At 38.4% G+C, this 72,089-nt stretch overlaps 4 protein-coding genes across 4 annotated transcripts; 3 read left to right on the top strand and 1 right to left on the bottom strand.

Annotated features, from left to right (window-relative positions):
- Positions 1–14,648: 14,648 nt before the first annotated feature.
- On the bottom strand, positions 14,649–15,265 carry LOC128867402 (diptericin-D-like). Its single transcript, XM_054108579.1, has 2 exons — positions 15,123–15,265; positions 14,649–15,036 (listed from the first exon to the last, which is right to left on the bottom strand). The coding sequence occupies exons 1-2, from the start codon at positions 15,225–15,227 to the stop codon at positions 14,782–14,784; spliced, it is 360 nt and encodes a 119-aa protein (XP_053964554.1). The 5' UTR covers positions 15,228–15,265; the 3' UTR covers positions 14,649–14,781.
- An 8,689-nt stretch (positions 15,266–23,954) lies between these two features.
- LOC128867541 (diptericin A-like) lies at positions 23,955–24,544 on the top strand. The gene is made up of 2 exons (XM_054108853.1): positions 23,955–24,100; positions 24,158–24,544. The coding sequence occupies exons 1-2, from the start codon at positions 23,993–23,995 to the stop codon at positions 24,410–24,412; spliced, it is 363 nt and encodes a 120-aa protein (XP_053964828.1). The 5' UTR covers positions 23,955–23,992; the 3' UTR covers positions 24,413–24,544.
- A 4,758-nt stretch (positions 24,545–29,302) lies between these two features.
- LOC128867984 (uncharacterized) lies at positions 29,303–30,033 on the top strand. Its single transcript, XM_054109651.1, has 2 exons — positions 29,303–29,591; positions 29,734–30,033. Exons 1-2 carry the CDS (start codon positions 29,463–29,465, stop codon positions 29,899–29,901), a joined length of 297 nt encoding a protein of 98 aa, XP_053965626.1. The 5' UTR covers positions 29,303–29,462; the 3' UTR covers positions 29,902–30,033.
- Positions 30,034–66,375: 36,342 nt separating this feature from the next.
- On the top strand, positions 66,376–68,252 carry LOC128865781 (juvenile hormone epoxide hydrolase 1). The gene is made up of 4 exons (XM_054106126.1): positions 66,376–66,746; positions 66,822–67,021; positions 67,100–67,304; positions 67,382–68,252. Exons 1-4 carry the CDS (start codon positions 66,558–66,560, stop codon positions 68,177–68,179), a joined length of 1,392 nt encoding a protein of 463 aa, XP_053962101.1. The 5' UTR covers positions 66,376–66,557; the 3' UTR covers positions 68,180–68,252.
- Positions 68,253–72,089: the final 3,837 nt, after the last annotated feature.

A 72,089-nucleotide genomic window follows, 5' to 3' on the forward strand; every position in this document is an offset into this window, starting at 1 on the left:
ATACATACACATATTCACTGCGTAATATTGCTCATGAACTTACAGAGCCCTCCCTCGCCCCTTCGTCATCCTCAATAGATCGTGCATTGGCTAAGCAAAGCAACAAAATTGAAAGCAAAAGCCCAATTTGTATTATTTGTTTAATAAATTTGTACATTTTCATTAAAACAAATTCTAATAAAATATTGAAAGCAGCTGATGTGACCCTATTTGCTCCACTATTGATGTAAAACTGGCTTCCTATTGAGACGATCTCACAAATGTTGCGAATTCCCCTTATGAAAGAGCGCCGTGGGAGTTCCGCGAATTCTGTTATGAGTCACACAGTTGTTTTTGCTGCATACCACGAGATTAAATCATGTGTACCATATGTATGTGTGTATGTACGAGTAGCAGATTTTACTTATCAGTTGAATGACGGGTGACGAGTGCTGAATGTGGCTTATCGCTAGTGCACGTGCTCATGGCTCCTGATGTTAAATGTTACATAGGCAATTCCATTTGCTTCATTCGGTCATATGAAATATGCGAGTACAGGCGTACTAAATATTTACAATATTTGGGATGATCTGTCATTAAGCTGATGACATTTGATTTTGATTTTCTTATGTTGTTAACCCTTTTCCGCTTATGCGCCCATATATGGTTTTGCAGTTTTTATTCAGATTTATTTCAAGTGGATTAAAAAGCAAAGTTGAAGTGCGAGTGATTCATTTTCAAAGAACGATAACAGAGTAAAACGGAAGTACTTTTTGACAAAAACAAAATATATTTTCATGGAGTCGATATAGACACATATCGATGTTCCCACTACCAACAACACTCACTTCCTTACTCATTCTCTCCTTAACACTCCTGCTTATATTCATCTCTCTTCTGCACGCTTCCTAATTTGCTCCCTTACTAATTGATCTTTCATTTAATGACGTTATCTTAACCAAAATATGTCTCTTTGTTACATGCCAACAACAACAATTTTTTTACAACTAAGTTAACAATGGTGAGCTTAAAAACTAATTGTGAGAGACATTTTGACTCTCACAGACATTTTTACTTCGTTTCCCATCAAATCTAAAGCACTCCAACAGGGTATGCTCAGGCGTCTCATGTTTTTCTTGGCAGTATAGGCAAAATGGGGAGTCTGTGTGATTGTATTTGTACAAATACTGCCTGAAACAACCATGCCCAGTTAAAAACTGTGTCAGCATGAAGGTAACGTTTCCATATGTTCTCCTGATCCATTTCTGTATGTCGGGGATCATAGTGAAAGTGGTTATTCCCTTCCCACTGTCATTCCATTTGGTCTGCCAGTTTAGCAGAGCGGTATCATCGATCCTCTGTAGGGCGTCGTTCAGTGATGCTTTGTCACCAGATACCCACCCGTTTTTTGCATGCTGGTATTTTTGTTTCATGCATTTTACCTATGTATATATCGAGGGGAATTCTGCCTGCTATTACCCCTGCTGCTTCGTCAGATATGGTCCTGCAGCCTCTAATGATTCTAACATTGCATAATCTGTGCACCCGTTTAACCTGTCTCAAATAGCTGGAATATTTCACTACGTCGCCCCACACTTCCACGGCGTAAAACAGGATCGAGTTGCAGACGCTTGCTAGCAATGCTCTCATTTGTTGTCTTGGTCCACCCACATTGGGCATCAGTCGCGATAAAGCCGCGCAGGAGTTTGCAGCTTTGGAACTTGCGTATTCCAGATGCTTTTTAAAATTGAGTATTCTGTCAGTCATTACCCCTTAGTATTTTATGGTATCTGTTGATTTTATATTGTGATAACCAACCTTTATTCGAATTTTTTCAACTTTGCGCCTAGAACTTATTAGAACCAGTTCGGTCGTATGGTCTGCTAGTCTTAGCCCAGACGATTGTAATCATTGCTTAATTTTATTGATGGTGTCCTCTACCCTTCCTGAGACCTCGTTTAGCGTTTTCCCTGCAACTACCACTGTTCAACGCGTAGCACTCCATCATACATGATATTCCACAGTGCCTGGCCTAGTGCAGAGCCTTGAGGAACTCCTCCAGTTACCTTATAGCTTTTGGGGCCTACGTCTGTATCATACCATAGGGTTCTCTTATCAAAGTATGATAATGAGTCTGCAGTTTTTTGTTTTTGTACATTTTGTCTATTTGTATTCTCTGAAAATGTTGTGAATTTATTGAGATATTTATTCTTTCTCTCTCTCTCTCTCTCTCATTATCTCTCGGATCTACCTCTTTCTTTGCCTGCCTTGAAAGTTTCACTTCTGTTATGTGTACTACGCTACACGCACTTTTTTTCGCTCAGAGCCGAATAACGGTCTGTTAAAGAGCACACCTCCAAAAATCTGTTCACCATGCCTAAATACGTTAGACGCCTTCTATACAATGAAATCCTTAATATTTTATATTCATTCACTTATGAAAAAGATGAATTTTAGGATTGCATGCGAACTTAACTGAAGTAAAATTTTTTTTTTTTTTTATATTTCTAGCAATCGATTGCTGTTCAAAATTGGACAAACCCAGCAATCTGGTAGGAAGCAAATGCAGCAACAGCGTAAAAATATTTGCGACAAATAAAATAAATAGGAAAAATATCAGAAGGTCACCCATTGAAAATAATTTGGCTTGGGGAAAATCAAAGTGATCGAAAAATCCGCAACATAAATTGCACATACAATTTTTTCAAATGGGTTAAAGTGCTTGTAAGTTAGTGTGTGATTAAGAATTACTTACAATACCGCAAAAAAAGAGCAAAAGCTGTGCATTTCATAGTGACTTTTGCCACGCTGAGTTGACTGGTGCTGATGGTTTTGTTGGTAGCGAAAAAAGCAACAATAACTACAACCACAAACCTTTCCGCCTAAGAGGGACCAGTTGGCAATGTGGAGTTGTACGAGTACCAGCCCAAACATATTTACGATACGACATCATTGACTACTGCTACTTTTCCGCAGAAACTGTAACTGCCGCGCGCCAGTACAACAAATCGTCAACAGAACACTGTCGCACAATTGGTGGCAGCAGAGGTGGTGGCAATGGCAATACTGCAGTGGCTCAACTACGTCCACATGCCGATGGTGGTCTAATCTGTCGCGCACTGGGAAGCACTCTGGTCCAAATTGTAAATAAATTGCAAGATAAATTGTTTGTGTGTGTCAATATTTTTCTATGTAAATTGGCAAATTTGAAGCAAGACAGCAAGAAACGGCACAAAGCGGCACCCGCAATCAAGGCACCCCCAATCCTCTCCTACAACGAGTCGAAGCTGAGCCAAGCAAGCAAGCAACAGCCAAGCCAACGCTTAGTTAAGCGCTTGTAAGTCGGCTTAAACGGCAGTCAATTCGTTGTTGCTCGATATCATATCAATGTGTAAAAAAATGGGCAACAACTGCAATCGCATTGTACTCTCAGCTGAGGGGTAATGGGAGAGTAACAAAAGAGTGTAGTGAAAAAGAACAAATACAAAACGTTGTAGGAGGTCAAGTGATTTGTACTTGATTTATTGCATGGTGAGGAGAAATTTTTCCGCCAAGTAAGCGAGTTTTTCACTCGAAGGCTACGACAAATACTCGTACACCTACATACACATACACATGCAATTCGTATGCTTTAAAGGGCACACAAGTATTATTGCTTAAATATTTATATCAGCTTCGTAGGAATGTCCGTGAACTCAACCATGTATGTACGTATGTACAAACATACCCTGCAGGAAAAAGTCTTAACTGTGGACCAGAATACTACCAGTTCACTTAACAGCTCAAGGAGGAGCTGGTGAAAGGGGGCTGCAGGGTGGTGGTTTACGCGGATGACATCGCATTAATCGTTAGAGGAAAATTTGTGGATACTTTGAACAACTTGATGCAGGGATATCTGAACGTAGTTGTTAGATGGACAACGGACTGCGGCCTGTCGGTGAATCTTCCTAAGACGGAGCTCGTCCTATTTACGAGGAAACATAAAATACCCAGAGCTCAACTTCCCTCATTTGGGGGCGCTGATGCTTTCTGACAAGGTGAAGTACCTAGGTATTATTCTTGACAGCAAGCTTACATGGAAGCCCAATATTGAGGTAAGAGTTAGGAAGGCAACAATCGCCGTGTATGGGTGCAAGGGCGCAATTGGCAAAAGATGTGGCCTTTCGCCTGGAGTTATTTTCTGGCTATATACTACTATTGTAAAGCCTATCTTGTTATATGGAGTCATAGTCTGGTGGAACTCACTAGAGAAGACGACATTGGTGAAGAAGCTGGAGAGAGTTCAGAGGTCGGCACTCATTGGAATCAGTGGAGGGCTTCAAACGACTCCTACTCTGGCGCTCAACGCAATGTTAAATGTGGTACCCGTAGACATCGCTGGCAGAATTGCCGCTACACGTACTGCAATCAGTCTGAGGGGCTGGAACTATAAGCTCAACCTCACTTATGGGCACTCAAGCATCCTTAGAAACTTCGAGTTCATCCCTCTGTCAACGGATCAGTGTATACCCTAGTTTAGTCCAACCGGAATCTTCTCCACTTATATTCCGTCAAGGGAAGAGTGGACGGAGGGCTACACTTGGAGGCAAGGCCTGGTGAATTTGTTCATGGATGTATCGAAGTTGGAAGGAAAGGTTGGCCGAGGATGCTTTTGCGAGGAGCTCCCAATCAGGCTCAAATTCAGGTTAACGAACCACTGCAGTGTATTCCAGGCAGAGGTTGCCGCAATCAAGGAGGCCGCTGATTGGCTGCTCACATGCGTACTAACAGTCAAAAAAGAAAATATTTACTCCGACAGCCAAGCGGCAATAAGGGCCCTCGGGTCTATGACGGTGCATGCGGAATTGGGCAAGGACTGCTTGACCTCGCTTTCGACTGCGTCCGAATTCTTTGACAACAGCCTCATCAGGGCCACAGCGACAGTGCGGGAAACCGTGAGGCGGATGAGGCGGCCAGACAAGGGGCATGTGAGGTGATTTCCCCGCGAAGGGAGAGAATTGGGATCCCCCTGACTACCGGCGATCTGCTCCTGGAAAGGTGGGCATTGCACCAACTCAGCGAGCACTAGGCAAGTACACAAACGTGTAAGGTCGCGAAATCCTTCTGGCCACGTGTGGAGAGGAGGTGCTCGGGCGAGCTTCTGAGGCTGACAAAATATCAGCTCTCTAATCTCGTGGGTTCTCTCACAGGACACAATGCGCGAGGAATGCATGCTGTGAGACTTGGAATCACCTCGAGTCCTTTTTGCGCTGGATGTATGGAGGATGAGGTGGAATCATCTCAGCACCTTCTCCTTAGTTGCCCTGCTCTGGCGGGACTAAGATCCAGGCATCTTGGCTCTTACTTCTTTGTCACGCATGCTGATTTAGCTGACGCTGACATTCAAATCTGAAGAATTTCATCAGCAGCATAAAGCGGTTGACGCAAACATAGTCATGGTTCGTAATCCGCACGCTCCCAACTATCCCAGCACCACCTCTCCCCGCCCTCTCCCTGTATCCCATCGGTCTTTCTCTCTCACCTTGCCCCCTTCATAATGGTATCACAAACGACGTCCTTTCTTCGTCCAAGTGTGCCCATTCCCTGGGCCACCATACCAACCTAACCTAGCCTACAGCTCAACCAGTTCTTGTTCTATCATTTTAAAATATCAGCAAGTGGTAGTCACGCATTAGCAAAATACTAGGTAAAATAGGTTCATACTAGTCAAACAAATTCTAGTCTAATATGCTTTCAAAAGAACTAGTTTTAGACCAGTTAGAATTGAAAAAAAAAACTCCAATCCATTCCAGTTTTAGACCAGTTAAATATTAATAATTAAAAATTTGTAATAAAAAATAATAATAATTAATAGAGAGCAAACCTTGTAACGGCCGTCCAGAGTATGCTGATACTTCCAAAATAACTGATGGAGGAGTCGCTTCTCAAGACTACTAAATGGTGATGATGTGTACACCCCACCAATGGTGATGTTGATCCTAGTTGTGCAGTTGCTGCTGACAGCGACGACGTTGCCCCGGCCGACTATGACGAGATTTGAGAGCTATTGCCCGGCTTAAGAACACCAAAGCGGATTGCCTGCCCGCAGATCTCTTCAAGACCGGAGGTGTTGAGCTAACGAAAAGCGTGCAAATACTCATAGGCAAAATGTGGTCACATGAAGGTATGCCCAGCGACTGGCTACTCAGAGTGCTTTGTTCAATCCCTAAGAAAGGTCACTCCGCGTACTGCGCCAACTACAGTAGGATAAGCCTTCTCAATATCGCATACAAGGTCCCATCAAGCGTACTTTGTGAAAGGCTGGAACCCCTTGCCAACAAATTGATTAGGCCGTATCAGTGTGGTTTCAGGCCTGGAATATCTACCTTCGACCAGATATTCACATTTTCGGGACGAACGTAGACATTTTTGACGCCAGATAAAAAGGATCTTCACGTTTCAAACGAATGTCAATTATTGCGATCGAGACCTCACAGATACACCTTCAAATTACCTGTATATTACTAGAGCGAACACAAAAATAGTGTCAGCAGCGACACCTCTTTTACGAGGGCGGAAACTTATTCTCCTACCCAATATTTTATTTACTAAAGCAGTTATTCAAACACGCAATTTCTTCATTTTATGCCGCCTTGAAGTTACATTTTTCTCTGCAGGGTATAAACCTACACTGTGATGAGGGCCGTTTGTGTGATTACATTTGCAAATCGTAATTCACAGCTGATGCTGGACAATTTAAGGCATCGCCTTGCCCTAATAAAAAAATCTTTAGTGCTATACAAAATGAAGTAGAGCCAAAAATTATTTAATGAAAAATGCAACAACAAAAGTAAGTAGTATACACCCACAACTCTCTCCCGCAAAATAAGCAGACACTCTGCAAAAAAGTATAAGTACAAAAAAAATCTTTTCCCTATATTTTCGCACACCCATTAGCATTTAAATATGTTTGTCAGTTCAATTAATTTGCTGGGAAAATCAATCGCAATACAATACCCAAACCTTTAGCTAAGCATAGGAAAATTAATGAGAAGGCGAACGTGGCATGTAACTCCATTTCTGCCAAGCAATCACAATCGCAAAGCAATCATCAATGGAAAGCAACTCTTCAAATGGCTGCATTCATACTCAGTCGTACCTGCACTTGCACTGCTTGACTGCTCCTTTTCTGTGCTGTGAATTCGACATTTCGCAATCGCCGTGAAAATCACAGAAAATCTCATCCTCATCACTTTGTGTTCGTTGAGTTCCCACGCACTGCCAAATACATTGGGAAGAGGGATCGTCTGCAATTTTGCTTGTTCATCTCGCATGTGGCGTAAATGAATGAGAATGCAACTGGCGGGGGCGAGTATGTCTTCAAGCGGCTCTATACTCGTATTCAAAACGCAATATTTTTTCTTTTTTTTTCTATTTTCTCTTCTCTTACAATTGCAGCTCCAACTTTCTAGGCGCCCATGGTTGCATTCGATAAATGCGCTATTTAATTTAGTTTAAGTGTTTGGCTGTTTATCTGTTTTCGCTGTCAAATATTTGCGATCGTCATTCGACATTTCAACTGATGGGCATCTAAAGTGATGTTCGCGGGATGTTGCTGTTGACGATGCGCTGAAATTAAGGGAATTCGCAGTGCATAATTTCTATGTGGATATTCATACAAACATATGGGGAAAAAGCGATGAATATTCGACTGCAATTGAATAGCATAGATAGCCCACTTACTTAGATTATAAGTTTTGAACGAATCTAAATCTCGGTTCGTTACTTGCTGGGCCAATTGGTGACACCGAGTGCTACCAGATTACGCTTCGCTTGGACTCCCCAACGTAGATTAAGTCTTCTTCTTTCTCGTCGTCCACCAGTGGGTTTGCCTCTCGAAGGACTGCCGTGCCGCAGCATTTTCGTTCATCTTCTAGACATGACCAAGCCGGCGCAGCCGCTGTACCTTAATACGCTATGTCCACATCTCGGTATAGCTCATACAGCTCGCTGTACCATCGTTTACGGTACACAGTCTCGCCTACGCGAAAAGCACCAAAGAGTTTTCCGCTCGAACGTTCCCAGTGACCTCTAATCTGCCAAGCTTCTGAGCCATATACAGGGACGGGTATGATTGGGCTTTCGTACAGCGAGGTTTTGCTTTTTTGGGAGAGAGCTCTACTTCTCAATTACCTACTGAGCCCCAAAGTAACGCCTGTTGGCAAGAGTTATCCTTCGTTTTATCTCTAGACTGGCATAGTTTTGGCTGTTTATATTGGTTCCTATATAAACGAAGTTCTTCACCATTTCAAAATCGCGGTTGCCAACAGTGACGTGTTGTCCAAGACGCGAGGACTTTTTGTATGTTGACAGCAGATACTTTGTTTGACTCTCGTTCACCGCAAGACTCACTTTTTCTGCTTGCTTCTCCAGACTGGAGTACGCTGAACATAAGGCGCGGTTGTTCAGCATACGCCAATAGCATGACACTTTTGTAGGAAATAGTGCCAAAGCGGTTCAACTCTGATCGAGACTAAAGAAATAACACGAAAAGAAATCGCCTTTTCTGAAACCTCGCTTGATGTCGAACGGCTCGCAGAGGCCTTTCCGATCCTGACGGAGCTTACCATAGCGCTGAACGTCATTTTACACAGCCGTATAAGTTTTGAGGGGATACCAAACTCAGACGTACCGGCGTAGAGGAAGTTCCTGTTTGTGCCATCGAGAGCAGCTGAAATCGACGAAAAGGTGGTCTATCGATTTGTCGTTAGTGCGTTTTCTCCAGTATTTGGCGTATCGTGAAGATCTGGTCAATAGTAGACTTAGCAGATCTGAAGTCAAACTGATAAGGTCCAATCAGTTATTTGGCCATGGGCTCATGTCTCTCACGAAATACGTTCTATAAAACCTTGTTCGCGTCGCTAATAAGATTAATCTTTGCGTAATTTGTGACAATTTGAGTAGTTTGCATGAAGATTGAGCAGAGCACGCTTAGGCTCTAGTCGTTCGGCATGCTTTCAGCCGACCATATTGTGCAGACGAGCTTGCGGTGCATGCGGTGCTAGATCTTCCTCTCCAGATTTGTATAGATCGTCCGGTAGTCTGTCGACTCCCGTTACGACTATTCCATCGTCCACGGCTGAGATCAACCATCGTCGTCCACATCGCTACTGCCACCGTTTAGCAGTTGCAAGAAATGATTCTTCCATCCAACCCAAGCATGCACTAAATATCTATCATCAGGTTGCCGTTTTCACCTCTGCCGGAACCTTAAATTTTATAAAAATGTTCGGGTAATGTTCCTGTCACCCAACATCTCCAGCTCGTCGCTCTCACGCTTTTCCATTTCCCGTTTCTTGCGCCGGAAAAGACGCCTCCCTTCCCTCCTCGCTTCGTGGTATTGTTATGTTGTAGTGCGCGTTACAGCCGATCGTAGTGTAGCCCGGTATTTTGAGTCTTTTGCCACTGTGGCGGCACGGCACTCGTCGTCGTACCAATTGTTGCGCCGTTGGCGATGGAAGCCAACTATCGTCTCAGCAGCGGTGCGCATGCAGCGGGAGATGACAGAGAAGAATAACCCAAATTCCTACAAAAATAGTAGATTTGTAAAAATTAGAAATTTCATGAAATTGCGATATTTTCGATCCTCATAATCATCCGACAGAGTCCAGAATAAAAAAGATAATAAAAAAATCTTAGACGACAAGACTCAAAAACACCATGCATGTTCTCTCCGGCCACGGCTATTGGGTGAGAGGAGAATGGCGACCGAACGATGGCTAATTACAATTGCATTAACCGCGCGCAAGCTTTTAAAGATATACATCAAAAGTGCGAGCTAAGATTTTGGAATCTGAGCCCGGTTAAAGTAGAACAGCTGAGGGGAAGGTACTGAGACGACTCCACCTCATCCTCCAGACGATTCCTGTTATTGAAGCAATAGAAAGTCTCATCGCATGGAAACCTGAAGAATTATGTTCAGTAATGCCCACAAATTCGAATGCTGCACCTTTGTTAGCCTTCGATTTGCACGTGGCCAGAAGGATATTGCAATATCTTCTTCTCATTTCGCGGGAAAATCGCTCGAGAGTATCCTGTCAAGCCACTCTAGCGGGTTTCCCGCTATGCCACTGTGACTAGGAACCTAAGTGAGCCTAATAAGAAAGTTCTCATTTGCAGTCGAGAAACTTCTGCTTTTGGAGTTTTCCCTCAACCCCGGGACCGCTTTCGCATCGCTCCGAGGTAGAGGTCCAAGACGGCAGCATAAGCTTAATGCTCTTCAGCATAAGTCCATTTCACACCTTTTTTTCGGATAATATCCACGATTTGTGACGGCATTTCATTTGGAAGAATCGCATATCATCATTTCTTCGTTTATTTCTTCAGGTGTAAATACACCAATTGCTCGTTGCAGATCTGTTCTCTCTGTGTTCCACCTTTTGCATATGAAGAAGTTGTGCTCCGCATCATCGTATTCAGTATCTCCATAAATGCAATTTGGTGGGTTCATGTCCATGTCCGGGCACAAAATGAGTGAGGTAACAGGTAACTTCAACGTGCTTTTTTTCTAACCAATTCTTTAGATCCGGTATTAGTCTCGCTGTCCATCTACCATACCGTTCAGAGTTCCATTTTGTTTGCCAAAGTGTGAGCGTTTGAATTCTAATGTCGGAGAAGCAATTTTTTTTTCCTGCCATCTACGTTAGCGCTCTTGTGGTACAAGATCTATAGGGATGGTTCCGCTGACAACTAAAACCACTGCTTTAGATATTGTTTTATACGAAAAAGACAATCAAGAAGCACAGGGGTGTTGCACATATTGTAAAGTTTTTCGCCGGCATTGCACCCTTAGCGAATCTTTCCCATATTTCGTATACGTATAGAAGAATCGAGTTCTTCGTGTCCATTAAAAGTGTTAACTTGCTCTGAATTGGACCGCCAAGGCTTGCCATGAGCTTACTTAAGGGGGTGGTAGGGTTTAGCGCTAAAAAAAAAACACTTTTTTTTTTAATTTTTTACAGAAATATGGCTTAAGATACTTTAATAAAATCAGTTTCATGTTATTGTACATCTTTTCAATAAGTTTTTAAAAAATATTAATAATAAAATATTGACAAATAAGCCCATGACAGAGTTTTTTTGGAGATATGTTTTTCGAGAGGTGCTCTGCGGTGCCAATCGGCATTCGTCGTAGAATCATCTGAAACTAAAAAAGTCGAAGTTTTCAGTTAAAGTATGACGTAAAGCCGAAGCCCTACCCCAAACACCTTACTGGCCATTCTGATTAACACCAGCGCTGTTGATCGGCGACGCCTCACATCAGAATACTAAGCCTCACATGGCCAAACAATATTTTCGTCCTTCTTAATAAAATTTTTGAAGAGTTTACCATCTTGCCAATACATTTTAATTAAAAATAAAAAAATAAGAGGAAGCACCTAAAAATTCTACCAATCAGCAGAATTGTTTGGTCATCAACTCTAACAGACAGCCAACAACTTCATCATCGCTACTCATCACTCAACTGTGCAACGTTTTGACACTTTGAACAACGTACAACAACAACGCGTATGCGTCATCATAAAAACGGATGTTCAAATGAGCTATTCACGTTTACACCCAACTTTTGTTTAACTGCAAAATGTTTAGAAGCTTCAAGAGAAGTTTTATTAAAATTAATTCTCTGGCGGCATTTCAAATTCGTCTCCATAACAAACAAAGACGCCAAAATGGAATGGAATGGAAGAAAAAAGTTATTTACCAAACATTTGCTGCAAACGTCGCAGTAACTGCCGCCACCTCACCCCTTCAACGCCGCATTCAAATCATTTGGTAGTTAGTTTAAAGCGCGAATGAGGTTCTTGACTGCTTCTCCAAAGGTTAATTGTCAATGATTCGCTTCACGAAACGTCTTGATAAAAAATTAAATGCATAATCCATGCACAGTGGGGCCGCTACAAGCACACGCACACACACATACACACGTGTGTCAGCATTTATTTACATGAGCGTCTGTTAATTGTATTTAATGCAGAAAATTTTACCCTAATCATTGTTTTTGGTGGGTTTTTTTAGCATGAAAAAAATCGTATGTCCTTCTTTCGTATTTGACTAACAGTTGATTGTTGTAAATATTTTTGGGGTTTGATGTTTTTATTAATTTGATGGAACTGCATGTCATCGAAGTAGTTTCCGTTAGCCTCGTCAATTAGGATAAACGGTATTTGTTTAATGTATTTACAATAAAAGTTAATTCATCTTCTTTTGACGTTTGCTGGCCTTCCGGGGTAAACATTTATTACTTTTTTTTAATTAATTTTCTTAATTGCGGTACTAAGTTAGTATAGATGGTAGTAATTATTTATATGAATTTATTTTTTACACTACTTATCATGTCAAGTAATCCAAGTATTTTGGACATTGTCGAAGATTATTCTGGCTCGTCGTCGCCTTGGAATTTCTGAAGCAGGGATGGGCTTTAGCTGAAGCCCTTCCCAGGCATTGCTAACTGTAGCAAGGCTCCTCCGAGAACTGATTGGCACATTTTATTACCCGATAACCCCGACAGATTTCGCCTGAGTCGAAGACAGGTGCTGGTCCTTTATTGTCAATGAGGTGTCTGATGACCATACTAAATAGCTGTCCCTCAGTAGCATCTCAAAGGGGCAGCACCACGATTCCACTATTGGTGTTTGCGTCCACGAGGGCAACTTGGAGATGATCCCTGGCCAGCTCACTGTAAGCCGCCCTCGTGACCGCGACTACCCCACTCATTGAAGAGCCCTCAACTCACTGGGCTGAGCAGTATTTGCTCTTCTTGGCTTCGCGTCCACACACCTGTGAACGGTTGCGCTTAGTCGAGCTCCGTGTCGATTTAGCCCGTTGATGTGGTTGTTGTTGTGGCTGGTTAAGCTTAGCTGCGGTCGCGATCTCGTACTCTTTGATAGCGGCCTCGCACTTAGCACGATCCTCGATGTCCCGCTCGTGCCCTTAGGTAACGCACCTTGAGCAGGGCAACGGATGATTTTTTGTTTTTCTTTTTGGTGACCTTCGCAGTGGTCACCAGGGCATCATTGGCAGGAGTCGCCTTGGCAGCCTTACCAGAGGCGCCTATGGAAACCTATCCAGAGGCCGCCTTGACTACCATACCAGAGGCCGTCTTGGAGGCAGACTGAAGTCTGCTTGGCCTGAGAAGAGGGGTGCTGTGTCATGCACCGCTCGTCGTACTTGGCTCGACGATCGTGTCGTGGCTGGAAGCCAGGAGATCATCCTCAGAGAGCGTGCCCATCACACTCTCGATTTTTTCTTTTACTCCTTCTTCTTTATATTTCCTCGTTTTAAATTTCATTCACTTTTCTGGTCCCAAGAGTAGGCACGGAAGGTGTGGTCCGCCACGGCAGAGCCGGCTTCCCGTGGTAAGGCACTTAATGCAACCGACCTTGCCTAAGCATCGGAGGGGACCGTTAAAGACTGGTTATTTAGGCACTACCAGCCATGTGCTCTCGGCACGGGCATCTCAATACCTTAGCTTAAAGTGCTGACAAGGTTATACCGCCTTGTCATCGGTCAACAGAGCCTCGTTTGCGAAAACAGGGAGTACCAAGGCCAGGGCATCGAGTCTTGAACAGTGGGTAGGGATTGCCCTTGGAGAGGAGTAGCTATATTGTGATGCGTCCTATTTAATTAGATTGAGAGAAAAAGCACTCAATAGTATGTTTCTCTGAAAGGTCACCACAGCTGCTGCAATAGGAGTTAAATGGTAAACCTAGCTTTTCCGCGTGTGTGCCGATCGTCCAATGACAGCTACGAGTTTGGAAATTTAATGACGGGGGGTCCAACAAATTTTCTGAAAAAGTCTGCATGAAAAAATGCAGCTAAGTCTTTTCTGCGCTTTCCTGAGAAATAAGGTGTGTAATTCCTCTTTAACAAAAGTCAAAGCGAGACCGATGAACGGGTATGAGGTTTCTGAGACCCCTTCCTGGCAAGCTCATCAGCATCATGGAACCTGGATCAGAGAAATGTTACCTGCACAGATTTTATCTTCCCCTTATATGAGTTGACCAGTTTGGATCTGCACCATGGCGTCTTCAGAGCCAATCCTAAATTGCGGATTGACTATCGAAAAAAAATATTAATATCGTCTTCGCTCCCATGTTTCCTAAGCATTTTGCATGCCTGCAGTATCGCAAAGACTTCTGCGAACCCATCACTAAGGATCGGTATCGACTTCAATTGATGCGATTGAGCCGAGCACTGCGCGAGAAGCGGGCCCAATACGCGGAGAGGCATGAAAAAGTCATTCTACAGCATGACAACGATAGGCCTCACGGTGCCAACCTACCTGCCGTTTAAACCTACCTGGAAACACTGAAATGGGAAATCCTACCCCACCCGCCATATTCTCCAGATATTGCGCCGTCCAATTATCACCTGTTCCGATCATGGTAGATGGTCTAGCTGACCAGCAGTTCCATTCATATGAAGACATCAAAAAATGGCTTGATCCGTGGATAGCCTCAAAAGGTGAACAGTTTTACCGTGACGGTATACGAAATCTATCAGAAAGATGGGAAAAAGTAGTAGCCAGCGGTGGGCTATACTTTCAATGATTCACTTGTAACCATTTTGCAGAATAAAGTTGTATTTTCATAAAAAAAACAGCGAGAACTTAGTTGCGCATATAAATTTTTTAGAATAAAGTTTTCTTAGAATAAAGGGTGCGTATACAAATTTCTTTCCATATACTTTAATAATAGTTTTTACTATTTTAGCAAACTAAACAAAAGTAACTACACATTTATATATAAAATTGTATGTGAAAGTTTAAAACCTAAAAGTGTACATGCCACCCGCTCCCCAATTCGGGCGACTATTTCCATAGGGTCCACCCAAATGCTGGGAATATTGGCCGGTCGCATCGAACGAGTGTCGCCCATTGTGGCTCTGCCATACAGGAATGCGCGTGTCGATGCTCAAATCAATGCCTTTGCCAGGACTACCGCCGCCCTGAACATTCAGTTGGCGAGCAAAGCGCTGCGACTCAAACTGCTCCGACGGTTCAGACAAAGCCAGCGCGTCCTGTTAAATATCATTTTTATAACCAATAATAATTAGTGGCTTAGGAATAATATTAAGACATTTCTCATTGATTTCAGTTCACTTACATCTTGCCATATGCCCAGCTGTGCTTCCTGCTGCTCTCCGCCATAGGGATACGCCAGAGCAACGCTTAAAATGCACATTGAAAGTAAGAATTTTGCAAACATCATTCGAATTGTTCTCCTCGCAACTTAGACCTGGAATACATGAAAGTTGATTTTCGCTGAGATATTTTATAGGTGAAGCTATGACTATTTTCAACATACTTTTTTATTTTATTATGTATGCTTTGGCATCTCGCAAAACCCCCGACTGAAAATCCCCTTGTGATTTATGTGGTGCCTTTACCGCGCACTCGCCCAAGTCTTATCAGTAAATTCAATGTGGTACTTAATAATTAAATTCTTGAGTTTTAAATAAATTGCCAATAAACAGTTATTCCCCTCAAGATGAGTTTGAAAAAAAGACAAGTAGGCTGGTGTTCTGCTGCAACTGAACTTTTTATACCCGGCGCATTGGTTCTAGTCATATGCAGATATAGGAACTTCTAAAAATAGAATTCGATAAAGTAGTTGAGTTGAGAGATGTACAAAATTAAGTCGAATTGGGTAATGTGGGTTCTGCCACATCCATTTCCCTAATTTTAGTCTCCGTAAGATCAACTCATTTCGCAAATTTTGGCGAATTCTTTGCGCGAGCTACTGAAATGTCAAACCCTTCGCATTATTTGAATTGCCTTTTTTTAATATGCATACCAAGTATCAGTGTCATATGTACAATGTGGAGCAAAATTAATCACCCTATCGGAAGATTTATAATTTTGCCAATGCCAATCTTGGAATAGCTGCCAAACTCACAAGGCTCGTTAGCGCAACGCTCACAAATACACAAGCAAAAGTGATCATTCAAGGGAAGCTCACAGAGTCGTTCCCTATTGAAACAGGTGCAAAACAAAGTGATGCCTTATCAACTTACTTACTTACTTAGGTGGCCATAAAAACCCGTTACCGAGTTACGGCCGACCTCACTAGCTCACTCCAGGCGCCTCTGCTCCGCGCGCGCCTTCTCCAATTCTGTACACCAAGCGAGCATAGGGTTTCCTCCACCTGGTCTTTCCACCCGAGCAATGGTCTTCCTCTGCGTCGGCTCCCTTGGACTTCACCCTCGAACATCTTCTTTACTGGAGCTTCTTCATCCATACGCACGACATGCCCTAGCCAACGCAGGCGTTGTTTGGCGATGCGGTGACTACGTCAATGTCGGCGTAGAGCTCATACAGCTCGTGGTTCATTTTTGAACGGTAGTCTTCGCCAATGCGCACAGGACCGAAGATCTTACGAAGAACTTTTCTCTCGAACACCCCAAGAGCCGCTGCATCGCTTTGAGACACTACCCATTCCTCTGCGCCATAAAGTAACACGGGTATGATGAGCGTCTTGTAAAGTGTCAGTTTGGTCATGCGAGAGAGGGCTCGACTACTCAATTGCTTACTTAGCCCATAGTAACACCTATTAGCAAGAGTGTTTCTCCGTTTGATCTCCAGGCTGATATCGTTGTTGCGGTTAACGGTGGTGACAAGATAAATAAATTCTGGCACAACTTCGAAAGTATAGTTGTCCGCAATGACGTGCGTTCCTACACGCCATGTGTTCCGCGTTGTAGACAGCATATACTTCGTTTTACCCTCGTTCACCGCCAGACCCACTCGTGATGATTCCTTCTCGATAGCAGAAAACGCAGTCGTGACATCTCGCTTATCGGCGTACGCAAGGAACTGGATACATTTGTAGAAAATAGTGCCATTACGATGCACACCTGCTTTTCGGAGCACCTCTTCCATCACGAAGTTGAAGAGGTTGCATGACAGTGGATCGCCTTGTCTGAAACCTCGAACGGTACTGAACGGCTCGGAGAGGTTATTTCCTACCTTGACGGAGCTGGTTGTGTTGCTCAACGTCATTCTGCAAAGCCGTATAAGCTTGGCTGGTATACCGAACTCAGACATGGTGGTGTACAGGCAATCCCATAGCGGGCAATCGAACGCAGCTTTATAGTCGACAAAGAGATGATGGGTGTCGACTTGCTTTTCATGGGTCTTCTCCAGGATTTGGCGTAATGTGAAAATTCATATTCATATTCAATTTGATGCTGCACTTTGTCGCAATGGAAGTCAACAAAGGTGGTACCTTGATAACTAGAACAACCCAAATATGTGCTTATGCAGATGACATCACTATTCTCTCAAGAATTAGGAATGACTTAAAAGAAATTCGAGGCGCCCAGCACAGATGCCAAATTTCCATGTGGGAGTCTATACTTTTGAAGCAGTGCAGCATTTTAAGTACCTAGGAGTTATGTTTGCATGTAGCGGTGATTCAAGTTCCGGCGTAAGGGATCGCATCAACGCCGCCAACAAAGCGTATTACGCCCACCTTAACTTGCTCAAGTCCCCACTTTTGTCTAAAGCTACAAAGTTCACTATGTACAAGACCCTTATTCAACCAATCCTAACATATGGTTGGGAGGTATGGACTCTTAAGATTGATGATTGTGCTCAGATTGCTCTCATGGAAAGAAAAATTTTAAGAAAGATCTTTGGCCCAATAAGAATGGATGATGGCACCTATAGAATCAGATTGAACTCGGAACTGAACGATCTAACTCAGAACGAGACAGCTGTGCGTTTTGTTAAAGCGCAGCGTACAGGTGGGCATAGGCTAGGTCATGTGATCCATGTGCCTATTGACTGTACCGTGAAGAAAGCCTTGACAGGAAAGCTAATGGGCGTGAAGGCCAAAGGCAGACCGACGAACCGTTGGATAGACGCAGTGGAACACGATCTTAAGAAGCTGGGAATACGTAACTACGAAGCAACAGCTCAAGATAGCCCGCTTTGGAGGAGCATTTTGAAGGAGGCTTTGACGCACCCCGCGTTGTAACGCTATGAAAGAATCATATTTGGCAGCTGTATATAGAAATCACCTCGGAACTAAACCTAACTGCGACTTCGACAACAGATCATTCAGCAATATCATTTTAATGTATGAAACTACTCTTGAGTTCCAAGTATGTTTCTCAAAATTATACAATAAAAACACAGACTGGGACTTTTTCCGACAAACTACACGGTGCAACACTGAAAATACACCTGACAAATTACACACTGTAGGTTGTTTATATGGTCGAATAATTCATAAAAATATTTTTGTTATTTTTGTTGTACCCTCCAATTTTTTTTTATTTATAAAAAACCGTTTTTTCAGACTTTGCGCGGTAATCTACGGATATCTCAGTCATTTTTTCACCGATTTTCAATATTTTATATGTTTTGAAAAGGATATTGTAAGACCTTTCAAATGATGTACAACAAGTAATTATTCAAACTAGTTAGTTGTGATTTTTATTTGATTAAATCTGGAGAAAGTGTTTTTTTTATTATTTTTTTAACTTTAACAATTTTGTATTGCATAATTTTACTACAAAATTAAAGATGTTTGTTAATATTCTTTGAGTGCATTTATTAACGAAGAAATTAATGTATTACTTTCAATAATCGGACAAAAATTGCGTAAACTACGCTAGTTTTCCGTAAATAGAAAAAAATGTCTTGAATATCTATCCATTTGTGGAACCATAGTTTTTGTCTTTAATGATTATTTACTTGGAAAAATCACTGCATTCTTTATGTATTGACAATAAATGTTTGACAATGACAATTTATCATAAATTACAAATGAAAGGTTTACGTGTTTCTCCATAATTTTCGCGCGATTTCTGAGGCGCAGAGACCCTCCTCCTCCCACGCAATAATTTTACCTCTCTCTAATTCGGTAAGTTTTGAACCTGTTATTTTTGTGAATGGGATAGTCGTGCAAGCAATCACTATGATCGAAAAGAGTGGCCATTGCGAAAGTTTTTCAAAATCGGAAAAAACAATGTTGTTAACATTCAATTAGTAAAAGCTGATAAAATCATATTACCGCCATTGCACTTGAAACTCGGCTACATGAAGCAGTTTGTGAAACGTCTAGATAAAGACAGTGAAGCTTTTTCACACTTAAAAACGACTTTCCCTAAGCTGAGTGATGCCAAAATTAAAGAAGGTATTACATTTCAAATAAAATGAAAGTAGCAAGTAATCGTCTGAAATAAAAACAATTGTTTAATTATTAGAAAATTGATGTGCATATTCCATGGAAATATAACCTATTGTATTATTGTATAAAAAATTTTCCGTTATTGTGCAGGGATATTCATTGGACCGCAAATTCGCAAAATCATAAAGGATGGAAATTTCACTGAGAAACTGAATCCGGTGGAAAGAAGAGCATGGATGAGTTTCATTTCTCTTTGTGAAAACTTTTTGGGAAAAACAGAAGTGACAACTAATATACGTTGCCGTCGTGGATGAATTTTTACGGGCCTACGGAGACATGGGATGCAGAATGTCCATCAAAATTCACTTTTTGGAAAAATTCAGCGATGAACAAAGGGAAAGGTTTCATCAAGAAATTGCGTCAATTGAAAAACGTTTCCTCGGAAAAAGCAAAATACATATGTTGGCGGATTACTGTTGGTCGCTCAAACGCGAGACGAGCGATTCTTCTTTAAAACGACGAAGGTCTGGTAAACATTTTTAGAAAAAATTATGTATGTAAAATCAACAAAAAAATTTATATAAAAAACAGTATGATTGTTCTTTTTACTCCAATACATTGGATAGATATTCAAGACATTTTTTTCTATTTACGGAAAACTAGCGTAGTTTACGCAATTTTTGTCCGATTATTGAAAGTAATACATTAATTTCTTCGTTAATAAATGCACTCAAAGAATATTAACAAACATCTTTAATTTTGTAGTAAAATTATGCAATAAAAAATTGTTAAAGTTAAAAAAATTATAAAAAAAACACTTTCTCCAGGTTTAATCAAATAAAAATCACAACTAACTAGTTTGAATAATTACTTGTTGTACATCATTTGAAAGGTCTTACAATATCCTTTTCAAAACATATAAAATATTGAAAATCGGTGAAAAAATGACTGAGATATCCGTAGATTACCGCGCAAAGTCTGAAAAAACGGTTTTTTATAAATAAAAAAAAAATTGGAGGGTACAACAAAAATAACAAAAATATTTTTATGAATTATTCGACCATATAAACAACCTACAGTGTGTAATTTGTCAGGTGTATTTCGTTTTTTTTTTTTTTGTAGCACAGTGCTATTAAAAGCGCAATTGACTGCCACTTAAAAGTGAAGGACAAATCGACAGCGCTGCTGCTTTTTGCACCCCTGCAATCATTCACGCAAGAAAAAACTACTTTTATGCAATTCAAAGCAAGAAATGTATGAAAATAATACAAAATTAAGAATCAATTTACTTGTGCTCGATATGACCACCTTTTGCCTTGACTATGGCCTTGAGACGGTCCAGAAACGGATCGCAAGCTGCGCGAATGTGGCGTGCAGGTTTCTTGCCCCACTCGCGTACAATGACTTTTTCAACGCCTCGAGACTGGTGAATCTTTTAGTTCGGACCTCGCTCTCCAAAATGGCCCAAAGAGAATAATCCATCGGATTCGCGTCTGCTTAATTTGAGAGCCACTGTGTGGACGTTATGAAGTTCCTAGTTCATTCGAGCTTTGTGAGATGGTGCCGAGTCCTGTTGAAACATCCATGGTCTGCCACCGAACTGTTTGTCTACCCACAGCTTCAAAGCAGCCTCCAGAATACTTTCCCGATAATATTTCACATTTATCTTGACGCCAGGCTCTGTGAAAACGATTGGAGAGCGCCCATCTGCGGTTACAGCGGCCCAAATCATTACCTGTGACGGGTGCTGCCTCCTGTGGTTGGGGCCCAATCGATGACACAAATTCTCGAATGAACGATCGATCGGTCAAACAAATCCTATTGTTTTGGGAGTTTACGAATTGCTCAATTTGAGAAATTTTCTCGTCAGAAAACACAAAGTTCGGAAATTAATCGCTTTCAGCCAAGCGAAGCAACTCCTTCGCTCTCTCAAGTCTGACTTGTTGCTGCTTTGGTGTAAGCTCATGCGTCTTTTGTATTTTGAATCTTGTAAGGTTTGACTTTGAGATCATTTTTCAGTATGGATGCTGAGGCCAGATATTTTCAGTTCTTTCGCCATTTCATTGGCACTTCGTCGGGGATTTCGCTCAAGTCGCTTCTTCACTTTTTCATTCACCATTTCACATGACGTTGCAGCTTTTTTGGTGACCACCTCCATGACGTTTCGCGATGCTATCAGAATCATTGTAACGGGTAGTGGTACGATAAACAAAAACTTTATTTACTTTAAGGTGGTCGAGCTCACGAACAATCGCTGGTTGTGGTTTTCCAGTCAAATATAATGAAATCACACTATTACGTTTGAAATCCATTACTGCCTCTCGCCAAATGCTTCAGCGCGCTTATAAACAATACTCTGGGCAGCCATTTACCCAACTAACAAACAGCTGATGCCCGCGTATCAGCTGCGTGAGTGGTCTGAAGTTGGTTACACTTCGAGTGCCGGACCCTGTAAAGATTACTCAATGAGAGAAATTTGGTGTTGATTAATTCACTTGGATAGAGGCGCTAACCAGATAAAAAAACTAATGAGAAATAGAGGTTTTGTTTCATTTATTATTTAAAGCTTATTATTTACAAACTATTGTGCTGCCACCTTGTTTATAAATGAGTTCGTAAGTACGTTGATGAATGGATTTGAACGAATTTTCTAGATAGCCTATGAAATTTCAGACCAGGTCGTTTTCAAAATTTTTATCTTGTGCCCATTCTCATTAGCCTTACGAGCAAGCCATACCCATAGGATTTGAGTAACGTTCAGAACTTTGAAATTCGGTGACCATCCTAAAGTTTCAATGTTTTTACGACGCAATACAAGTTTTGAAACCACTTGAAGTGGTCCTGCAATATCTTTGAATGATCCAATGCATTATCCTGTCGAAAGATCCAATTAATAGGCCCAAATGTTTCACGAATCTGGGGAACAGATGATTCTAACCTAACTTTCTTTATGGCAGTTTCCCGCCAATTTGTAGTGTACAATTTTCAATTCGAATGCGCCTATTAAGATATTGCTTCCCATACCAAAACCATGACATCACCTCTACAGAGAGATGTCGACTGAGTCACTTTCAAAATATCACCATTTTTGGACTTTACATGAGAAAAGAAACTAAAAAGTTCGAGCCAAATTGGGGGACATCAGAATTCGTTTTAGAGGTATGGTCCCTTCGGCAAAGTTTCTTATTTTGATCCCTAGAATATGATTTTCACAGAGCAATGGGCGATTTTTTTGCCTCCCCACAAATCGACCCGGCCTAATGTCCACCCATCTTGAACTTCTTTTCGTCACTAAATTCTACTTTTTTCCATTCATTGGGATTGTTATTTGGAAAGGAATTCGAAGCTATGTTGTTCCTTGCACAATCGAGGCGGCGTTCTTTGCGAAATTCATTCAAAGGTGGGTTTCTTTTGTAAGTTTGTGTGCTTCAGATGGGGCGCTTTTAGAATAGCCCTTTGAGCAATGGTTTTGCTGGTGCTGCAACATTTGCCATTTCTTAAACTTTTGCTGTTGAAAGAGCGGAACTTGATGCAATCCTAAGGATTTTGCGGGTTTCTTTCAGTGCCAAAGCTATCACAGTTCTGCCTTTGTAGTTCTACCGTGGGAGGCACCTTGCTTCACATAAAGATGCCCAACCTTTGAACTTCGACCAATTTTTTTGGCAACTTGGCCATTGAAAGTCCCGCTGAGGTTAAGATATCGAATTGTCCTCTTTCACGATCTGCTAAATCTTTCTGTTTTCCCGTTTTATTAGAATCAAGAAGTTTTCAACCAAGCACAATGATTGTTAAAAAAAACGATAACTTTTCACAGCCACAGCCACGATATCAAAAGCGGAACTGCAACTTATTTCTCAGAAAAGTGCAGGACAGATGGAGCTCCTTTTCTTCGTGTGCTATTTCGAAAATCCTTTAGCCCCAGTACAACAGACGCAGATCACAGAAAGTACTGAAGACTCCAAGCCAATCAATTTCAAAATTCGTAGCTGCGTTTACCGGTCATTGGACGACCGGCGCACACGCTGAAAAGCTAGGATTACCATTTAATCCCCATTGCAAAAGCTGTGGGGACCTTTAAGAGAAGGAGACTATTTCTCTGTAAATGTCCGCGTTTGACAGCTAGACGGATAAAGTCACTGGTTGCTGCTTTCTTTGATAGCCTGGATCCTCCAACCTAGATCCCTTCGAGCTTCTCCATCTATGGTTGACTGTAGATATCTGCCCGTTGGAGGTCTCAAAAAGGTGTAAAAACTACGCTTTAGTGCTACTTGGGGAGGAGTGACAGGATGGTACTTCATCTATTTCACCTTCCCACCAGGCAATGTCGAAAAATTTCACACATTCAAATACAATTCACTTGGCCTTAGTTCCTCAACTTAAGCGCGGAATAATCCAAAATTTTACTTTTTAATACTTTAAGAGGTGATGCTTGGAATATTAAAGAAAAAGCATAAAGCATAAAGGAAAAATGATAAGAAAGACATATAAAAAAAACTTGTTGGTGCTCAATGAAATGATAACGGCAGCAGACGTTGCCGCCTTGATTTGAGTGAAGCGCGGAAAGTCATTAGTAATTCCTCAATTAAAATCATCAATTAAATTATTAATTAATTTCTTAAAGAACGTAAAAAAAATCACCGAACTTATCAATGCGAGTCGGGCTCGAATCCATCTCATTTACCCTTCCAGTTTACGGCTTAGGGGATTCTCGACAGGGGATTTTCTTACTTGTGCACGCTATACAGTCTACTACGGCTTTATAAAAGCACCTCGAGGGACGTTACTACCAGTTAATTCGCTTCTTCATTCGCAGCTGCAAAGGTTTTTACAATTAAAGTATGTCCGCTGCATTATTTGTACTGTTATGCGCACTCAGTATGGTTGTGGCATATCCCAACCCAAGAATGGAAAATCAACAACAAGAGCTGAGTCCTTTGGATATTACCGTGAGCAAAATAATGAGTTTCTGTCCTATATAACTGTAATCATGTGAAAAATTCCAGATGCCCTATAAAGAAAACTATGCATTGGAGCAGGCCGAGGTGCAGCGAGTGAAGCGCCAGTTAAATATCCAGGGAGGTGGCAGTCCAGGCAAAGGTCTTGATTTGAGTGTCGGTGCGCGTGTCCCAGTTTGGCAGAGTGACAGTGGACGTCATTCCTTCGATGCAACAGGCCAATATGCTCAACATCTGGGTGGACCCTATGGAAATAGTCCACCGAATTGGGGTCTTGGTGGAGTTTATACTTTTAGATTTTAAAAATGTGCTTATGCATTCGGCGTCGTAGGAGTGAACAGTATTTTGGTGATTTATTTTGTTTAGTTCTGGTGATTGTATTTGAGATGAAAGTATTATTTAAAAGAAATTAAATAAAATATTAATTAGATGAGGTAAAAAGTTTTGAGCGTTTTCTGATTTAAAACTTTTTTTGGATTTAACAAAAAATAAAAATAAATAATTGGCGCGTACACTTCTGTTAGGTGCTTGGCCGAGCTCCTCCTCCTATTTGTGGTGTGCGTGTTGTTGTTGTTCCGCAAATGGTGGGACCTACAGTTTCAAGCCGACTCCGAACGGCAGATGTTTTTATAAGGAGCTTTTTCATGGCAGAAATACACTCGGAGGTTTGCCATTTCCTGCCGAGGGGCGACCGCTATTAGAAAAATGTTTTTTTTTTATTAATTTTGCTTTCATCGAGATTCGAACCAACGTTCTCTCTATGAATTCCGAATGGTAATCACGCACCAACCCATTCGGCTACGGCGGCCGAATAATAAAAGAAAAAAATGAGGTAGTTTATCGGTTTTACGAAAGAATGGTGGTCGTTCATACCAATAATCATAAAAAAAAATCAAAATATATCCTCAAATCAAAAATAACCTCAAAATAATCCTCAGTAGTACCGCCGGGAACCAAGAACATTCAGTTGACCTTGAATGATTTCATTACGCGAATACTACTTTTAAATGATTCTTAGTAGGCTATAGCAGACAATTTCTCTCACACCGAGAGGACCACACCGGTAGTCCTCTTCTATCAGGCCAGTCCGTAAGTTCGTGCGTATTTTACCCATAATTTCACTTTTGTACGATTTTTGTATACAAGAAAATATTCGCGGAATATAACGGAACTACTCGTATTTATATTTTCTTTGATATATTGTGCATTCAACAAGTGATTTTAATCGCGGATAGTTTCAAAATTCCGAAGTGGTAAATGCGACGTGGAGGATGCCCCGCGCGCTGGTCGTCCTGAAGTTTTCAACTCCGACGCCTTGCTCGAACTCATGGAAGCTGAGCCAAATTTGACAGTCGATAAGAAAGCTCCGATGTTAAATTCATCGTATGGAACAGTTCACAGTTCACAGGCACCTGGTTAGGTTGGGAAAGGTTTCAAAGCTGGGAAAATGGGTTCCGCATTGACTTTCCGTCGTCAACCTTCAGCAGAGAGTGAGTGTGTGCTCTCAGCAGCTGCAACGGCTTGAAAATGAAAGTTTTTTGAACCGTATCGTTACTAGTGATGAAAAATGGGTCCTTTACAATAATTCTGCTCGCAAACGCCAATGGTTAGATAAAGATGAAACACCAGAACCGACCCCTAGAGATGGCCTTCACCCCAAGAAGATTCTTCTGTCTATTTGATGGGATACGGCCGGTATTGTTTATTATGAACTTCTGGAACCAAACCCGACGATAACTGCTGATTATTATTCCCATCAGCTGTCAAACCTGAATGAGGCACTTAACAAAAATCGACCGAAAAATCGAATCTATAAAAAGGGATATCGATGGGAATTAAAAATTTGCCTGAACGTTGGGAAGACATTGTAAATAATGGAGGAAAATATATGATTGATTAATAAATACTTTAAACATCTTTTTTATTAATTTTAAAACCAGCTTTAAAAAACGCACAACTTATGGACTGACCTGATATTTATTACTTTTATTAAGGACATGTCCAAAATAATCTGAGATTCTTTCTTCTGCTGATGACTTGAATGTGTTTGCGACGGCTTCAATTAATTTAAATTATTTTAAACTCCAGTCGGATGTGGTGCAATAAAATCTAATCGCATTTAAATCCACACTTTCCTGTCTCTTTCACTAAAACTCGTGCCCCTTTCCCTGCGTCATACTCCTACAGCGGTGGGTGATTCTCAGCTAATCACAGTGAGTTAAATTTCTGAGCTCGCTGTGGTTTTTGACTCTAAATTCCTATTTTCAAGCCATTTAAACTGCACCACTGCAAATTTATATTTCTTGCTTGCTTTTATTTGCCGATTGTGCGCCGATTTTAGTGATTATTGTTATTACTTTTTCGTCCTGATTACTCCTTTGAGGATCATAGGGTCTCTACAAGGTTTCTTCAACGTGCGCGATTAAATGTTAGACGCAACCGTACAACCGAGGCTACATGAATTGGTTCCAACAACGTGGGTGATTAGTCTGCTGTTGTAGATCTTTAGTGAAGGGCTGCTATCTATCGCCGCCTAAGAACAGCGCAACTCCATGGACTCGTAGTGTCACTGTGTACTGTTTTTCGCAGAACAGGGTGGGTGGTGGTGGTGGGATTTGTGCTGTGCTAAAAGCTCTCCACTTCTGACTGCATTATTGGCGCGCGGGTGTAACGGCATTGAGGAAAGCGTCTTTTGCCTTTTTTAGTTATTGACGTGATAACGTCTTATAATTCGATGTAGCCGGCTGCACGCACCAAAATATGCGTCGTTATCTTGCTTATGCGTCATTATCTTGTTATGTTATGTTATGTTATGTTGTGTTGTGTTATGTTATGTTATGTTATGTTATGTTATGTTATGTTATGTTATGTTATGTTATGTTATGTTGTGTTGTGTTGTGTTATGTTATGTTATGTTATGTTATGTTATGTTATGTTATGTTATGTTATGTTATGTTATGTAATGTTATGTTATGTTGTGTTATGTTATGTTGTGTTATGTTATGTTATGTTATGTTATGTTATGTTATGTTATGTAATGTTATGTTATGTTATGTTGTGTTATGTTATGTTGTGTTATGTTATGTTATGTTATGTTATGTTATGTTATGTTATGTTATGTTATGTTATGTTATGTTATGTTATGTTATGTTATGTTATGTTATGTTATGTTATGTTATGTTATCTTATGGTTTGTTATGTTATGTTATGTTATGTTATGTTATGTTATCTTATGGTTTGTTATGTTATGTTATGTTATGTTATGTTATGTTATGTTATGTTATGTTATGTTATGTTATGTTATGTTATGTTATGTTATGTTATGTTATGTTATGTTATGTTATGTTATGTTATGTTATGTTATGTTATGTTATGTTATGTTATGTTATGTTATGTTATGTTATGTTATGTTATGTTATGTTATGTTATGTTATGTTATGTTATGTTATGTTATGTTATGTTATGTTATGTTATGTTATGTTATGTTATGTTATGTTATGTTATGTTATGTTATGTTATGTTATGTTATGTTATGTTATGTTATGTTATGTTATGTTATGTTATGTTATGTTATGTTATGTTATGTTATGTTATGTTATGTTATGTTATGTTATGTTATGTTATGTTATGTTATGCTATGTTATATTATGTTATGTTATGTTATGTTATCTTATGGTTTGTTATGTTATGTTATGTTATGTTATGTTATGTTATGTTATGTTATGTTATGTTATGTTATGTTATGTTATGTTATGTTATGTTATGTTATGTTATGTTATGTTATGTTATGTTATGTTATGTTATGTTATGTTATGTTATGTTATGTTATGTTATGTTATGTTATGTTATGTTATGTTATGTTATGTTATGTTATGTTATGTTATGTTATGTTATGTTATGTTATGCTATGTTATATTATGTTATGTTATGTTATGTTATCTTATGGTTTGTTATGTTATGTTATGTTATGTTATGTTATGTTATGTATCAAACAAATAAAATTTAAATTTTGTTTTAAAAAATGCAACCATTCCATCAGTATTTTCTTATGACGTTGTCACGTTAAACTATGGACTTTACAGACAACCTCTTTTTTTAGCTGCAGAAGTGCACAGGCTGCTAGCGATGAGTGTTACAGGGAATTAGGAACAGGGCAGAAAGTTATCAAAAATAACATTTAGTGAATAATTTTGGAAAAATTGAGTAATTTTAAATAGTTGTTTTGAAATTTGAACATCTTTTTTAAACAAAAATACTGTATTTTTTTTTTTAATTTTCAACATTTCCGGCTAAAATTTAGTTCAATTAATAACAAAAATTATTAACAAAATAGAGCAGTTCAGAATTACCATGGAAACATAAGAAAAAATTTGCATGTTTGCCATAATAATTTCGAAATGCCATGACCCCAGGCCATTTAATCTTTATTAAGAAACCCAATAATACAAAAACCAAATATTTCTTCCTTTCAGTTGAGAGTTTTTAACTGCAGATTGCAGGGCAATCATACGCATACTTCGAGGGCGCAACTTGGTAAAATAAAAAATAATAATTCATTATTACTATATTGAAAAACAATTGTTTTTGTTTACTATTATATTTTTTTTTTGTGTCTTTTGTCAGTCACCCAGACTGCCAATGTGTTTGCCTCGTTTAAGAATTGTGCGTATACATGTATAAATATACTTATGTACCTACATATGTACACATAAATACATATATCGAGATAGTTGCTCTTGTTCGACTAACCGACTACCAACGAAAACACTAAAAACAAACATCGAACTCTCATCGGTGGACCAATTATGAGCAAATCTAACAACAAACACTTGCCATGCAGATGACCAAACACTTGGGCAGATCACTCTTTCTCTCAAATTACTCAGAACGCTGAGAAAACGGCTAAGCTGCTGCCTCAAAACATCTATTAAAATCAAACAATATATGTAGTTTATCAGCTGAGAAATGTCACGTTATGCCAACGGTATCCCCCACACACTGCTCACCAGCACCCAATGCCTGCTAAAGCAATAAGACGAATGTAGTGCGACAACAAACGAAGGCAAATACAAAAATAGAAACAAATAAAATTTCAATTAAATATAAGAAATGGAAAGTAAACCGCGCAAGCACATTGTTGTCTATGTATTCCCATAAAAAAGACTTATGTATGTATGTGTTGGTATGCATGTGTTTTGTTTTACAAACAACCAAATTTTCCATCAGCCGTTTCAGTATTCAATTTTAAACGAGAGAACGAAGTACCGCAACTGAAAGTAAATTAAGCACAAAATATTGAAGAGTTTTATAAAAATCAGTGTTTTAAGAATTTACATCTTCACATTCACAAAAAATGATTTCGACGCCGTATTTTGCCCTACTTTTGATTTGTGTAGCTATTTTGTTTATCGGTGCGCCGCGTCAAATAGAGACAAAGCCGCGCGTTGGCAATGTGATTTGGTCAATTTTACGCCCCGCCGAGGTTGGTGTTTCAAAATAAATAATAACGCAATATTAATATTACGAAATATTGCATTGCCGCTGTATGTTCTATATAGTTTACGAAAGCATACATGCACACATACACACATTCATACATATATTAATTTATTTATTGATCTTAGCAAATACCGGCAGCATCACTAAGGCCACACTTGCGTGTGAAACGTGTTAAAAGGGACGCTTTTGACGGCACATCCGATCAGGGGCCAGAATTTCAAAATGCCAGCGAACATGAAAAGGAACATTTCCCCGCTTGGGATGACGCGCGGGGAGAGCCGCAATTGAATTGACAAGTGCATGTAACTGTGCACAGTTAGTACAAAAAATTAATTGGAATATTAAATGTTTTTGTAATGGTAATTTCTATGTGACAATTGCTCTCTGAGTTAAGCTATGTTTTGTAAATAAAAATGTCTGTGATTTAGACATAAAACGTTTTTTTAAATTCGTGTGGTTATACACACCATCTGTTTTTTCATTTGGACTCATCGCCGATATGGCTGAGCCGATTTTTACGGAAGTTTCGCTGATAGGTAAAAGCCTCTTCAGGTCATTTCATAGGAAGATCAGTTGTTTCTATTTTTATTGTTGTAAGTGAAAGAAATTTTAAAAGTGCGAAATGCCAACACAACCACCACAGCGTTGCCAGAAAGAACTTTTTGCGAAACAAATAAAGGGTGGTTAAGTTTTAAGGGCCGGTGTTGATTTTGAATAAAATACAATTTTTTAGGAAATTATTGTCATTTCTCTTTATTATGATAAAACTGGTATGGCTGAATTACGTATGGAACAAGATATCGCCCAAATGGCCGCCGCGGCCTCGGCGGCACACCTCCATCCGATGGTCCAAATTTTCGATGACGCGGAGGCATAATTGAGGTTATATGCCGTTAATATGCCGAATTATCTCATTCTTTAGCTCTTGAATTCTCTCATTCTTTAGCTCTTCTTTAGCTTATCGACGTACACCTTTTCTTTCAAATAACCCCAAAGAAAGAAGTCCAACGGTGTCGTTGACGTTTAGGTGTGGTTCACATTCAACATCGGCCCTTGAAATTTAACCACCCTTTACAAAATTATACCCAGGTCCCCTACGCAATCAGAACTTTGTTATACGAGGGGTGCCTTTTATATGTCGGGATTAGAGAACAAAAACAAATTTTAATCATCGAAAATCACTTTATTGTTTTTCAAAATATTCTCCATGAAGATCTATTCACTTTTGCATGCGTTTGAACCATATGTCGAAGCACTTTTGCCACTCTGAATGATGTACCTCCAAAACATGCATTCTGAATGCCGCAACCGCTTCTTCAGGTGTCGAAAAACGTTGACCCCTCAGTTTGTTTTTTACGTACGGGAATAAAAAGAAGTCATTCGGTGCCAAGTCAGGACTATTCGGCGGATGACCCATTAATTCGATGTTTTGGGTGCTCAAAAATGCAGTTGTTTGAGCCGATGTGTGAGAGCTCGCATTGTCCTGGTGAAGAGTGATCCGTCTTGGTTTTCCTAATTTCTTGGAAGACAACTGGCAAACAAATGGTTGTGTACCACTCAGAATTTGTACGGTTGCGACATGTCCAGTTTTTCCGAAAAAACAGGCGACCATTTGCTTGGAAGTGCTTCGTGCGCGAAAAACTTTTGTTGGATTTGGCTCATCTTGAAACACCCATACAGTCGACTGCTGTTTACTTTCGGGATCATACGCGTAAATCCATGATTTATCACCTATCACGATGTCATAGACGTGTTTCGAAGCCCCGCGATCGGAAATTTTTTGAGCGTTTCCTTCGACCAATCGACACCAGCCTTTTTTTGAGCGATTGACAAATTGTGTGGGACCCGACGCGAACAAATTTTTTTGACAGTCAAATGTTTATGCAATATTGAATGTATGCTGGTCCCACTAATGCCTTAGATTGTCTCAATCTCACGATAGGTCACATGACGATCTTGCAATATCAGTTCGCGCACAGCATCAATGGTTTTCGGAACAACAACTGATTTTGGACGACCTTCACGAAATTCGTCTTGGAGTGAACTACGACCACGATTGAATTCACCATACCATCGATAAACACTGGTCCTTGATGGAGCTTCATCGCCAAAAAATTAATTAAGTTCATCCATGCAATGCTGCTGAGTTAATCCATGTCGAAAGTTGTAAAAAATAATAGCACGAAAATATTCACGATTTAATTCCATTTTTGGACCGAGATGAATCTTTTAAGATACTGTAAACAACACAAATAGCGCAGGTATATCAAAACGTTCTGAATACGTAAAAACCAAAAAATGTCAAACTTTGCGGTACAGCTGTCAGTTGCCGGATTGCAAGACCAGGGTTGCCAAATCCCGACATATAAAGACACCCTTCGTACCCGATGGAGTTGTTATAAAATCGATTATATTGGTACAAGAAAAAAAGGAAATCCTTTGCTACAAACATTGTTTTCTTATAAGCATTTTCTTATGTACTTTGGCTTTTATGTAGTCATTACACCACTTCGATTAATCCCTGAACAACCACCAGGCGACGTTCAACGTTATCTCATTTGAGTTCTATTTTTAGTCTTGGTGATGTTGCCACATCTGTGATTAACATCCTACCAAATTTTAATCGCCATTCCTTGACATTTGTAAAAGGTACGCCCTTTAAGAAAATCTACCTCTGCACATATTTTCGATTTTTTACGGTTTAAAATGGAGATGAATTTGTAACAACAAGTTTGTATTAAATTTTTACGGGTGGCATGAATGCTTCAGAAGAGATCGCGAGCCCATCTAGAAGGCCAAACGTAGTGGCAGGCCGTCGGCGTCGAAAACTGATGAAAACTTCAAGAAAGTGAGTGAAAAATGAATCAAATTAATCATCAGAGAGCTGATAGAGGGCTTGAACATTGCTTATGGATCCACTCAGGTCGACGTGTTCGTGCCAAAGGACCTAAATTTGTGGAAATTTGAATTGAAATTTCCAAAGCTAAATCCACCCATTACATCATTACTGGAAACGTGGGTTCATGAGTACGACACGCAATCCACGCATGAGGCAAGTGAGTGAAGAGCTCCGAGTGAACCAAGACCAAAAAAAAAACCACGTCTAGACCACGAATTTTTGACAGCAGGTTAGACAATTAATAGGGGATATTATTTCGACAAGGCGGCCGCCGCAGCCGAATGGGTTGGTGCGTGATTACCATTCGGAATTCACAGAGAGACGTCGGTTCGAATCTCGGTGAAAGCAAAATTAATAAAAAAACATTTTTCTAATAGCGGTCGCCCCTCGGCAGGCAATGGCAAACCTCCGAGTGTATTTCTGCCATGAAAAAGCTCCTCATAAAAATATCTGCCGTTCGGAGTCGGCTTGAAACTGTAGGTCCCTCCATTTGTGGAACAACATCTACACGCATACCACAAATAGGAGGAGGAGCTCGGCCAAACACCTAACAGAAGTGTACGCGCCAATTATTTATTTTTTTTTTTTATTATTTCGACAATATGAGACATTTACGTGAAGCAGTTCGCCAGAAAAGAAAGGATTTATGGGAAAACAACTCGTGTATTTTGTAGCCGTTGCACAGTGCAACTTCTCTTTCTTCTTCTTCCTAGCTCACAGTCCTTGATGAATCATGGCTTCATTCACAACCTTGCGCCATCTGTCTCTATATAAGGCTACCTACTCCCAACGCCGCACTTTAAGCTGTCAAGATTAACTTCCATACTTCAAGCCATCTCTACTACAATTGCATTTAAACTAAAGTAATTACATTTATGTTTCCGACAGATATGGAAGTTTTTGCATTTATTAATAGATACGTTGGCACCCGATGATTCGGACCAAGTGTTTAAGTCAGACAGTATATTAATGAAATCTTAATATATTTGACGATGTTTAGGTCAATAATTTCAGAACACAATAGTAAATCGTCAGCATAGCATATGTAAGAAACATTTTTATATTTATTAATAATTTAACTAATTTCATTGAAAGCAGTTATAAATAAAACAACAGAAAGTGGAGAAACTGGGGGCTCTTGCAATTAAGCATATATGGTGTCTCTTTTCTTTACATTCCCTATTTACATTAACCTCTCCTCACTTTTCTCTTCTTTGTTTACAAATCTCCGCTATTCTCTCACCCGCCTCAATTACATTTACAGCACTGCAAATTAAAGCTCATTTTTCCATTTCAATCTACGCCATCTTGTATTCTCTCACCCCAGCTTTTGCTGATTGATTTTTATGTTAGTCTGCTATCCTGCTTCCTGAACTTCTTCCACATTTTCTATGCCCTTTGACTCATCGCGCTGCGTTCAGTGACATAAATAAATCAAATTTAGCTGAACTATGCAAACTTTTGCTTGTTTTCGCCAGTAAAGTGCTATGTAATATTCAGCTCAGACAACCCGATTCATGCCTTCGATGGAACTTTTACTTTGCGTGCCAAAAGTTTTTAACTTTCCCGAAAACTTCGTGTGACAAACAGACAGTTAAGGAGCGCAATAATGTGGAAGTCCACACTTGTGTTCCTGTATGTCCCGTTTACATTACTTTGCCATTTCGTGCATTTTTCAATAATATAAGTGGATGTATTTGATTTGTTTGACGACACTTTGAACTATCAAATAAATAATCAAACCGAAATTCGAAATAAACAGAACACGCAAATACTGATTACTGAAAAGTGCAATCGATGTGATTAAAAATCAATAAGAAATTATGGATAGTTGGAAATGCAGTAAATTTCAAAAAATATTTCAGTGTCTTTTAAAATTGAAATTTAAAGAAAATTGTGTGTATGCCATTCTAGAATTGGTGCATATGCCGCCATATACACTGATTACTGTTAGTAATTAGGAAGGCAATCAAAAACTGGCACTAACAAGTTTTTTCAACTAATACAGATATTACACAATCCTTATCTCTTTGGGTAAGACATATCGTACGATATATCGTGAAATTTTGTTGTCTTATTAGCAAGACTTTTGTTGAGAAAGTTTTTCTCAAAATGGTGTTTTCAAAGTCGGTGACCAACATTACTCGAAAACGGCTAAACCGATTAGTTTCAAATTTTAAGACGAGCTTCTTAAATAAAAGGTGGTTAATTTTCAAGGGCCGGTGTTGATTTTGAATGAAATACAATTTTTTTAGGAAATTATTATCATTTCTCTTTAATATGATAATATTGGTATAGCTCAATTACGTATGGAACAAAATATCGACCAAAGGGCCGCCGCGGCCTCGGCGGCACACCTCCATCCGACGGTCCAAATTTCGATGACGCTGAGGCATAATTGAGGTTCTATGCCGTTAACGTGCCGAATTATCTCATCCTTTAGCTCTTGAATCGTTGCTGGCTTATCGACGTACATATTTTCTTTAAAATAACCCCAAAGAAAGAAGTCTAACGGTGTCGTTGACGTTTAGGTGTGGTTCACATTCAACATCGGCCTTTAAAATTTAACCACCCTTTATATTTTTTGGTAATTAATCGAAGATTTTTTCTCACACGATAAATATATATTTTTTATAAACAATTTAAGGGGGTAGTATGGTATTTTTTTTTTTTTTAATTTTTTTTTTTTTTTTTTTTTTAAATTATTCTATAACATCTTAAGATTATTGTGTGAAAGTTTGAAGTGCATTAGAGTAAAATTGACAAAGACACAAAGGATTAAGTATCTACCTCTCCAACCGGATTTCACGCTGTAAAAATCTTCACAAATCTTTAAACGCGTTTTTCTCACACTTGCCTTTTTTACGGTCGGTGTCCACTGTAGATTCATATCTACTGCACCGATTCTTTTCAAATTTGGTTTTTTTGTTTCTTTACTTTATTCACGAGGTAATGACGTCGAGTTTTTTTTTTTTTAAATTTTGTCATATTTTAAAACAACAAAGTTTTCAAGTTTTTTTTATGAAAAATCGGTGTTTTGACTTCAAAGCGCTTTAAAAAATTAAAAAAAAAAAAAAAAAAAAAAATCGACGTTGTTACCTGCGAAACTTTATTAGCTGATGAAATCAATTTGGTTTTTTGATTTTAGTTGATCCAGTAATGAGTTCTGAGGGACACCGCAATAAAACTTTTTTATGAGACGTCCGCGAAGATTCGCTGCCACCAACTCATTTCTTCATAAAAATCAATGAAAATTTCACACAATATTCCTTAAATATGACTTTATAATGAAGTAATTTTAAAATTTTGAATAAATCAACTGTGTTGACAAAAAAAATTTCGAAAAATATGCTTGTTTTACACCGAATTAACCATACTACCCCCTTAAGGCCGAAATTTTGGTCAAAATTCGTTTTCTTTTTTTTTTTTTTGAAAAACCGCTATTTTATAAAAAAAATTTATTTTGCTTATTCCTTTCGATTAATTACTAAATTTAACATTACTTTAACGAAATCTGTTTTTAATTTCAGAGGCTCCAGTTCAGAGATAGAGTGGTCACTACAAACCATCTTTTTGGAGAGGAGCTCCCGGAAATCAGCTGTAGCTCCTTTCCAAATAAATATTTTTACTAATATTAAGTCTTAAAATACCGCCAAAAGATATCATAATTTGCATAAAAATTTTTAGACCAGTAAATGCAAAAGTTTTCTCAAAAAAAATTCTGGAAAATTCGCCTTTTTTCGGCCTTCTAACGGTATATAATCCCTTAATAAAAAGGTTTCTTTAAACGTTTTAAAAGACAAAATTTTCGGTATTAATTAAAAAGCTTGAAGAAAAAATAATTCTTCTCCAGTTACATTTAAATAATTTTTATTTTCTTTGAAGTGCCATGAAAAGTATATTTTTTTAAGTTTTTACCTAAGAAATTGCATGAGATTTTAAGCAGTTTTATTAAACTAAAAAACAAAAACTAGAATTTATTCTAATATTTTGAAAATATATTTAAAAATTATACACCAAAAAAAAGCGCTGACGCTTGGTCAAAAAACGTGTACGAAATATCGCTCAAAGTTAGGCAACTCAGTCGCATATCGCACATACAGTGGTCACACAATTTATTCATCCACTCACAGTTTATAAACAAATATAGTACACCTGATACTGAGCACGATTTATACAGAAGAACAAAATTTTAATATATTCGTAAAAAATAATATTTTTATTCAATATTTAAGGAACAAAAACTTCTAAATTCATTTCTAACTAGTTTCTCAACTGTCCAGCACATCGGAGGAAACATGAATAAAGAGATGGATCTGGATCTGCTAAAAGATAATTTAGTACAAAGTGCGGATAAAATGGCATAGCATACATACTGTGGGCAAAAAGTAAGGTAAATTTGGTTGTAAAATGAAAAATCTTTATTTATTCTTGTAAATCAATTTCATCCAATTCCATCCCATTTTCCAATCCCCGAAACATGCCAAATAGTCCATTTCGGGTATAGCCATCAGCACCTTCTTCGATTCAGCTTTTATCTCCTCAATCGACTCGAAACGCGTTCCTCGGAGTGGTCTCTTGAGTTTTGGGAATAGCCAGAAGTCAAACGGAGCCAAATCAGGCGAATACGGTGGTTGCGGAACGATATGCGTGGAATTTTTGGCGAAATGGTCACGAAGAACGAGTGCAGTGTGAGACGGTGCATTATCGTGATGCAAAAACCAAGAGCTGTTGGCCCATAATTCTGGTCTTTTTAGACGAATTGCTTCACGTAAACGACGCATAACGCCCAAATAATATTCCTTATTAACAGTTTGGCCAGGTGGAAGGAATTCATAGTGCACCACACCACGAAAATCGAAAAAAACTGTCATCATGACCTTTATTTTTGAACGACTTTGACGTGCTCTTTTCGGTCTGGCCTCGCCTTTAGCGCGATATTCGCTTGATTGGTCGGTTGTTTCAGGGTCGTAAGCATAAATCCAAGTCTCATCTCCCGTAATGATGCATTTGAGCTTGTCCTGATAGTCTAAAAGCATTGTTTCACACACATCAACGCGACGACTTTTTTCCAAGAAATTGAGAGTTTTCGGTACCAAACGAGATTTGACTTATCGTAGGCCCAAATGGTCTTTCAAAATGGTTTTCACAGAACCTTCTGATATTCCAATGATATCAGTAAGGTCTTTAACAGTCAACCGACGATTTTTGAGCACTAACTCCTTCACTTTATTGAGGTGTTGGTCATCTGTCGACGTCGATGGTGGTCTGGAGCACTCCAAGTCATCAACACGTTCTCGACCCTCTTTGAAGTCTTTGTACCACTTATAAACATTTTTCTGCGACATGGTCGAATCACCATGCAACATGCTGAATGTTTCCGCAGCCGAAATTTCATTCCGCAAACAAAATTTGATGGCACTTCTCTGCTCAATCAAATCAGACATTGTAAAAATCGAAAAATGCACTATTGGTCGTTTGGTAAACACAAGCGTAAATATTTTACTGATATGACATTCACATGAAAGTTGGCCCAGATGTTATTAACAGTGCTGCCAACTCATGAAAAAAATAACTAGAGCGAAATTTTAATCCCGCAAAATTTGACAAATAAATTCACCTTACTTTTTGCTCACAGGTACGTCTGGTATTGTAATAACTTGATCTCAACGTTATTAAGAATTTGTGTTTCGTTCTGGAAAATAAAATAAGAAACTACAATATTTCGAATGTTTCTGATCTGTAACGGGCACTACAGGAAGAATGGGATAAAATTAGTTCCGATTATACAGCAAAACTTGTAGAACCTATGAATTCCCGATTAAAAGTTGTTCTGAATCAAAACTGATAGCCCACTAAGTATTAGCCGTAATCATGAAATCGAAATATTATTGTGTTTATGTTGCTTGAATACTTCCAATTTAGTGCATCATTTCAGCTGTGACCTCAAAACTGTAACTGAATTATTTTAATTTGCTATATTTTTCTTATGAAGAAACGTTTTTTGTTATTAAATAAAACATGTTATTTAACAATTAAAAAAATTAAGTGGTTTTCTGTAAAAAAAATTGTAAAAATTCTTGCTATGTAAATAAAAAAGTCACTTACAAACTAATGTCTCGTCCCAAAAGTGATTTCCCATAGTTGTATTATTGGTTCGCACGGCAATTTTGACTGCATACTTCCAGGCTCAGATATATGTACATTGGTTTAGTGGCAAAATGTGCGTACAGTAGATTCCATTTAATGGCAATGCATATTTGCCTGATTTGCGTGATTTTGCTAAAGGCCGGCGGGCCAATTAAAAGGTCAAAAAAATCGATTTTTTTTTTTTCTGAAATCAATAGCTTAGATATTCAAGAACATGAGACACAAATTTTCAGAGTTAAATTCCAAGTATTTGCAGAGCTACAGAGCCGAGCGCAGTGCGGCGTCGAGCAACCGTGCGCTTATTGTTGTACTTTGAAGCGCGTTTTCTCGGCTTTTCATTTTCACGATTTTACCTAATTTATGTACACGATTGCAAAAAAACTAAACGAGCTATTCATTTCATTCAAAATGCGTTATCTTCAGTATTGTTTTCTCTTCTATGTGAACTAAAAAAAACATCCAAAAACTTTTTTTAAGCGACTTTTTTACCCAGTTGAAGAGTTTTTTTTTCCCTTGAAAAACCACTTTTTTTTTCTACCTTCCCCAAAAATTCGAATTTTACGTGTTTCTCCCAATTTTCTTAGTTCACATCGAAGATAATTACATCAAAATTAATAATCTTTTTTTTTTTTGTTTTCAGATGAAAATTGCAAGTTGTATCTTGTACAGAAGTTGGATACTTCAGTGGCAAGGCGCTCTGGGAATCTATTGATAACTCGGCTTACAATATATTGTTGGAGATTGTACACATTTTTTTTTTTTAGTTCAAATATACATTAAACTATCCCCAAAACTTCATTTGGCTTATTGTTTTTTTTCTCATCCTACAACGCTTCGCGAAAACTACTGAATTTAGGACATCTAATTGGCCCGCCGGCTTAAATACTTTTCAACTTATTTGGTCGTTTAATAACTATATTTACTACCATTTGACTAAGTCGATAACCCTGGTAGAAACGCGATTACATTGGATTAATCTATAATTTTAATTATAATTTAATAAATAATAACATTTTTTTCAGCCACGCGGAAAAACAGATGGCCGGACGACCTAAAAAATAAGGAATTTTTAAATAGATTTCTTGTTATTCTGAGATTACGAATATGTCCACATCTAACTCGATTATGTTAAGCTTTCCCAATAACCGTTATGTGGGCAAAATGTAATACCCAACTGCACTACTATGAGGGAATAAAATAAAAATAGAAAAAACAATCAAAAAAGGTCATTGACTTTAGCGGAAGTAATCCGTCAATACTGTTGAGCAAAGCACACAAATTAAGTGGTATTACACACAAATAATCAGCCATTAAAAGGAGCCCGAGGAGGAGTTAAGAAATTGTGCTAATGGGACTGCAACAATTTCGATACGACAGCAATGCAATGAAATGAAGTAAAAGTAAAATAGAATTTACCGTTTCGTAGTTAAGTAACGCCTTTCGTTTCAGTTAAGTGGAAAAATAAACATTCGTACCTATAAGCCACGGATACATTTGGATTTGCACTATGGGGCAAATACCTTGAACTGTTCGTCAAACCTTTGGTTGATTGATTGATAAGCTGTTATATTTTCTGATAAATATTTCAGCTCTTCTTCCATACATTAAGAGTCCTTTTTTTTTGGCTCGATTTAGTTCAAATTTGTCTTTTCGGCGCCATTCACAGAAATTGGGAATCTCTCAGTCCTCATTATGGCGCATAGTCAGTAAAGATTTTGACGTAAACTCGCTTAAGGTCAAATTAACTCAAAATGGGAAACATCTTCAACGTTTGAAGCACCAAAACTTCTCCGAGGTACGATTTTATTAGGATCAATGCTGACACTGAAAATTTCGTATAATTTTTTAAGCTTCATGTCAAGTAGCCCGTGATCAACAGCGTAGAAAAAAAAGCATTCGAATGGTCTAGGAACGTTAAACAAGTTGCGAGGTTGTAATCGATTTGAAGTCTGATATCAGCTGAAACCTCAATAAGTGCTGTAATGCAGCTCCTTTTTGATCGAACACCAAATTGGTACTGACTCACCATATTGTTGCGCCTCAGCAAACAGTTTATCTGGGAATGCATTATCCGCTCGAGCACTTTTGACAGAAAATGTAAAATTGCGATAGGTCTTTAATCTTCATTGGATTTCTTAATTGAAATAACCTTAGCCACCTTCCAACAATTGGAAAAGACAGACGTGGTCAAAATGGTATTTAAGGCATAAGTCAATTGCGGTAAAGTTTTCGGTAGTCTACATTTAAAGAATTTAGTGTGAATACTGCCCAGACCTACAGCATTAGATTCGATACTAAGCACGGACTTAAAAACTTCACAATCAAAATAGTTTAAATGGCGGAAAGAATCAATCAGAAATAGGTTGCAGATATGAGCGATATCGAATCGAAAAAATTTATAAGAAAGTGTGATGTAAGTGCTGGCAGCCGGAGTTAAATTCCTCCTTTCCAATTTTGGCAACTTATTCGATTTTAATATATACATACATATTTTTTTTTATTAAAATATAGCTCATTCTTCTACAAGGTGGTGCAAAAGTAACCTTGCGATGTTTTTGGCTGTAATTTATATTAAAAAAAAATGAAAAGCTTTGATTCTTCTTGTGGATTATTTTTATTTGGTCTTTTAATTTTTTTTACATCAAATCGAGAATATGATGTCATGTAAATGACCGCCGGCACAGTTGATTGCCATTTGAGCCCTTTTTATGGCACTTTCCATCACTTTGGCCAAAACTTCCGGTGATAGGTCCTCACATTCTTGACGGATATTGTCTTTAAGAGCTGCAAGAGTCTGAGGCTTGTTGGCATAAGCCCGCGACTTGAAAAAGCCCCACAAAAAGAAGTCTGGAGCGGTCAAATCAGGCGATCTTGCTGGACAGCGCAAATCGGAGAGATTAGGCGCCCGGGAAATGCATCCTTCAGCATATCGGCTGTGGCACGTGCAGTGTGTGCCGTTGCACCGTCCTGTTGGAACCACATGTTTTCCAATCCCAATTCATCAAGTTGTGGGAAAAAGAACTCGTTGATCATTGCTCTGTAGCGCTCACCATTCACAGTAACCGTTTGGCCCGCGACGTCTTCGAAGGAAAAAGGTCCGATGACTCCTCCAGCGAAAACAGCACACCATACAGTGAATTTGAGCGGGTGTAATGGCTCTTCGTGGGTTATACGCGGATTTTCAGTGCCCCAAAAGCGTAAATTTTGCTTATTTACGTACCCGCTAAGATGGAAATGGGCCTCATCACTCATGATTATTTTTGATGAAAAATCATCTTCCTCTTGGTGGTGATTAAGGATGGCTTGAGCGTATGTTAGACGCGATTGGCGGTCAGCAGCTAACAGCTGACGCACCGTCTGGACTTTGTACGGAAACATCTTCAAATCTTGTAACAAAATTCGCTGTAAAGACTGTCGACTGATACCCATTTGCGTGGCACGTCGTTTGGTCGATGTCGACGGCGTTTCCATGACATCCTCGGCTACAGCAGCAATATTCTCTGCAGAACAGCTACTCCGGGGTCTGCCACGCCTGGCAGCATCTCGTGCCAGTCTCTTCGAGGCGAGTGGCTAAACATCGCAGTGTTTCACCAGTAGGCGTTGGACGGCGAGGAAATCTGCGACGAAATTCACGTTGTGCCAAAGTCATCGACCGATTATTGGTCAAATAAATAGCCAGCAATATTCCGCGTTCTGGAGCCGTGTAGCGTAACATTGTTTATTAACGTGTATTTCGCATGTGTTTACTACACAAATGTCAAAACAGAACTGACATTAGGGGCCAATCGCAAAATCTATAGCATTTTCTGATAGGAGGATTACTTTAGCGCCACCTGTTACAAACACCATAAAACTCCAAAAAAATGGAATATATGTAGTTGAATTTTTTTGCACAAAGTTTGAAACTTGGATATAATGGTTTTAGGTTATGTTAGTTTAGGTTTTACTGGCTGGCTGAAGCCACGCAGCTACCATTTCGTTCCATAGCAATACCAGATCCGATGCGCGTATTTTAGGAGTCGCTCAAGCTTCAGTTCAGGAATACCTGGGAACACTCAGGTAACATAATTTAGTTTTCGAGAGAGCCGAACAGCAGCAAAGGAAATGCTCAAGGGTTGATACACTGTTTACTAGACAGGGTTAGTTTACTGGGGCGGCAGTCCTTGGTCGGGAAAAACCCGAGTCATTCCGGTAACGTAGAACCGGCTTCCATGGGAACCGGCTACACTGACGGGGCTTCTATTACTGTTAAAACAACAACAATGCCCAAGGGTTTCTCATTACATTTCCTGCAAGCATCGTTAAGAGTTAGACTTAGCTTTTAGACGTGCTCTGCAACTAGGCAGTGCCCAGTTAGTATCCCAACACGAGCTCTATAGTTCCTTCTATCGAACGATATAACCGGTTCAGTATACCCATCAACGTACACGCATTTACATTGGTTATCTGCCTTTCGCCTTCCTCATGATGTGCTCGCCTAGTGCTTTTTGAATTGTGCGAGGGGTTTAAGTACCTGATATATTTGATTACCTGCAAGTCTCGCGCCCTCTTTTGCTATTTCTTCCACTATCTCATTTCCCTGGATACCTCTATGCTTTTATGCCCCGAATCCCAATAGACCAAAGCCTGCGATTACGTGCGAACTTGTTAATTACTTCCTTGCATTCATGGACACTTTTCATGACAGAGAGTATGATTTGATGCATTTACAGCCGCTTATCTATCCACGTAGAAGTTTATTCCGGAGTTAGTTTTTGCTTCTGTACATAAAGGGTTTTCCAATAACAGGTGTTATCTATCGCTATCGAGAGAGAGGATTAACGACTTTTAATTGCCTCCAATTCCGGTATTGATCTGGACAACGTTTATTTTTAACAAGACGGCGCTACGTGCCACACAAGCAACGAAACCAATGATCTTTTACGAGAAAAGTTTCCGGGCCGTGTTAGCTCTCGAAGAGGTGATCACAATTGACCACGGAGATCTTGCGATATAACACCTGGTGACTTTTTTCTTTGGGGCCGCGTGAAAGAGAAGGTCAACGTTAACAGCCCAGGGCCGATTCAAGACCTCAAAGATGGAATTCGTGAGGCTATCGAGGACATAGGGCAGCCACTTTGCAATTCGGTTATGGAAAATTTCATTAAAAGGATATTGTCCTGTAAGCGTGGTCGTGGTGGTCATTTGTCTGATGTTATTTTCCACTATTAACTGCATACCTTCCTCTTTATAATGAAATAAACATCCGATCACTTATATTAAAAAATAACATTTTTCTTTGAATATCAAAATAACTTCTCTGTTTGGAAAACCCTTTACAAGCTCTGCTGCTTTCTCTACAGCAAAGACCTCAGCTTGAATCACAGAGCAAAAGTTAGGGAACTTGAATGACTTTTTGATGCTTAGCTCCGCACAATAAATGCCAGCGCCAACCCCACCTTCCATTTTTGATTCATCGGTAAATAAAGGGTTTAAAGGATTTTTTAACACAAAATGTTCACCAAACTCCCCTCTCAACAAGTCCATTGTTACGCGCGCTGTGTGGCATGTGGGACCGTCTTGCTGAAACCACATGGCATACACGTCAAGCTCTTGCATTTTGGGCAAAAAAAAGTTGGACATCATTTCACGGTAGCGCTCACCATTCACAGTTACGTTACGATTCGCAGCATCTTTGAAGAAGTACGGTCCAATGATACCTCCATCCCATAAACCGCACCAAACTGTGACCTTTTCTGGATACATTGGTAGCTCTTGCAATTCTTCTGGCTGATCTTCACTCCAAAATCGACAATTCTACTTATTTACGTACCCATTGATCCAAAAATGAGCTTCGTCGCTGAACACAATTTTTCGATAAAAAAGTGGATCTTAAACTTTCTTAACAGAACACGCATTTTTATAATAAAATTCAATGATTTGCAAGCCTTGTTCGTTTGTAAGACGATTCATGGTTAAATTATAGACCAAACTGAAGATGTTTCACAGTGAAACAAAACACGAAACGTGCGTCAGCAATTTAAACCAACTGTTTAAAAAAATAATAGCTAAAAAATCACCCGTTACATTGATGGTGCTACCTCTCAGAACTAAACCTTTGCGCCATTCACTGTCTTCGGTAATGGTGGTTAACGGTTTTCCAAAACTCGTAACTGGAACCATATAGTTTGTGCGTGAAGGTTCCAGAGGCAAGCTGATCGGTTGTTTGTGACCTCACAGCTACGTTCTCAGTCCGATTTTCCGCAAAGAGATCAATGTTGGAAATGTTGGAGCTGCCGTTTGAGTTGATTTCATAGCTGTCGTAATGCATAGCGCGGAGAGTCGTTGAACTTTTACTAATGACTTGAGATATATTTTCTTGCTAACCGCCTTCCAGCACACCATGCCATACAGTAATATAAGTCTACCAATTGCAGTGTAGCACCAGTGCATAAGAGCGGGTGAGATACCCCATGTGCTTCTCACCATCCTTTTTCATGCATACAAAGCATTCGCTGCCTTCTTCACCCTCTCAACATTGGCTTTCCACGTCAATTTATTGCCCACAATTAATCCTGAGTATTTAATTTTAGCTGTGGAATGAATCATATTTTCATTAAAAAAATTTGTTAAAATTAAATTAAAGCCTAAAAAGTAACAAAGTTGTCAACATAAAGCAAAAAAATAATTGTTTATAAATTTCTTGCACTCTGCTTGACTTTTATTTAGCTTTTGAAATTTTGACTATGAATTTTTGAACTTCTATCCACAGTGGCTCACTTTAATCATTAGTGTAATTAGAACTTTGGGTATTTTCTGGCCACAATCGAACAAACAATTTCCCTGTCACGCCCATGCCGCTACGTACATACATATGTATGTACCTGCATGCACCTGATAAGGCGCACGTTCCCGTGACCGCGTGCGCATAAACAATATGGCTGCTATGAGCTTACGCACATACATACATACCTACCGGAAAGTCGTTAAAAACCCCATCAGCAAGTGCCATGCGACTTTAAACACGGATGTATGCATGTATTCATGTATGTATGTATCGAAACCGTAGTTGCTTTCCTTTTTATGTTGTGGCACCGAACCACTTCCGTTTCCGTGACGGTGTCACTCGCGTCCTTTCTTTGCACACTTTGAGTAGAGCAACGCGATGGCCAACTCCGTGCCATGCGAGCGCACTCAAGCACTCGAAGCTCAATTACCACTACACTTTTCTTGTTTTTCCGAAACTTTTTCCTTTCGCCATTCACTTCCCTCGCAGGTGATTTGCACGCAAGCCGCCCATCCAGCGCCAATGATTTCCAAGTGCCAATTTCAGCGAGCTGCAACTTGCAACATGAACACCGTTGCACAAATGGCCCACATTGACGTTTTGTTTAGCTAGCGGATGATGGAAATTTGGGGGCGCGTTGTAAGCAGGCAACTCGAGGCGATGACGTAAAGAAACGGAGCCTGCATGATTTGATTTTTTCCGGGAAAATACGGAAACTTGTTGTCAGTGTGCGTGCAACACTTTCGTGTGGCGCATAATTGAGTTAATTTTCAAACTATTTTTATTTTCTGTATCTACTCCTTTTGAGTGCAGTGGAAATAGCTTTACGAATGTTGCCCTATAAGAAGTTTGTGTACTGAGCTCCGAACTGTCCTGCTGTCAGCGCAACTATCAGTTTTTTGTTATTTTTATAGTCTTATTGGTCCGCTAAATGCCGGGGTACCACAATTATTTTCTACAGGAATATACTTTGTACTCTGCTTATTTCAAATTCAAAAGGCTCTATTATTAGTTCAGATATTTCTAGCTGAGTAATTTTTTTTGTTTTATTTTTATTTATTTTTTTCCTTTGTGTGGTTATTATTGCGGCTATTTCAATTATTCAGCAACAAACAACGAAAGCCACCACTCGCAACATGCAATCAATCCTGCGTGCAGCTAAACGCTTGGTGGTGATTCACTGCTCCTCAACGAACCCCAGTGGCGCTCTATCACCCCCCATTCAGCTAATAAGCGAGTATGTAAGAGTTCATTGACATTTGAGTGGTAGACATTTTCCATTGATTGAAAAATTACTATTTTTGTTGTTGCTGTTGCTCAGGTGACATTAGCTGCCAAGGTATAAATTTAAATGCAGGATACGAATTAATATTATTTTGAAGTCATGGCCATCAACCGGCTTTTGTTTCAAAGTAACTTTTCATAGACATTTACGGTTAGTGAGAAAATTACACTCAAAGAAGAGCGCTTGGCCGAAAGTATTAGGTGCACCATTAGCCCTCCGTTGGACACCTTGTTTTGAAACCTTCGGTTGGCACCCGGGACTGACCTTTTTTCCTACTGTTCGACGATGTTTTAAAAATAAAAAAAAAATGCCCATTTAAAGAAAATAAAATACCAAATTTTTATTGAATTTCTTAGAGAACTTTGTATGCCTGACAAATTGTCTTTAAAATATGCGTTTAAAAAAATTTTTATGGTTATGTATTGCACAATATAATTTAAGCGTTTTTTGTTAAGAGAAACTCTTTTGTTAAGAAAACGATTTTTTTTGCTATATTTGAGGTTATGTAACAAAATAAGGTACTCTTTTTGTAAAATTGTCGTTATGGTTTCTTCAGTATTTTTTGGTATTTTGTTGCTTATTTTTACCATGAATACACCTCTTGATTACCTCAGGGAGAAGATTACAGACACAATGATTTCACCATCTCAAGATGCATACCTCAAAGGAAAATCTACAGAGACAGCTCTTTATGAGGTTGCAAGTGCGATTAAGAGGAGCATAGAATGCAAACAATACTCACTAGTCGCTTTTCTCGACATAGAAGGGGCGTTCAACAATATTAGCACAAGATCCATAATCGAGGCTCTTAATATGTTAGGCATGGACATAGGTCTCGACGAATGGATAGAGAACATGCTTAAAACTAGAATAATCATCGGTGCGGCAGGCAGCAGCACGGTAAAACGCTCTGTCAACAGGGGAACCCCTCAGGGAGGAGTCATATCCTCTCTGCTGTGGTTACTAGTCGCTAACAACATCCTTACCAATTTAAACCAAAGGGGAATTAAAGTAGTGGCGTACGCGGACGACATAGTGCTTATGGTCTCAGGAATGTTTCCAACCACAATCAGTGAGATTATGGAAAGAGCTCTGGTGTTACTCAGCGATTGGGCCACGGACTGTGGTTTAAGTGTAAACCAAGGAAAAACTGAACTGATGCTATGCACCAAGAAAACCAAGGTACCAAACTTTCATCATCCAAAACTAAACGGCATCAGACTCACGCTAACCCAACAGGCAAAATACCTAGGTGTTATCCTAGACCCCAAACTCAGCTGAAAGTCCAAAGTAGAGTACAGGGTAAAGAAAGCGAATATAGCTCTTTACACGTGTAAGAGAATGTTAGGTAAAAAATGGGGTATCCAACCAAAACTATCGAATTGGTCCTACACAGCCATTGTAAGGCCAATACTAACATATGCGGCACTAGTTTGGTGGCCTGCAACAGAAAAGATATACAACAAAACTAAGCTGAACAAGATACAAAGAACAGCGTGTATCTTAACTACAGGAGCTCTTAGCACCAGTCCTACTAAAGCGCTCAATGTACTAACTCATCTGCTACCATTAGATATACACATTAAAACAACAGCTACTTGCAGCGCGGTGAGACTAAGGGTTCTGTGAAGAAAGTGCGAAATTTTGATATTTTTTTTTTGAATTTTGTATTTTTTTTAATTTGCATAACGTCTGAAACTCAAATTTATACTTTTCTTAGAAAAATTGATCAACGAAAATGAAAAATTACAAAAATTAAATAAGAAATGTTAAAATTTTTTTTTTTTAATATAATTTAATTTAATTTTTTTAATATTTTTTTTTTTATTTTACGGCACCATATACATATAACAACTACTTCTTAAGTATAGAAAAAGGTTTAAAAGTGGAAAAATCGGTCGAGAAATATGAATATACCGATTCCATGAAAATATTTTTGTTTTTCTCAAAAAGTACTTGCGTTTTACTCTGTTGTACTTGTTTTCTGAAAATGAATCACTCGCACTTCAATTTTATTCTTTCGCCCACTTGCGCAAAAGCGAGATTATTTTGAAATGTAATTTCAAATGTAATTTGAATTATTTTACAATAGTTAATTTGAAAATAAAATCTAATCAAAACTGCATTACCATATACGGGCTCATATCCAGCAAAGCGTTAAGAAACCGATGGCAAATCCTATCACTGACTTGCATTAGCGCTGTCGTGCATTTGATTGGTCACATTTCTCGCTCAGTGCTCAGTGCCTCGCAGGGATGGTTGTCATGTCATGTGGCGCCATCTGTTGTTGAGTAGCAACCATTTATGTTTGATTTGAGCTAAAAAGCAAAAGAAAAAAAGTCTAGGCAAATTATTGAACTTCAAAGAACTCTAATGTTAGTTGATTTATTTTGACAAATGCATTGCCATCTTATCGAAAGCTGAATTCTAATTCTTGACATACATATTTGCCCACTGATAAGCGACCGCTAAGAGAGTTGGGAGAACAAATTATACGATTATTTAATTATCTATGGTTCGCCTCAATTTTTTGGACGCTCAACAAATTAATAAAAGTAGTGGAGATTTTTATCAGGCGCAGTGCGCTATACTTTTCAAAGTAATCAAATCGTTGAATGAATGAATGAGTGTTCATTATATTTCGTCTTATTTTCTGGTTGAAGTAATGGAGCGATTTCACGTCAAGTGATCCAAGCTGATCCCAGTTTTCATGATTTTTTTCAATTTTTGTGAAAGTTGATTTATTTAACGTTTAGGTTTCAGTATCATCATCATCTCTTGGCACTACAGCTCTTTTTGAGATTTGGCCTACTGCACGTGGGACCCCCATACTTTTCTATCGCTTGCGACTTTGCTCCGATTCCTTTTCCCAACTTTATTGATGTGCTCCTCTACTTCGTCGGCCCAACTTGTTCTCGATTTTTCCCTAGTTCCTCTAGTGTTGAGCGTTCTGGCTTCTACAATTTTCTTCTGCGCCCTCGTGCCGCCCATTCCAGCCATCTCAACCGGTGCGCTTTGGTGCCGCCCATTCCGGCCATCTCAACCGGTGCGCTTTGGTGAAACGTATTACATTTTCGCCATTTATAAGCTGGTCTAGTGATCTTTGAGTGCTCTAAAAATTTTTCTGAATATTTTTTTTTTTTCGAAGGTTTGCAGTTTTGCTTTATCTGCTTCAATTGGCGTCCAAATTCAGCTCCATAGCATGCGGCTAATGATGGTTTTGCCCAGAATCAATTTGCATGGTCGGTTTAGTCGTTTCGCTTTGAAGAGTTTCGGTAGTGACGCGTACGATCTGTTAGCCCTTGAGTCTCTCATCGATGTTGAAGCTTATTGGATTGTCTCTACTCAGTTTGAAAAGAAAAATCGAAAATTTTCGGTTTGTCTGACGTTGGCTAATTTTGTCTGGACATCTTCTTATATATATTTCGTCTTATTTTCGTTGATTGAGCCTAAGGTTTTGGATAAGGCGTGGATGTTTTGCCTTCAACTGCCATGTCATCCGGATATGCGTATAATTCTGTTAATATACATATGTTCGGTCCTTTTTTCGTCACTTACTTCATCGATTTTAATCAGAAGAAAACTGAAAAAAATTTATATATTTTCGATTTATACATTGCTGAAAATTTTGGTATGAAGTTTTTAAAATTAAATATCTTTTGTTCTTTTTAACATTTTTGAAATTTTTGGTTTTTAGGTTTCTAAGATATAATATATGTTTTTAATAATTTTTTTTTTAACAAATTCCCTTTTTCTTCCTTTTTTTTTGTTCAAAGTTACAGGAGACAAAATTTTTTTGTTGATAGTTCCTTTTTTCAAAAATAGCTACTATTATACTCATTAATCGCTTAAAATTTCATAGTGCAATTCCCAAAACTTTTCCGGTTATACTTAAAAAAAAATTTTTTTTCGAAAAATATTAATTTAATTTTAATTAATATTAGGCGAGTTTTTCAAAAATAACGGAGAAAACGTTTTTCCCAAATTTTTAATATTAATTTTTCCCAAAATAAATCTGTTTTTCAAAAAAAAATTAATATTTTGTATTTTTCCCAAAAATTAGAAGAAAATTAATGTTTTTTGACAAAAAATAAGTATTTTTTTCCCAAAAATTAAAAAATATATTATAATTTTTCCCAAATTAAAATATTTATTTTTCCCAAAAATTAGAAAAAAATAAATGTTTTTCGAAAAAAAAATTTAATAGAGTTCTTCCCAAAAATTAGAAAAAAATTAATGTTTTTCAAAAAAGAATTAGTATTTTTTTCCCAAAAACTAGAAAAAAATTTATGTTTTTTTACATATATCCTAATTTTTTATTATATACTAATTATTTTTCTAATTTTTGGGAAAAACATTTTCTTCGTAAAACCCGCATTATATTTGCAAAGGTTTCAAATGCTTACAAAGTCGCGCCTAGATGTTGTTTGAAAATTAAAAAGAAAAATTATCTTAAATTTTTTCAGGTTCCTCTATTTTTTATTCTAAATACGGCTCTTAACAATTATATGTGGAAATTGACATCATTTAAATATCCACCATTTGCACGTCTACAAGTAAAATCCGCCAAACAGTCGTTTCATGAACGCCTAAGTGTTGGGATGTTATCGATGTTGAGGGTTGTTCAGCGCCACAGCAACACAACTCGTAACAGATCGTCCAGTTTTTGGGCTGCCAGTCCGTTTTCTATTCTCACCAGAACCAGTTTCTTGAAATTTGTTCACCGACCCTTGAATTGGTGACTGTTGTTGGTTGTTGGTGTTGTTGTATTATGTGCCTATACCATCGATTCCTGAAATAAATAATTTTTTGACACTCGCAATTTCATCTTCAGGCTTCACACGTTTTCTTAAAATAACTTTCGATGACAATCATTGCGCTGATAGCTACATTTTCACAACAATTTTAGAATTTTCACAGTATACAGATTATTATTGTGACCTACTGCAAGTGGAATAGGTTGCCTACGAAGTGTTGACGGTTTCATTCCCATTACTTTCCCCGAGTTCTCATCTAGTTTACGTTTCAGTCTTGCATTGGTTTCTTGATTTCTGACAGGGTAGGTGATTAACCTGCCGCTACAAGTTTACGTTTTAGCAGTGATGAAATAACTCGACCCGGTGCTTTTAAAAGTTTACTATCTGCTGTTATATCGGTTATATTTTCGACACGAGATGTTGACTTGCGCCATAGATTGAAGCAGTGCGTATTTATTTTGCAAAGTAACTGAAGTAAAAACCTGCATCTTCTGCCACTTTTCCTTTGCTTTAATTGAACTACAATGAACTTTAATTAAAACAATTAAAAAAAAAAATCCAAACAAAAAAAAACTTATAAAATAGATTGCAAACATTTATATTTCTTATATTTAATAGGGTGTTCATTTTTCCACTATGCAGCCGGAGAATCAATATTACTGGGTGATATTCAACAAACTTTACATTCGCATCTGCTCTGAAAAATCATTGAAAAATCTGGTGATTCAATTTGACTTTTGCTGACTTTTGAATTAACTTTAAACTCGTCTCTTACAGTTAGCAGTCAGTGCCACAGCCAAATTATCGCCGTCGACTAATTAGTAATAAAACTTGCCCTTAGTAAGTAACAATTGACCTTAACCCCCATTACCTTTTGCTTTTGAAAATACGAAAAAACAATACTTTGCACCAATTTTGACAGTGGCTGACAACTATCAGTTCTACGTTACAGGTCACTTAAAAGCAAAGGAATCACAAGCAACGTTGTGGCTCACCAAAGCCATCTCACCGATAACTGCAAACTATGAAATGCTTGAATTTTTTTGACTTATGAACTTAAAAAAAATGTGGAATTGCAGCACTGGGAACTAAAAATATATTCTTCTCTGAAAAAGCACTGGATCGCGGAATTTCAGTTTAAGCTTTATATAATCCATATGCAATATATTTAACTATTCAAGAATAAGACTCCAGCTGTAAGAACTTTTCATTTCACTTTGTTCAAAGGCACTGTGCGAGACTCATGTCCAGTAATCGCTAAATGTTTCACAATCAGATTCCCATAACTTTTTGAGTTATATTCAACTACGCGTAGCGAACCAGTAAAAAATCAAAATCAAATTTACTTCGGTAAACAGAAGCTGGGAAGCGGGATAGATCCAAACATTTTGGTAGAAATTAAGCCCACTGCAGTTTTAGGATATACAAGGAGAAGCCGAAAATAAACCAGACTGGCACCACAAAAAGGCTTTTGATGGCGCCATCTTTTTAATGAGTTAGTGCGTTGGAAGTTACATCCCTATCTGACTTCCAGTGAAAACTTAGGGACATTCCGTTCAATGGAAGCGAAGTTATGGCGTCTAAAGTGTCAGTATGTTTGTGTAATCGGTACAAAAATGAGTTTCCAGCAAAGAGTTAATGTCAAATTTTGTTTTAAAACCGGTAAAACATTTACCCAAGCATTGAATTGATGAAAAAAGTTTATGACGATGATTGTCTATCTCATGCCAGAGTTCATGAGTGGCTTATACGTTTCATAGATGGTTGTGAGGACATAAATGGCAATGAACAAATGGGTCGCCCAAAATCAGTAATCACCGAAAACTCCATCGAAATTGTTCGTAAATTTATTAAAAATGACCCGAAATCATCATTGAAATTCAAGGTGGTGTTTCCAATATGAACCTGAAACTAAGCGTCAATGTGTCCAATGGAAAGCCCCAGATGAGCCACCACTCAAAACATCGTATTGGGATAAGTCAAAAATCAAGTTGATGCTCATTTGTTTTTACGATTCCAAGCGAATTGTGCACAAGAAATTCGTGCCAACGGACAAAACCACCAATTTTCTGTATTGACTTTTTGAAGCGTTTGTTGCTACGCATTCGTCGAATTCGCCCTGAATACCGCGAAGAAGGAAGCTGGCGTTAATTGCATGATAATGCACCATCTCAGCGATCCACTCTTGTGACTGAGTTTTTGGCTAGAAATCGCATTTCAACCAACAATTACTCACCGTATTCACCTCATATGGCTTCCTGTGACCTCTACCTATTCGGAAAATTGCATTTGGCCATGAAAGGAAAACATTTAGCGTCCGTAAAGACCATCCAAAAGGCTTGTGCCGACATTCTGAAGGACATTCCAGTCAATGACCTGAAACACTCTTTCGAAAAGCTTTAAGATCACTCAAAATAGTGATCTGGCCTCAAGATGGGACTATTTTGAATAAATAAACTTGAAGTAGTTAGAACAAAGCTCCTGTCGTTTCTATTTTAGCTCAGTCTTGTTTATTTTGGACTTCACCTTGTAATAATAGTCTAAAACTGCTTGAGTAGGCCACATGGCTGCACAATATGAATATATTTTTAGGTCGCAGTGAACAAATAGCCATTTTATAATAATAATAATAGTAAGGAGGTATAGGCTCACTGGCTCGCTGTAGGCATTTCAATATAACAGTCAACCGTGTGCGTAATGAATCCGAAAAGTCTCATCTATCAACACTTCAAAGAATCTAGGAACAATTAATCGAAAGACAAAACATAAGAAAACAGTGACAAAAGGCAAAATGTAAGTGAAGAAAACAAATTTTAGATTTAATTTTAATGAAATAGAAAATTTTTTTAAAATAGAATCACATTAATTCGATTCTGCACTATGTATATTCCGATTAGGAAAAGTTCGAGTTCTTTTGACTTGATCCATTCATTGAGCCAGTTTGCGATGATCTCGTAAGAAGTGAACCGCTCTCCAATAAGGGCTGACTGCATTGATCGGAACAGATGGTAATCCGAAGGTGCAATGTGGGTGGGGCAAGATTTCCGAATTCAGTCCCTCTAAATATTTCTGGACCGATTTAGCAATGTGTGGCCTGGCAGTGTCATGCAGAAAAACCGGTTTGTCTTGTCTACCGTCCGGCCTTTTCCACTTTTCTTTGCGAACTCGATTCAAACGCATTAGCTGCAGTCGGTAACGATCGCCAGTGATGGTTTCAGATGGTTTAAGGAGTTCATAATAGATGACACCCTTCTGATCTCACCTGATGCACAACATGACCGTTGAAAGATGAATATTTTTTTTCGCTGTCGTTGTACTTAGTTCACCTGGCAGGCTCCAACTTGTTTAACGCTTAGAGTTATCATAATAGATCCATTTTTCATCGCCAGTGACGATGAAATGCAGAGAGCCTTTTCTTTTCTGCCGTTCAAGAAGCATCTCACATGTCACCAAACGTCTCTCGATATGCCTCTCCTTCAATTGATGTGGCACTCAGTTACCTGCTTTCTGGACCTTTGCCGGCGTTTTAACTCTTTAGACATATCACCAAGGGTTCGACATGCGTCTGCATCCAATAATTGTTTTAGTTGAGTATCTTCGAATTTTTTCGGTGCCGCTTCGTGATCTTTATTACTCACGTCGAAATTTACACTTTGGAAGCGTCCAAACCACTCTTTACTACAATAGTTGTGTTTGATGAGGCGTGATTACCTCAAATACTGATCAAAACACGACACGTTTTAGCTGCACTTTTCTTTAAAAGGTAATCATGAAACATGACTTCCCGCAAATGCTGTTTTTTCCGGACGAACGTAGACATTTTGTTGTGAGATAAAAAAGGATCTTCGCTCTTCGAACGAATGTCAACTACTGCGTTCGAGACCTCACGATACACCTTCAAATCAGCAGTATATTATTAAAGAGAACACAAGAATACTATCAGCAGCGACACCTCTTTTACGAGGACGGAAACTTACTCCCATACCCAATATTTTTTTGCATTCAACTTATTGTCAAAGAAATAAAAAAAATTAAAGAAAAAGCGACAAACAAATTTAAAGATAAAAAACAATTTTGTCCTTCCAATTTGTTCCCTTTTTAGGGGAAAAACTTTGAGACTAAATTTGCGAGTAATGTACTTCGAGATCATAATTCATGATTCAATCTCAGCCGGCTTGATTTCACTTTATCTAAATCTAATTTTGTAAAAATTTTAAGTTAATTGTTTAATATTGTATTTGTATTGATTACTAATGTTTCAGTTGCCAAATTTGGCTATTTTTCTTTACATTTTTGTCTAGTCTGTAAGGTAATTTGTATTATAAATTATTAAAATAAATAAATAATTAAAATATTTTCTAAGCGTTCACTTAGCAATTTTTATTCACTTTTTTGTGTCAACTCGTTCAGATTTTCGTCACAAATTAGACTAAAATTTTTGGGTATATGTATTATTATGACCTAATAAACCTAAAATCTCATTTAGCTGTCAGTAGACGGTAAAATTTTGTTTGCCATTTTTGACATTTATAAAGTAGACAAATGTACAATTTTACATGAAGCACAAGACGTTAAAAATATTGAAATTTATTATGAAAATAGTCGATTTTTGAAAAAATTTCAACAAACTGGCACTGTGGAGGGTAAAAAAAGGACTGGGGACGTTTTATTGAGAATTGTGCTACTGTAGTGCCAAGTGCTGCTGAACAATCTTCCACATCGATATCTCGCCGTTCCCAACAATTTCCTGAATATTCCTGAATCTATGTTTGTCGGAATTTATCAGTAAACATCCGCATGGTAGACATTTGAACGAAGTCATTTTTCACATATAATTGTTAAGAGCCGCATTTGGAATAAGAATAGTGACACCTGAAAGAATCTAAATTTTTACATATTTTATTTTAAAACAACATCTAAGAGCGTCTTTTGAAAGACCCTTTAGTTCATTAATTGGTGTCGTACTGATGCAGTCCGTTAATTTAAACAGTTACAGTTAGTTGTTGATATGTTGCGTTGTGCGATTTTGCTTTTCTACAAAAAATCCGAAAAACAACAACAACAAAAATTAAAAAAAAACAACAAAAATATTAACTTCTGCAGAACTTTTTATTTTATCAATATTTTTTGCTATTAGAACACGTAAGTGGTATATAGCTTCCGCCTGATAGTATTACACAGTGCTACAAAATGAAAATTAATTTTAATCTCTTCATAATTTCTAGAAATATTTTGGTGCAACAAAATGCAAGTTTCACGTACATCCAGATACGCGTTTATTTTTGAATTTTTTTTTCCTGGTGGTCTCGTGCATTTTCCCCATATAACGATGCCGCGATATTTCCTTTATATTGAAATAAACACCCAACAACGTTAGCAAAAAAAAAATTCTTAAAGATCCACGTAATTTTTGAGACACTTGAAATTTACACTTTATTAATATTGGGTTGGGGAATAAGTTCGTAGCGTTTCTATATTTTGAAAACTGATTCCATAGCCAAACGAGTTGCATTAGTTGGCACCGTACGATCCAACAAACGCTGCATTCCTCCAGAAATTTAAGAGAACCATTCTCGCCCAGTGCTTTTGTCATTGATTGGTTTTCATGAAAGCCTTTTACAATCAGTTGTTTAATTTCCTTTCCAAAGCTGTGATGATTGCATGGATCAAATGGTCACACATTCCACATCAAAACCGCCAACAAGTCGATGGAACTCTGCTTTTTGCAACAGTTTGTGTGTCATGGCATTGGCAACGTGTTGTATTTGCAAGGAAGTTGATGGGCTCAGAAAAGTGATGCGCGACGAAATTTTTTGACGACTTTATCGAGCACATTGGTCCTTGCAACCAACGAAAATCGTATGAATAATCCAGCCGTTATTTCTCAATTCACAGAATTCAGCAGGGTCAAATTTTACTATGGAGAGAGAGAGAGAGACGCCTTACAATACGAGAGAAGAAAACTGGGGTTTCGCATTACTTTCATTTGGAAGAAAAGTGCGAGAGTGGCAGAAAACCAAAACTTAGCGCTGGAGATGTTCCAGAAATCAAACGTTGAGCTACAAATAAATCAAACGTCCCTGCTGAAATTAAGCATACCCTTTATTTGGAAGTTATTACCCGTCGTGTACAAGAAATTTTGTAAGCGGATTCTAGTCTCTAGAATAATGTAGAAAAGTACCTAAACCTAAGTTAACCACACGAGACACACAGACCAAATTAACATTTGCAAATAAAGTACCATTTTTGGGAAAAGCGTAATGTTTTGCGAAGAAAAAAGTTCAATCTGGTTGGACCAGAAGGCTCCCAAATTTATTGGCAAGATAAACTAAATAAGAACGAGGAGAGAATGACTCCTATTTTTGGAGGAGATACTGTCGTGTTTTGGACAGCCATTAGTGTCAAAAGCAAAACGCTTATGCGAGTATGTTTCGTATGCACAAAAATGAAAAGTGAAACTGTATAGAACTTCTAGACGAAGTACTCAAAACTTATTTTGCTCATAATTTCGATGAAGAGTGAATTTTCCAGCATGAAAGTAGGGGCGCTCACAAGGCATTGCCCCATAGGAAATCAGGATTTGGAAACAATTCAACACCTTTTGTGCACATGCCCGGCTCCAGCCAGAAGCAGGAACCGATATTTAAGATCCTACTTCTTAATGAATTTAGATAATCTATACACTTTAGGGATCAACAACCTTTAACGCTAAAACCTACAACCCAATCGGAAATGTATGGACAATAATTTCGCAATCGGTGTTCAAAAATAGCAGAAAGTTTGATAACGCAAAATTCTTAGAAGAGCGATTAATGCCGAGGGTAAAAATTAAGCAAATATTATGAAAAACTCAATCAAATCGAAGCCTCGATGACTTCAAAAAGTTATAATCAAAGGAAGATCCAACACAAATTACTAAGCACCAAATTACAAAGTAACCCCAAGTATTCTATTTGTTTATTCTAAATATAATTACATTGTCTTATACCTTTTTCGTGCTGTAGATTTTACTTTTCTTAGTACAATAATTAATTTAAATTTCGTGAAATGTGCGCTTATTTCTGGATATTTTTAAAACATTTATCATTCAAAGTTTAAATATTAAAAACATAAAGTGTTGGCCCCAAACTTATAATAGAAATATGAGGTATTTAGTTGGTCTTATAATTTTTTCGTGCGTTGTATTTCAATAGCAAGAAGAAGTTAGTTGCCATTGGTTTGCTTGTTTCTGGAAGTAGTGATTTTTCCGGGAAAACTTTGTGTAATTATAGTTCAGATTTTATCCTAAAACTACTGATGCACTTGAAGCAAATTTTGCCGCCTCATCTCTCTGAGCTCATTTCTGCTTAAGCTTATAGAACTGAGTATTCGTATGAGGATTTTTTAGGATATGTTGATGGAAGTGTATTTCGTATAAGCAGCAGGTCATATCTGCTATTGTAAAGTTGGCTATTACTTCGATTAAAGAAAATGAGGGAGTAAGAGGGAGTAACTCCACATTTGACATTTGAATCCGATGTAACGCTGTAGATTACGATTTCATTGTGCTTTGAGGCGTTGGTAAAATTGAGTTACTTTCCGTTTTGGAAAAATCATTACAAGCTAATAACGGTAAATAAGCTACTGTTGCCCGTATCTGTGGTAAACACTAATCGTACTATATAACAAATGTACGAGTGAGTAGACCACAGATCGGGAGTATCGTTAAGGGGGAACACCACTGAGAACGCGTGAAAATTAAGTGATTTTCATGAATTTTTTATATAAGTAGGGATGATTATTTGAGGATCGGACAAATTATAATTTATTTAACATATATTCAACTATACTCCCAGAAATATCTATTAAATAAATATTAAAAATTACAATTGTTGTTAATATTAATGCAATGACGTCATAAAAAAACTGATGGACCCTAGTGGCCACGATACAGCGGTGAAAAATCATCTGAAAGCAAAAAGCCGAAAAAAATCTTAATTTATACATCAATGGCTATCGTCGTACGTGGCGGTTTTTTTTTATTTTTTTTAATTTTATTTTTTTTTGGGAATATGGTGCGTGTTTGAAAAATGAGTTTGTATTTTTACCCTTTTTTTGTTTTCGAAAGGCTTGAAAAAATATTAATTTTTGGAATTTTTAAAAATGGCTATGTACGACTGTAGCCAATACAAGTACAAAAATTAATCCTCTAGTGCATAACAGTGCCTTTAGGCAATGCTTGCTTTGCAACAGAATTTTGAATTATTATGTAACTTTTTTATTTTAAAAGTTAAACGGGCATATTTTATACAATTTTATGACTCTTTTTTGATATGCAAAGTTTTTACTTCACTTGCCATTATATAATGATATTCAGTTGTCAGAAGTGTTAGCTTTAGGCCGGATTCACACTATGATGCCGATCACGGTCCGCTCTCGGTCCAGTCTCGGTCCGGTAAAATATTCACAAACGAAAAACAATGACTGTATTCACACTATCCGTGCTGTTCAAGTTTCGGTACAGTCACACTCCAGCATCGATCAAGTTCGAAGAATATTTTGCTGGAGCGTGATCGAACTTGCCGCGACTTGTACTGATAGTGTGAATAACGTTGCGTTCTCGGTTCAGTCTTTCGACAATAGCAACCTATTGGAGAATTGAAAAAATTTTCAATTTCATTTTCATTTTCAACGAACGATGAATCGCGACTGGACCGATGTAAGAACACAAATGTAGATGTCGAAAGATTTTACCGAACCGAGACTAGACCGAGAACGAACCGTGATCGGCACCATAGTGTGAATCTACCCTTATGTATACTTCAATAGGGGGACTTTTCAAAGTTTCAATGCCTTAAGGCACCAGCATGCAGTTACCATGTGAATACTCTTTTGTAACGAACTTCTCTCTTTTGAAAATTTTAAAGTTAAAATGAACGGTTGGAAAGAAAAAATTCAAAACAAGGTTTCAAGTTTGACTGAAATTGAGGAGTTTCTGAACACTATTGATGTTATAGATGAAGAAGGCAGTGATGACGTGGTCTCAACGGATGATAAAGATATAGATGACGGTATCAACTTGGTTGACAAATTCAGTTTTGGCTGTGGCGAACTGGGCATAAGTGCATCAGATCTAAATTTAACTTTGGTTACGCCTACAGCTTCCGTAGCCAGGGAAGAATCAAGTGTAAATTTACATGGTGACAGTACACCACCAGCTCCTCCAAAAAGGCCTAAGACGTGCGAAGGGGTCAGTAAATGTTGTCCAGATGCGACAGAAGGATGAGAAAATAAGCAAAATAGAGTGGAAAAAGAAAAGCATGAAAGTTCATGAAGATCAAATCAAATTCCAATGCCCGGATATATCTGGTTTCGTACAATTAACTACTCCTTATAAGTGTTTTTGCTACTTTGTGATGAACATTTTTTTTCTACTATTGTAAATGAAACGAACTTATAAGCGAGGCAGAAACAGATAGATACATCTTTTGTATGTACGGCTAATGATATTCGGCGCTATATTGGAATACTTATTTGTATGTCAGTTCATAAATATCCAAGTGTTCGGTCATATTGGGGCCGATATGGTTTTGAGGCTATTCGTACAACAATGCCTGTAAAGCGTTTCGAGGAGATAAATAGATTCATAAAGATAATCATGAGATAAACAAACTCAAGCAAAGTGGAAAGTTTTGTTGTCGGTAAAAAAAAGGTTATATGCCAATATCAGATGTACGTTTTGATAACGTTGGTAACTGGTGTCAATTTCGAGATCGGTCTACAAAATTGCATTGTAAAAATAAACCTTGTAATTCGCAGACGCAATCTTATTGTGAAAAATGCGATATTCCATTATGTAATTCATCCACAAAGAACTGTTTCAAAGAATTTCATACCAAGAAATAACTAATTCAAATACAAGTACATACATAAGTAAGTCAAACCAATCATATATAATTATATTTCTAATGTACATCTTAATGCAGGCAAAGATACAAACGAATAAAATTATTAAAAAAAAATAATAAAAAAAATATAACTGATCGATCAAAAACGAAAATATGTGCACTTATTTTGATACGGTACAATGATCCCTTAACTGCATGGCAGTGCCTTTTGGAAAAATTTCTTTTCCTAATTTTCGGCAAAACTGTAGGTAGAATATCAAAAGCGATGTCGGATTCGTATTCTCTGACGCTGAATTAAGCGAAGAAAATTTTTAAATTAAAAATTAAAAAAGTATGCACTAGAGGGTTAAAATTAAAATCGGTTCATAAGTCTTCGAGAAATCGAGGCCACCGTGTTCAGAAAAATCGTTTTGAGAAAAAGGCGTTTAAAGTTAACATTGGCCGTTGTAGCTCACTACCTGCACTTATTGTATTGGGTATAGCTTCGTCAATTCTCAAGATTTTGCGTTAAAATTTTTTTTACATAATTTTCAATATATCTAGTTTAAGAAAATGCAAAAAACAAAATCGATTTTTTTTTTTTGAAAAATCACATTGGTTCCCCCTTAAAAGCCATTCGCGCACAAAATCCCACGTCAACCTCCCAAAATCTGTCGTTTGATATATTATCTGCTGAGGTTTGGCTGATATACAAGAAACGATTGCATAAATTGGAAAACTGTACACCGACAGATTAAAATATTTTTAAATTTGATTTATAATTGAAGCAATATTTATAAGAAGCTTTGATAAGATAATAATTATGCTGAGAGCGTTTAAAAGAAATCACAGAGGTAGAAACGGTAAATGGGGAGTTCAAATAAGTGCGCAGTGTGGGTGTGAGTGTGTGTGTACAAACGCTACACATGAGAATTTAACAAATGCAATGATGGGGGTATTCACACGCTGATATAAAATTTGTTATTTATTTATTTCAAGTAGAACTGATGGTAAAATTTCAAATATTATAAAAGGCTAAAAGAGACTAACACAGAATCATAGTTAACACAGCTCCATAGCGAGATATGGTACTTAATTGTGAGAATAGAATTTACAGGCAAAATTTACTTTGTAATTTTACTCTGAAATTGAAAATTTTACTCTTTAAGCTTTTCCTATGTTATATTTTATATTTATACCAAAGAATATTTTCTTATAGGCCATCGAAATCGCAAAGCACTGGAGGGTGTACAACGAACAGCGGTATTCAGAGTTGCATCAGCCTACTGTATTGTCTCAGGCGCAGCAGTTTTGGTGATCAGCGGGGAGATACATACTTATCGACCGCATGGCCCGAGAACGAGTATATGCGTGGGCTTCTAGAAAAAAACGCGTCACCACTAACGCGCGCATGCAGCGCACAGTTGGGATTTTTTGACAAATTTTGTTCAAAAATGGTTACAGGATCCAATTATTGACCGATTTTAATAATTTCTATCTTAAAATGATCGTAAATGGATAATGAATTCGGACTCACCAACCCCAAAAATGAATATATAGATTTTTTCCGGTGAATATTCTTGGTTTGTCCTGGATAGTTTTTAATTTTTTAGGTAGTTGGGGGATGATTTCACCTCTTAAGGGAGGCTGGAAATTTGCGTACTTGCCGGAATGTGTTACCGTTGATTTGAACTATTGTACAATAAAAAATGCCAAACCGAATTTGAATATATACATTTTTTTATTTTTAAAGTTTTTCCGAATTTTTCACAAAGATACCCCTATTCAAGGGTGTGTTTTGACATAATAAAAAAATTTGAAATTCGGGCCTAGACAATCTCTTCCAAAATTATTTACGAGCATTTTAAGAAAAACGGTCAATAATTGTCTTCTCTAGGAGTTATGAACAAAATTTGTCGAAAAATCCTTATTGTGAAGCCGTGGGAAAGCCGAAGGCCTGTCCAGGAGGATCAACAATCCAAATTAGGTCAATGGGCTTGACGCGACACGAGAATGGAATATGTTGAGTATGTATGTAGAGATCCTTAGTATGAAAGTGCAGGTAATTCTGGATAAAATCGAAGACTGGTGCACGAGACAAGGACTCTCCGTCAATCCAAACAAAACTACCTTAGTCTTGTTCACGAGAAAACGGAAATCGCCTGGACTTAGTATTCCAGCACTGAAAGGTGTGGCACTCAGGCTTGCTGACGAAGTTCAATATCTAGGACTTATCTTGGATAAGAAACTGATTTGGAAGACATATATTTCGCTGAAGGTGAATGGCGCATTAAGGAGTTTTCAGCAATGCCGCAGAGACTTTGGTGAAACCTGAGGTCTGAAACCTGCTGTGGTCCTTTGGATGTACACAGGACTTATCAGACCAACCATCACTTACACCTCTGTGGTCTGGTGGCGACGGATTATGGCTAAGTCCACAATCAGGGAACTATACAGGCTGCAAAGAAGTGTATGTTTATGCATTACGGGTGAAATGAGTACAACCTCTGGTGATGCCCTAAATGCTATGCTTGATTTGCTCCCCCTGGATCTTAAGATACAGCAGGATGCAATAAATACATATGGTTTCTGGCATGAAGACGGAACTTCGGCACACAGAGAAATTTTTAAAGTGCTATGCATTCAAAGAAATGTGACTTGTATTTTCTTTACCGATGGGTCCAAGAATGAAATGGGGTCCTTAGTCGGATGGTACTGTAAAATAGATAACTGAAAGGAGATGGAGCGGGAAATAGATTGGAGTCTTCAGTGACAGTCAGGCTGCACTGAAGAGTCTTGAGAACGCAAACAACCCTCAAAGACTGTTCAAGAATGTAAGAATTGGCCAACTACGGATCAGCGATCAACCACAGTGACCAGATCCAATAATCGGAATCAGTTTACAGGCATCATGAATTAGATCAGTGATTATGTATCCAATTTACATAAAGAGGAATGGTCCAGACCGGAACGCTGTAGAACAGCAAAGTGTTTTGTGGCAAGCCTGAACAGGAAACTGTCGAACTTTCTACTAAAACTTGTAAGAAAAGACGTTCATATGACCACCATTGAAATCTTTGAGGACTCGTTTGCCTGTCTTGCTTAGAGCAGCCAAATAAAACTGAGCAATTTATCTGTGAGTGTCCAGCTTTTGGTAGAGCGGGACTACGAATTTCGGGTCCCGATGTCATGGGAATAAGTAAAATTCGTTTTCTCAAACTGGAGGATATTTTCAGATTTGCCAAAGACTCCGGAAAATTCACACAGAACTAACTATTTCTATCTCTATCTCATCTCTTTCTCTCTGTTACTTCTCCCTTTTCTTACTTGACTATCTACCCTTTGACTTTCCAGAACTTGAAACATGGGCTCTTTACTCTGAGTGTTTTAAGAGTTATCAGTCTCTGACTGCTTCTTGGTTCGCCTTATTGAAATTTCTATTTCTATGTAGAGATGGATTCTGTATGGGTAGAGGTTTAACCTACTTTACTATCCGTGCCTATCTCACTAGGCAACTGAAGCTCTTCGTCTGCTGATGCTAATGCCAGCCTTTTAGCAGGAGCTTTGGAGCCTTTTCCATTACTCACTAATGCCAGGCGACCAAATGGGCCCTACATAATTCATAATTCAGAACTGGTCGGCCAATTGCTTTAAATTTCGCCAGCAAAATTGCTGTGTCTTTGCCCCAAGTGCTAGCAGCTAGCGATCTGGGGCCATTGTTGCGGTTATAAAAGAGTTGGGGTTATTCGCTGTCTAATCGAATTGATTTGCCAAATCCTGCTTAATGAGAGCAAATGCAATGTGTGTATCGAGTTTGCTTGAGTTCGGTGTTTACTTTATAAACAATTTTATTTAATGAAAAATCAATAGATGTAGGAGATGGAGCCATACAATGACATGGAAGGTGCGAGATCGTCTCTTTCTCATCTAGACGGCTTATGCAGAAGTCAAGTGTATGCATACCTATTAAGCAGAGCCCCGTAATAACTAAGATCAGTGCACTAAGACTGCGCTTATTTTGGCCTAGCAGAAGTTCCGTGCGTTTAGCATTGAGAATCGCCCACATTTGTCGGGGGATTCTGCAGGTGGTTTCATTACGCCATCTTTTATTCGCTACTCTTACGATTTCCTCAAACATAAGTAGCTTACATGTAAGGGTAAGCCTATGTCATTGAGCCATTTTATACGATGACTTTCCACCCTGCGTTGTTTGCGCATTTTCTTTTGAAGAAGTCTTCGAAAATCTTCGAGCATTCACACGAGGACTTTTTTTTGCGGCTTTCATTGCGTGCTTTTGACGTTTAAGTGACTAATTTTCTTTGGTCATTCGTTCGTTGAGCACAAGCCCAAAGTGCACTTGAATAAAAGTACGAAAATGTTAATACGATGAAATCGAAATGTCAAAAATGCCCTCAGAATGGCACCCACTCAAGATGGAAAGTCATCGTGTAAATTGGCTCATTGTCTGTGCACTCATCGGTCAATTTGGTGCCGGGTTCAACGGCTCTGCAGTTCCCTCAATGTTATCGGCTCTACATTTATCATAGAGTCCATGAAGCAATGGATTTACTGCGTCATCGTTTCGGTGCGTAATTTATCTCTCGTCTCGAAACCACTGGATTGACCACCAAGATCGTGTGATATCACACCTTTGGACTTTTATTTGAGGGGGTATGGGGATATGCAAAGTCTAAATGCTTTGTGGATAAACCAGCTTCGATTGATGCAAGGAAGCCCATCGAATTTTCGATGTTTCACTTCACTTTAAAATCCGATATCTCTAAATTGATCACCCTTTATAATTAAAAAATCAAACTATTTCTTAATAAAAATTTTCTTGGTTCTCCTTGATGTGAATTTTGACATACATAGATATGTGCCTATTTATCAAGTGATTCTTCTGTGTAGTGGCAACTTTTGTGCAAAGGAGATGTTATCCAAGTCTTCTCATAAAAATACAAAATTTTACATTTTCACCTGCTATGTGAATACCTTTAATACAAATTATTTAACAAAGAGACCAAAAGAATAGCGCAAAATCGCCGCTAGCCTAACTTATTTAGTGTGCGGACAGCAACCGACGTAAGCAGTCGTTGAATTTTTTTAAGTTATTTTCTGTTCCATCTTCAAAGTGTTTATCGTGAATTTCGGGCAGCTACTCAGCAACGGGGATAATTCAAATTTAGCAAATTCGAGCGAGCCGAACTGAGGCGAATAATCGTTGACATGAAGGTCGCTTTATGTGTCCTATTTCTACTTAGCTTCGGCACTTATGTCTACCGCGAAGTAAACGATTTTCTTATGGCGCTACCCAAACCGGAATTAGACACAAATGCCTATTGGGGGAGCGACGAGGCAGAAGACTATACGGCACCGAAAGATATTGTGCCTTTTAAAATTGAATACAATCAAACGGTTGGTGCGAGCGTAGCTTTGAATTTGAACCTACCAAACATGGCACACTAATGCGTCCATTTGTATTCTCTACAGATTATCGACGATTTGCGCACACAGCTCAACCGCACCTGGAAGTACACCGCACCGTTGAACAACACCAAATTCGAATACGGATTCAATACGGAAGCTCTCCAATATGTTGTCACCTATTGGCGTGATTACTATTTGCTCAAGTGGAAAGCACGCGAGGAGTATCTGAATTCTCTGCCGCACTTCAAAACCGAGATTCAAGGGTAAATGGGAAACCAAATGGTTGCTGGTTTGCTACTTTCATTTATGTTTTCTTGTTTTTGTTTTTGTTTGCTACTTAGGCTAAACATCCACTTCATACACGCCAAACCATCAGATGAGGTGCGTGAACAGAAGAAAGTAGTGCCTTTGTTGTTGTTACATGGCTGGCCTGGTTCTGTGCGTGAATTTTATGACTTTATTCATCTTTTGACCGAGGTGTCTGACGTGCATGACCACGTCTACGAAGTTATTGCGCCATCATTGGTTGGCTATGGCTGGTCAGATGTGAGTAAATCTCTGCCATTTCTCTGCTTTGCGCACATTGCGCTGCCATCCCTAAATTCAACTCTTGCTACTTTTAGGCCGCCACCAAACATGGTTTTAATGCCGCTCAAATGGCCATTGTGATGCGAAACCTAATGCTGCGCGTTGGATTCGACAAGTTCCTGGTGCAGGGTGGTGACTGGGGCTCGATAATTGGTGGCAATGTAGCAACACTTTTCCCCGAAAATGTGCTGGGATTCCATTCCAACATGTGCGTGCTGTTCACCCCATTGGCGCTCGTTAAGACGTACATTGCCAGCTGGATGCCAGAGCGGTTTGTGCCGGCGCGTTTCTTTGTCGGACACCATTTCCCATTAGCAGAGAAATATGTGAATCTATTCAAGGAGGCCGGTTATTTCCACATACAATCGACTAAGCCGGACACCATTGGCACTGCATTGCAAACCAATCCCATTGGCCTGGCTGCATACATACTCGAGAAGTTCCAAACGACTACTGGGCCAGATCTGAATCAGCTGTTCAACGCCATCGACAAGGTGTACAAATTGGACGCAGTGCTAGACAATATCATGATCTACTATCTCACAAATACAGCCACAACCGCGGTGCGCTTCTACGCAGAGAATATGTCCAATGAGTATTTGAGTCTACATTTGGATCGCGTTCCGTCGCCGGTGCCTATGGGATGTGCGCGCTTCAAAAACGATCTGCCATCCGCGCTTGACTGGGCGCTCAGAGACAAGTTTCCGAATTTGATGCTTAGCACATATTACCAACAGGGTGGCCACTTTGCAGCCCTGGAAATGCCGACTGTGTTGTATCTGAATTTCCAAGAATTTGTGAAAAAGGCGACGGGAGAGAAGAAACAAGCGTAGTTTATTGCTTTTTCTGTTTGTAAATAAAAAGGTTTAATTATTAATAAATTTTGTATTAAAGAAAATAACAAAATAGTTGTTGTATAAATGGTGATGGGACTAGAGGTACTTCTTCTAATAGGGTGTTTTTGACAGATCACGCGTGACTACTGTGAAACTAACTACATACTTTTTTCCATATTCATTGAGATTTCATCATGGAAAGACTTACGTCTAAGCCACGTTTCTCGTTTACAAATCGTACAATCGTATTACGAAATTCGACGCTCTGTGAAAAGTGTTCAACGCGCGCTCAGGCCAATTTAAGGTGTTTAGCACTGAGGCTCCTTTCTGGCTTAATGGCTATGCACGTCAATAAGCAAAAATGCCATATTTGAGTTGAAAAGCAACCCGAAGGCACTAGATTCATTGAAAACAACCGTTTGGTGCGTTGTTGCGGCCTATGGGTCGGAGTCATCATCGACCATATTTCTTCAAAGACGAGGATGGCGCAAATGCAACAGTGAACGGCGAACGCTATCGCGCCATGATGACCTACCTTTTGATGCCAGATGCTGGAAGTTGAAGTCCGTGATCTCCACAACATTTGGTCCCTACACGACGGCGGATGGCGCTATTTGCCATACAGCCCGTGAAACTTTGAATTTACTGCGTCGTTATTTCGGTGATCAATTTATCTCTCGCCTCGAACTACTGGATTGGCTACCAAAATCGTGCGATATCACACCTTTGGACTTTTATTTAAGGGAGTATGCGTGAAGTCTAAACTAAACCAGCTTCGTTTGAGACAAGGAAGCCAACATTACTAAAGTTATTTACGAGATAGCGACTGGAGTCATCCAGCGAGCCATTCAAAATAGGTGTTTACGGATGGCAGAATTACAGTGCAGTTGCGGCCACATTTGAAGGGTTAGGTTAGGTAGTGATGGTTGCCCAGAGAGTGGGCCCACTTGGACGAAAAAGTTTGGTTCATCCTTTGTGATACCATTACAAGAGGGGAAAAAGAGGTGAAGGAAAAGGACCATAGGACGATTGGGAAAGAGGTGGGGAAGGTTGAGTGTTTGTGGACTATGAACGGTGACTGGTTGTGTTAACCTCTTTATGCTGCTGACAAAGTTATCAAGAGTGAGGGTGGTCACGAAATTTGAGAGATGAGATTTCGAAGGGAATTATCCTTAAAAAAGTGAATGTCATGAATGGTTTTGCACAAAAATAAGAAGGATTCCCGAATCGATTCGAATTTTCGTTGTTTCTTTTCACTTTAAAATCCGATACCTCTAAATTGATCACCCTTTATAATTAAAAAATCAAACTATTTCTTAATAAAAATTTTCTTGGTTCTCCTTGATGTGAATTTTGACATACATAGATATGTGCCTATTTATCAAGTGATTCTTTCGTGTAGTGGCAACTTTTGTGCAAAGTAGATGTTATCCAAATCTTCTCATAAAAAATTATCTGCCATTCGGCGCTGGCATGCAATTAAGCAATTTCGCGTCAAGTAATCCAATTAAGTTGAGATTTATCGAGATTTTTTGTATAAGTTGGTTGATTTTTATAATAAGCAGTAAGCTGAAAAAAAAAATAAAATAAAAAATAAATAAAATAAATAAAAAAAAAAATAAAAAATTTTTTTTTTTAATTTATAAAAATTATTAAAAAAAAAATTAAGAAAAAAATATTTTTTTTTTTTAATATTACAAAAAAAAATGAATAATTTTGGGACTTATTCAATGTAGAAAATTTTGGTGTAAATTTTTGTAAAGTGAAATACCGATGATTATTTTTGAAATATCTACAAATTATTACCATTTTTAAATAAATTTTAGGGTGAAATAAGCTTAAACATTTTTTTGCTTTGGAAAAGTTTAAATTGTTTCTCTCAACTGAGATAATTTTTTTGAAGAAATATTTTTCAGAAATAATTTTATTTATAAAAACTTGATTTATGGAAGTATTTCTAAGTCGGTACAGCTCACGTAAATCTTAATATTTTTCGAAAATATTTAGGCGGAAGTATTAAATTATAAGGTTAGGTTAGGTTTGGCAGCCGCATCGCACATAGAGACAACGATGCCACTTAGACAACGAAATGGGTCCGTTGTGAGCCGCGGGGGCTGGGCTACATTTCCCTATCCATAATAAACCATCCTGAGCTTTTGACAGCGCGTAAAAGGTTGTTGATACCTAAAATGTATAGATTATTTATATTCGTTAAGAAGTAGGATCTTAAATATCGGTTTCTGCTTCTGGCTAGAGCCGGGCATGTGCAAAAAAGGTGTTGAATTGTTTCCAAATCCTTCTCATTTCTACAGCTGCGACAGAAATCGTGCGTGTAAACGCTTAATCTCCTTGCATGATTTTCCCCTACTAAGGTCCTGATTTGAAGTCTACTCAGTTTTATAATATTCTTGGCCATGTTTGTCTAGCAATTTCACAGGTGTTCTGATGATCCATTTTTGATTTGCAGAACTGATTAGTGCGTCCTTAATAAGAAGCTTACAAGTTACGAGAGGTATCTCCATAAAATTACTTATGTCTGGCATACAAGTACCTTCTCTTGCAAGTTGGTTGCCCTACAGCTCACTGGTATATCTCTGTGGCCTGGAACCCAGCATTAGTTAATTTGTTCCCACGACAGTCGGTTCCACGTAATCGAAACGACCCGGATTTCTATCCGGCCAGGGACTGTCACTTCAGCAGCATTCCCAGTATATGTACGGGGATTGTTTATGCTGCTACAACAACAACAACACGATACTGTTTAGTCATCTCATTAAGAGATTGGCAAGAATTTAAGACACTCCTTGATGTAATTTGGAATGCATCCAGAGCCGGTAGGGCCAGTCTAGAAGAGATTTTCATTAGAAAATTTCTTTCGACGCAGAGAATGCGAGGGTGATAGTTACAATCACTGGGTATATCCGTGTAGGAGTCTAAGATGGTTGAATGTCGATGTGTGACAGTCCTCCATTGTAAGCTCGCTCTAAGCCTTAAAGCGGAACAGGCCGTGAGTATTTGGTGAAGAGATCTAGGGGTGGCAGATGTAGTATGATGTCCAAAGCCATGGATGGCGTGGTTTTCATGACGCCACATACTGCTAATTCCGCTGATCTCTGCACCTTATTCCATAAATTAGAATAGGTTTTTTTTCTGCATAGCACACCACCAGACGACATTTCCATATCAAAGAATGGGTCTGACGACAACAGTGTAAAGCCAATGAGCAACCTTGGGTTTAATTCCCCAGGTCTTACCTAAAGCTCTCTTACAGGCATAAAAAGCTAGGTTCGCTTTCCTAACTCTTTCTAAAATGTTTGACTTCCAAGTCAGTTTCCTATCTACGATTAGTCCCAAGTACTTGGTTTCTTCCGAAATCACAAGAGCTTCCCCCTTGATCATAATTAGACTTAGCTGAGCGATTTTGTGTTTCCTAGTGAACAATATGAGTTGTGTTTTGTCTGGGTTGACTCCTAGACCACACTTTTCAGACCACCTGGAAAGTATATAAGTATAAATTCTATTATTTCCATTTAAAAACTATTTGAAATTTGTTTATTACTTCGATTTAAAAACAATATCAAACCTTTTTTATCTGAAGGGTGATACACCCTAATGTATGTACAGACAATTTTGTATTTTATATAATTTTTGAATGTTTTAGTATTTTCAAAGAGTATCAAATCTTTTTTTCTTTATTTTATGGATAGTGATACACCCTAATGTAAATTATAAAAAATTGTATTATTCCAATTTAAAAGAAGTATACAATTTTTTTTTATTTATTTGTAATTATCTTTTATGGAGAGGCATATACCCTCATGTAAATACACATTTTTTATCTTTTATAATTTGAAAATATTTCAATATTTTTCAAAAATATTTAGCCGGAAGTCTCAAATTGTAATAA

The sequence above is a fragment of the Anastrepha ludens genome, chromosome 6 (assembly GCF_028408465.1).
Source record: "Anastrepha ludens isolate Willacy chromosome 6, idAnaLude1.1, whole genome shotgun sequence".
Taxonomy (NCBI): Eukaryota; Metazoa; Arthropoda; class Insecta; order Diptera; family Tephritidae; genus Anastrepha; species Anastrepha ludens.

Excerpts from the sequence above, each read along its gene's own strand:
- LOC128867541 (XM_054108853.1), top strand. The coding sequence starts at position 23,993 with ATGTCCGCTGCATTATTTGTACTGTTATGCGCACTCAGTATGGTTGTG. Across the intron at positions 24,101-24,157 it reads TGAGTCCTTTGGATATTACC|ATGCCCTATAAAGAAAACTA; the intron begins GTGAGCAAAATA and ends GAAAAATTCCAG.
- LOC128867984 (XM_054109651.1), top strand. The coding sequence starts at position 29,463 with ATGATTTCGACGCCGTATTTTGCCCTACTTTTGATTTGTGTAGCTATT. Across the intron at positions 29,592-29,733 it reads CAATTTTACGCCCCGCCGAG|CAAATACCGGCAGCATCACT; the intron begins GTTGGTGTTTCA and ends TATTGATCTTAG.
- LOC128865781 (XM_054106126.1), top strand. The coding sequence starts at position 66,558 with ATGAAGGTCGCTTTATGTGTCCTATTTCTACTTAGCTTCGGCACTTAT. Across the intron at positions 66,747-66,821 it reads AAATTGAATACAATCAAACG|ATTATCGACGATTTGCGCAC; the intron begins GTTGGTGCGAGC and ends TATTCTCTACAG. Across the intron at positions 67,022-67,099 it reads TTCAAAACCGAGATTCAAGG|GCTAAACATCCACTTCATAC; the intron begins GTAAATGGGAAA and ends TTTGCTACTTAG.
- LOC128867402 (XM_054108579.1), bottom strand. The coding sequence starts at position 15,227 with ATGATGTTTGCAAAATTCTTACTTTCAATGTGCATTTTAAGCGTTGCT. Across the intron at positions 15,037-15,122 it reads AGCTGGGCATATGGCAAGAT|GACGCGCTGGCTTTGTCTGA; the intron begins GTAAGTGAACTG and ends GATATTTAACAG.